This window comes from Gymnodraco acuticeps, unplaced genomic scaffold, assembly GCF_902827175.1.
Source record: "Gymnodraco acuticeps unplaced genomic scaffold, fGymAcu1.1, whole genome shotgun sequence".
In the NCBI taxonomy this organism is placed as follows: domain Eukaryota; kingdom Metazoa; phylum Chordata; class Actinopteri; order Perciformes; family Bathydraconidae; genus Gymnodraco; species Gymnodraco acuticeps.
Genome location: NW_022989762.1, coordinates 484976 through 557064, shown reverse-complemented (window position 1 = coordinate 557064; position 72089 = coordinate 484976). Strand labels below are relative to the sequence as shown.

The window sequence follows — 72089 nt, the reverse complement described above, 5'->3', positions numbered from 1 at the left end:
TAGGGTTTTATATTGTTGCATCAATTAACTTAGTCTTGTGTCTTATTATGTATTTGTATTATCATACCTTTTACCTCGCCGTGTCTCTTAACCTTTTAAAATGTTATATGTATATATATATGTTGTTGCTATGTAGCTGTAAAGGTCTTAACATCTGATCTGAGGGGAATTTCTCGTGGTTTATTTTTAACTTGTAATTGTAAAGCACTTTGAGCTACACGTGCTTTATGAAAAGGGCTTTATAAATAAAGCTTTATTATATATTGCAATATATTTAAATTCCAAAAGTTGTGAACCTATTCTTGGTTGTCAGCTTCTGTTATGTGCTACCTAGCATATGACAAGGTGGTTCTAAATAGTCAACAATCCAATAATATTTTTGTATTTTATTTTTCAGGTATTGCATTCTCAGAGTATTGGGCTGCCACCAACATGTCCGTGGGTACTGATGAAGAAGGATGGTGCAGTCATCACAGCTAACTGCAACTGCAAGGCTGGTTTGGGATCAACATGTACCCATGTTGCATCTCTCCTTTTCTACATAGAAACATCTATACGGATACGTGATGCCAAGACAGTTACCCAGGAAAAGGCGTCCCCTCTCAAAAGAAACAGAAGTACTAATCAATCTGAATGACAGTGTATATATTTATTTGATTGAACTTGTTTCTTTTACATCAAATCTATATAAAGAACATGTAAGTACACGGCACCTCTGTTGTTTCCCCGACTCAGACTGCAAGGAATCTGGGTGTGACCCTAGATAACAACCTGTCCTTCACTGCAAACATCGCTGCTACAACCCGCTGCTGCAGATACACGCTTTACAACATCAGGAGGATGCGTCCCCAGCTGACCCAGAAAGCCACGCAGGTTCCGGCCCAGGCTCTCGTCATCTCCCTCCTGGCTGGTCTACCTGCATGTGCCATCCGACCTCTGCAGCTCATCCAGAATGCAGCGGCTCGCCTGGTCTTCAACCTTCCTAAATTCTCCCACACCACGCCGCTCCTCCGCTCCCTTCACTGGCTTCCGGTAACTGCTAGAATCCACTTCAAGACACTGGTACTTGCGTACCATGCTGCGAATGGATCTGGCCCTTCCTACATCCAGGACATGGTTAAACCGTACACCCCAGCACGTGCACTCCGCTCTGCATCAGCCAAACAGCTCGCTGCACCCTCGCTGCGAGGGGGACCCAAGTTCCCATCAGCAAAAACACGTGGGTTTGCTATCCTGGCTCCTAAATGGTGGAATGAGCTCCCCATTGACATCAGGACAGCAGATAGCTTGCACATCTTCCAGACTGAAAACTCATCTCTTTCGACTCCACTTCGAGCGATAGAATTACTAACAAAGCACTTATATACTAATAAAGGACTGGCTTATCTAAAGCCAGTTGAGTAGCACTTGAAATGTTTTGGCTCTATGAAACCTGATGTACTTATATGATTCTGTTTTCTTCAAGGTTGTATTTTGTTGGTCGAACGCACTTATTGTAAGTCGCTTTGGATAAAAGCGTCAGCTAAATGCAATGTAATGTAATGTAAGTGTAGCAATCAAAACAAGTTGTGCACACTAAAATGACACAAAAAGCATCATTATTTAAACCGACACTCAAAGAGCAAAACCTCAGCTCAAATATCCAAAACTCTAAACACATGTTCAGCTCTGCACCCAATTTGCAATTCAACTTTCCACTTTTTGAAAAGTAAAAGTATAACAACAGTATATTTGTGTTTCTGCACATATTTTGGAGACTTGAACAATCTTTATTTGCAGAATTCTCTATATCAAACGCCATGAAACAGTGTGCTTGAGCACGATGGTGTGTAGTTGGTTTTACAAAATGTCTTGTACTATGAATAAAGTGTGTGCCATTTGTTGCAAAAGTTTGGTAAGTGTTTCTGTAGTTCCGGGTGCAGTGCTTAAGTCTGCAGTATATATGAGGTGTTTTGCACTTTGTGTGTATGGTTTTGTGAATGTGTTTAGTGTTTTGAGAAAATAAGCCCTGCTTTCAAAAAACGTGTATCAGCATTGAAAAAAACTGTAATATGAACACAATGTTAATCTATCTCTGTTATGTGAGGTGATCTCTGCAGCTTACAGTTAAAGAAGCATGTACTTGTTTTTCACTGGGTAAATTGGAAACCTGTAATAAATATAATACTTTGCCCTTTCAATTGTTTTTTTCAAAATGTATTTACCCAAGCTTAATCAGTCTGAGTTGCAGTGCCAGTCTCTGGTTCAATCAGTCCTTCTTCTTCCCCAGTGGCTCCCAGGACTGGTGTGGGCTCTTCTAAAGATGGTATATCAGATACCATGCTGTAGAGATCAAGTAGTGCGATGGATGACCTTTTTCTGGCGCGTTTATAACTGGCATGTGTAGCAGGGGAAGGTGCTGTAATTTTCTCGTGGCCCAATTCGACAGACGGTGCCCAGTCAGGATGATTTTTGTCAAAAAGTGCCACTTGTAGGTCAGTTATATCCTGGGTGAACTGTTAATTAATACAAATGTGACCTCTTTTGACAGGACAAGTCAGACTTTAGATATATTTAAAATGCTGGTGTCAAGACATTGGAACATGACAAATAATTGAGGAAACCAAAAGCCTCTGAAAAGATACCAGGGACTGTACAGCTTTTACTGTTTACATATAATCAAATGGCCATTAGGGGGAGGAATTACTTTAAATTACAGTTAAACGAAGCACTGCAGGGGATTGACAGACTGGTGTGAAGATGACCAAGGGATGACTTTACTTTGTAGATACTCCACAATCTGATATGTCGATCGATGACAGACTCCAGGATTCCTATTTCCTTGTTAAGATCCATGTCTTAGTACGTTGGTTATATGTTCATTTTGAATGTTTGTATGTAAAACCCGACACTTACCTGATGTGAAATGATCCCCACAAATGCGAGTAGTTGTGGTTGGATAGTTTGAGATCCTCCCGTCCGATCCTATTGAGCAATTTTTCCTGGCGACGCTTTGAAAGTTCATGTGTTGCTTCACCCTGGTGTGTTATAATAACCGCCGGCAGCCTGTAAAATGACTTCGGCCCCCTGTTTCGATCACCTCTGTTGCCGCAGCCAACAATGGCACAGAAGTTAACCATTGTATGTCCGGTAAAAAACAAACATTGAACAGGTATGGCGTATTACGGTGTCTGTTTTGGTACTCCAGTATGGCCGTTGCGCTGACGTCACGGGTAACGTGACGTCATATGCAAAGCCTCTATTGTTTATGATAGTTATTTTTAAAATAAATTATTAAAATATGCATGGACAACATTTACAATATGTATTTGTGTACTTTGTGTTTTTTGAAAATGTATATATTTTTGCAGTTCATCATACTATTATAAGTATTATATATACTATATTGTCACGACTAGGCAAACAAGTATGAACCCAAAAGCACGACTCGACAAACAAAGTACAAAAGGCAGTCTTTACTGAAAAAATTGCACTATGTGCACAACAGAAAATCACTCCATGTAAGGTTTCAGCGTTAGAGTCTGTGAGCTCATTGTTTTGTGTTTATTCTGGTGGCCTTGCAGTTTATGTTAATGTTGGCTCTGTCCTCTCATTTCAGGTGTCATCACTTCCTGTCGTTGTGTGTCACTTGCCAGCTTGATTGTGATCTCATGTTCTGGATTGTTTGCACCTGTGCCTCATTAACTGTTGTGTATATGTAGCCCTGTTCTACTGTTGTCTTTTGTCGGTTCGTCCATGTCTGTACTCTCTCATGCACACTTTGAGCTAGTCGAACCTAGTGAACTATTTAGTAGTCCTAGTAGATCCTAGAAACCCTTTTTGGATAATAAAAGGTATTTTTGAAATCAAGGAAGAATCGTGCATTTGAGTCTTTTTGAGTCCTTCGTGTCACTCCATAGAGGTAACAGGTAGATAACAAAAAACACTCTTACGAGGAAAAGGTAGCAAATACCATACCCTGAGGAAAAGACATGGACTTGACGCTGGCTGGCTGTCTGGCACATGGGACGAAACGAACTGGCAACAAGACAAAGGGAGACTGGATCTATATATAGGCAGGCTAAGGGGGCACAGGTGCAGACAATTAGGGTGGAGTCGACAATCACAGTGGAGGGAAAACACACAAAGGGAGGAAGTGAGGTGATCTGCAACAAGAAGGAAAGGTTACTAGAAAAAAAAGGAAGATCCTTCGTCGAGAGCCAGACCTTCTGACCAGGCTCGTACACGGGAGCTGGTCGGCGCCTCTGATCTGCTGCTTTTTTCATTCGCTCAGAGTTTCTCATAAGTACTTTACGAGCGGCACTCCAGATGTGATGGCAGCGCCTCACCAGGGCGTGGGCAGAGGGAACCGTGACCTCCTTCTCAGTCTCCGGGAACACAGGTGGCTCGTAGCCATAGGCACATTGGAAAGGGGTTAACCCGGTAGCAGCGGTGGGAAGCGAGTTGCGGGCATATTCAACCCAGGTAAGGTGTCTGCTCCAGGAAGAAGGGTTCTGAGCGACCAAAGGCACGTCTCCAACTCCTGTTGGAGGTGTTCTGTTTGGCCATTGGACTCTGGATGGTATCCGGACGAGAGGCTGACTGTGGCTCGGATCAGGTTACAGAACTCCTTCCAGAACCGCAATATGAACTGTGGTCTTCTGCGAGAGGACAGCACCTACTCCTAAATTGGAAGCATCCACCTCCACCACAAACTGATGACTTGAGTCAGGGACAGTTAGAATGGGGGAAGAGTTGAAAATACCTTTGAGCCGAGTGAAAGCCTCCTCGGCCTGAGTAAACCACACAAACGGCACCTGAGGGGATGTAAGAGCATGAAGTAGTGCCGCAATAGCGCTGAAGTTTCTGATAAATCTTCGATAGAAGTTAACAAAACCCATAAACTGCTGGACCTTCTTTCGGCTGTCAGGAGTCTTCCACATGGCTACCGCACTAACCTTAGCAGGGTCTATTTAAATAAGACCGGGGGATATGATGAAACCAAGGAATGAAACAGTAGTGGCATGGAAATCACATTTCTCAGCCTTGACAAATAACTGCTTCCTGAGTAGTCGCTGGAGAACCTGGCGTACATGATGGATGTGGGAGTCTGTGTCGGGTGATTATATCAGAATGTTGTCGAGGTAGACAAAAACAAACCGATTCAAGCAGTCTCTTAAAACGTCATTGACAAGGGCTTGAAAGACTGCAGGGGCATTGGTGAGACCAAAAGGCATAACTAAATACTCATAATGATCTGTGGGGGTGTTGAAACCAGTCTTCCATTCATCCCCTTCACAAATTCTGACCAGATGATAAGCATTCCTAAGATCTAATTTGGTGAAGATCTTGGCATCTTGAAGCTGCTCGAAAGCAGACGCAATGAGTGGAAGAGGGTATGTATTCTTGACTGTGATGTTGTATAACGGGGCATAGTCAATACAGGGCCTAAGAGAATCGTCCTTTTTCCCCACAAAGAAAAACCCCGCTCCAGCAGGGGAGGATGAGGGGCGAATAAGCCCTGACTTTAGCGAATTTCTTTCAGGACCAGAGATTGAGTAAAGTCTCCCTTTAGGTATAGGCGCCCCTGGGATCAAATCAATGGCACAATCATAAGGTCTATGAGGAGGAAGAGTCATGGCTTTAGCCTTGCTAAACACTTCCCCAAGGTCATGATAGCAGGTAGGTACCGATCTCAAGTCTGGAGGTTCAGGTTTCTGGTCAATGTCTGGCGACGCAGTCCTGACACAATTCCAAGAAGCCCCTCCAACAGCTATCTTTTCCCCCTGTCTGAGACAATCAGTAGTGCATTCCTCCCCCCAAACTTTAATCTTCCCAGAACGCCAGTCAATGTTTGGATTGTGTTTCCTCAACCAGGGAAAACCCAATATGACGGGGTGTTGAGCTGAGTTAAACAGGTGAAAGGATATGAGTTCCCTATTGTAAGGGAAACTTCTGTGTAGCAATGCAGTGGGAGTCACCGACTCAGGAAAGAGACACGGGAAGAGCAGGAGCTTTTATGTCAAACACTGATGGTTTATTTGGAGCTTCAGCCGGAGAATTCACATCACAAGTCACAGCAGCCACGATCTGACTGCACGGTAGAGTTGCCACGTCAATTCTGAAGAACTCTACCCCAGACCCATGTATTTAGCTAGTTCCGAGAGCATCATCAACATGCTGCATAACAAGATAAAATCATAACACCTCTATCAGCTGACGTCAACAGGTAGGAACATAGAATCATAACACCTCTATCAGCTAACGTCAACAGGCAGGAACAGGGAGACAGAACACTGAGAGCACAGCAGCCAAGGTTACGAGGTGCGTGTGCTCTGAACTGACAAACTGGGTCAAAGTTATGGGCCTTGGAAAATATTCCCCAACACCTATGATTATCAATGACAATTTCTAAGGGTTCAGTCTTATGAGTTATCTTGAAAAGCAATCTGCCATCCAAGGCGCTGGCCTGTAGTGGCTGGTTCAACAGTTCGGTCTTGACTTTTAACTCATTAGCTAACCCCCAGTCCATCAGACTCTCATCTGCCTCTGAATCAATTAATACCCCTTGAGTTATTGTTATAGTAGCAAAATGTACTGGGGCGCTGGTCAGGACACGAGGAGGGAAACCAGAGGCAGAGAGTCGGCTCACCAGTGCCCTCCTCTTCCCTGGTGAGCCTCCTCTTTTAGTGGACAGGCTGTGAGCATGTGACCTTGTTGACCGCAGTAAAAACACCGCCCCTCTAAGACGGCAACGCCGCTCCTCAGCTGACAGATTGGCACGTCCCAGCTGCATGGGTTCCTCCGATAAGCTGGGGGATGCAGTCCTCTGTGATGACGGTGGGGCTTGACGAGGGAAGAATCTCTCAGATGAGGGAGGCGAGGTGGAGTACCCTCTTGCCCCTTTCACACCAACGCGGTTCCAGAGCCGGTTCAGAGCTAGAGCCTGATAAGCACCGTTTTTTCCAGTTCACACCGCAGCGGAGCCGGCTCTTTTCCCCTGAAAACCGGTTCTTACCAAGCTCCAAAAAATGGTCGGTCTAGAAGCAAGAACCGCACACGTCACACTTACGTCGGAGGCGGGGGGCGGGGGCGGGGATCAAACAGTTTATGGCGAGTACAGCAAATTAAAGTTGTAACAAGCAGTAGCGCTGAGCAAAGTGACCAGAACGCAACCATACACTTGTAAAAAAAACACACTAGGCCACTCTAACTAGGCTTAGTGTGATTTTGTTTATTTGTACCTTACTTTGACCATCCGTTCGCTGTCATTGATCATTGTGGAGAACAGGCAGACGTTTTGTTTTGTATTATAGCAGCTATCGGATGGAATCAATACATGGGCTGCACAGGTTGCCATGTCCGACTATCACAACTACAATCATAATGAAAAATATGCTGGTCAAATGTGCCTGTAGAAAACGGCTTATGCCACAATAGGATAGAGAGGCGAAGTCCCGCCCATCTACTTCCGACCCATGGAATTATGTATTGAAGTCAATGGGGAGAGAAAACGTATCTTTCGATCCCGTTTGAATTGTGTCATGAATTACACATATGATGTTTGTCAATCTTAAAAAAACATTTCCATGTCAAAAAAGTCAGTTTGTCGTAAAACTGTTGAAATATAAGACTATGAAAAGTACGCAACTAGAAAGACTACAAATCCCAGAGTCGCATAAGTGATGTCATAACTGATGTCATAATTGTTTTCCTTCACTAAATATAAGAGATAGCTAAAATAAGATAATTTTAACAAGATGCCTGTGTGCTAAGTACCAGGTTGTAATCATACCAGCAATGGGTCTTTCCGTTATTTCGCTTCCCATCTGATGAAAGGACCAGGAGTGGCTGGATCAAGTTAGCTACCTAGCTAGTAGCAAGCACGTTAGTTAGCATTACAGCCTTAGCCTTGTCATTTTTATTAGCCTTAACATGAAGTAACATTAAGTAACCCAAAATGTTAAACAGTAAGAGTAGTAGTCATATTTCGTGAACCCTTTGAAGAGTACTGTCACATCGGTGTGATCATTCTATAATACACCGTTTAAGCCCGGATGACCCCGGGGGAGAAATGCTAACGTTAACGCTTCATTAGCATCGGCGATCTTTTCTACTTCATGCTATAAGATAAGATAGAGCTTTATTGTCTCCCTTAGGAGAAATTTGTCTTGGGCATCGAGATAATACACATAAAACATTCAGGTCAATCAGTCATAGATACAGAACAGAGATTACATATCACATGGCAAAGAAACAAACAGGTACAGAACTTTTCCCCATTGCACATACATAATCAAATTGCACTTTCCCTATTGCATTCATACATAATCAAATTGCACTTTCCCTATTGCATTCATACATAATCAAATATTGCACTTTTCCCTATTGTATTTATACATAAATCAAATATTGCACTTTCCCTATTGTATTCATACACAAATCAATATTGCACTTTCCCTATTGCACCTATGCATAGTGTCCGTCAAATTGCACATATCCCTATTGTGTCCATACCTATTTACACATATTGCACTTTCCCTATTTAACCTTCTCGATTGCACAAACTACACTGTAAACATTGCACCTCCCAACAACTCCTAACACAGCGTAATCACAATTGTTTCTGACTGTTCAGCAGCTTGATTGACAGCGGAATAAAGGAAAACTTATACCTGTTCAATCTACAGTTTGGTAATCTATACCTTCTGCCTGCTCGGGCAGCAACTCAAACTCTCTATACAGGATGTGTTTGGGGTCGCATGTGATTTTACGGCCTTGCTTTCTCACCATCTCCTCAAATATCTCCTGAAGAGAGGATGGTGGAAGCATGCCAATTATTTTTCCAGCCCTTTTTATCAAGCTCTGGAGTTGTGATTTAGATTTAACTGACAAGTTACCAAACCATGTTGTGATGCCATAACGAATAATAGACTCAATTGCTGCCCTGTAGAACATTAACATGATACATTTATCCACTCCATGAACCCTGAGCCTACGCAGAAAATGCAGGCACTGGCTTATCTTTGAGCATACCTGATCCACCTGATGGGCCCAGCCTAACTGAGCATCAAAATATATCCCCAAATATTTAAAACGTGTAACCTGCTCAACTCCCTCCCTGTTGATAAGGACGGGGCTGTGATCACCTACTGACTTGGGGTCAAAGATAATTTCCTTTGTTTTTTTAACATTTAACACCAGGTTGTGCGCCTCACACCACTTCACGACCTCTTCAATCTCAAGTTTATAAATAGAAATGTCCGAGTCTCTAGTCAGTAGACTAAGTATGGCTGTCATCAGAAAACTTTATGATGTGGTTGTGTGTATGCTGACGCCTACACTCATTTGTGTAGAGTGTGAAGAGAAGAGGAGAGCTAACGCAGCCTTGTGGTGCCCCTGTGCTTATGACCTGTGTGTCAGAGAGGGTCGAGTTTACTTTCACCTGCTGCTGTCTTTCAGTTAGGAAGGAGTGATACCATCTGATTAAGTAAGGGTTCACATCCATCTGTTTGAGCTTTTTTAACATCATTTGGGGAAGAATAGTATTAAAAGCTGAGCTAAAGTCCATGAACATTAATCTAGCATAAGCTAAAGGATTTTCCAGGTGTTTTAGAATAAAGTGAGTTGTAGAGGTCAGAGCATCATCTGTACCTCTACCATCGCTGTACGCAAACTGGTAGGGGTCCAAGAGGTGTTGCACCTCAGTTCGCAAGTTCCCTACAATAATCCGTTCTAGTGACATAACTATTGAGGTCAAAGCCACTGGTCTGAAGTCGTTGTTGTCATGTGGGCATGGTTTTTTTGTAACTGGTATGATGACAGCTTTCTTCCATATTTGAGGGATGCTTCCCGAGTCAGCAGAGAGCTGGAATAATGGACTCCAGGCAGGGGTGAGCTCGTCTGCACACGTTTTCAGCAGGAGTGCCGAAATACCGTCTGGCCCCCTGGCCTTCTTAGTATGCAGTTGTTTGAAAACCCTGGCCACAGCACTATCATCAATTATTATTCTTCTATTGTGTATTGGGTCACAGGTTAAAGAGGTTAACAAGTTATTACATGCATCAATGTTAGAAGCAGAATTAATATCAAAAACATTTGTAGAAGTTGTTAAGTTCATTTGCTTTGTTAAGCTCATCCAGAACATGCATCTCCCTCTTGCCGGAGTTCAGATTTGTAATTTCTTTAACAGAGTCCCACAGTTCTTTCAAGTTCTTGGTTGAGAAAGCCTCTCGGACACTCAGACTATGTTGCTCTCGGGCTTCTTTAAGTTTCCCCTTTAGTTCTCTTTGAGCTCATCTCAGTTGTATTGCGTCGTTCTTTTGAAAAGCGATATTTCTTCGTCGGATACACTGTTTAATATCCGATGAGATGTAGTCTTTATTGTTTGGATAGATCCTAATGGTCTTTTTTGGCACAACAGTATCGACACAAAAACGAATGTAGTCTGTGATGGTCTCAGCGATGGTATCGGTGTCATTGTCCTGGTAGAATACTTCCCAATCTGTGGCCAGGAAGCAGCCACTTAGCTTTTCTTTATGCTCATCCTGCCATAGACTGACAGTTTTAGAGACAGGTTTACTTCTCTTGATGGCAGCCTTAAAGGTGGGGATTAGCTGGACGGTGTTATGGTCCGAATTTGAAAGGGGGGGTCTAATCCGAGCAGCATACGCATCTTTGATGTTGCCATAACATTTTGTCCAGTATGTTATGTTTCCGGGTGCCATTTTTTACGTATTGCTAGAATCCCGGAAGTGCTGGTTCTAGATTACAGTGATTAAAATCTCCAATGTGCATTAGGTTTGTTCTTTAACTACTCGTGCACGTAGTCTCGCTACACGTGAGGCAGCCTATGATGCGTTCCCATTGGGTGGGATGTAAACAGCACAGATAAAAAATGTTCCCATAGTCTCTAGGTAGGTAAAATGGTCTCAGATTTAGGCATAAGAGTTCGATATCGGGAGTGCACACAGTGTCTTTTGTTGTGTAATTGCTGCACCAAGAGTCCTTTATATAAGCGCAAATGCCTCCCCCCCTCACTTTCCCCGAGTTACTATTCCTATCCATACGAACATTTGAAAAGCCTTGTACCTGAACCAATGAATCTGGGAAGTCTTCCTGAAGCCAGGTCTCAGTGAAAATCATCATGCATGACTCACGGTATTCGTTTAAGATCCTAGTGTTGAGGCGTAGCTCCTCCACCTTATTTCTAAACGGACGTTGCTGAAGAGTATTGATGGTAACGGCGTCTCCAGCGGAGTCGATGTTTAATGCCGCCTCTCCTCCCTCATTTCCGCGGCCGTTTTAGCAGCTCCTCCGGGACATAGTCCAGCAGGCCCGGTTCCGGGGCGGCTCTTCTCCGTAAGGACAGCAGACATTCCCTGTCATAGGGCCGCAGCACCTGCTCGCTTCCCACGGCTATCCCGGCGTTGGCTTCGCTTTGTAAACAGCGAATGCTAGATGTTATTAGCATTAGCAAAAACAGCACAGCAGTCCTCTTCCCCATCGTCATCTTGCCTTATTGTTCACTTATGTGAGCTTGCCAGGCTCCATAAAAAACAAACAAAACAGCACACTTGACGAAAAGAAAAACTTGACAAAACAAACGTGTAATGAATGAATGACTTAGAAAACAAACAAACATTCTCTCCCGATCCCGAGTCGCGTGCAGTGCTATCTGCACAAATGGTTAACATTGAACATTAAAAAGATCAGGCCGTTCAGGGAGAATCGAAGGAAGGAAGGAAGGAAGGAAGGAAGGAAGGAAGGCTGGCAGGCAGCTTTGCATGACATTCTTCTGGACGTGTTTCATTGTGGTGATAGTGAGGGTAGTCCATCCCTTTTTTGGCAAAACAGTAGTGACGGCCATCTTGGTGACGTGTGTTGTTGTGCGAGACCAGAGAGGTAGTTCATTGAGTGGTTTCACACAAAAAAAGTGTTACTTCACAGTTTTATGGAAAAACATTTTTTATTTTTTTTGCAAAATGATCTTTTAAATTGACAAACATCATATGTGTAATTCGTGGCACAATTCAAACGGGATCGAAAGATAACTTTTCTCTCTCCATTGACTTAAATACATAATTGAAATAAGGTCCCATGGAGGTCCCCCGGAAAGGGAGGGACTTCGCCTCTCTATAGCAACAAGTAGTCAAGATAGTCAGTTTAGCTTTGGTTGCTATGCTAACATCACCCATTTTATACCAAATAAACTTTCATAACAGCGCTGTGATGCCAAACAGCGGGCAGCACTGCAGCGGTCGGTAAATGCCGCTGAAACACATTAATAAACAATTAACCACGGCACTCTGGAGAAAAGTACAAGGGTTGAGAAGTAGTTATTTAATGTAATCTTGCTTCGTATGATTAAAAGCAACACAATCATCGACCCGACGCAGTCCCCCATTGTTGTTGTTGCCGTAGGGGAGAAAATCAGCGATGTAAACGGTGACGTCATGATCGCAGCCGCGGCAGCACCAGTCGGGCTCTGGACGGTGTGAACAAAACGGCGGCTGAAAAGAAAAACCGGTTCCGAACCAGAAGAGCGCAAGCACGGAACTAGAACGGGAACCACGTTGGTGTGAAAGGGGCATATGTGGTAGACGTTGGTGGAAGCAGCTCTGACTTTCTCCCTTCTTATCTCAGTAAGGCGATTATCAATCCTGATAGCCATGGCAATTACCGAGTCTAGATCAGGAGACAGGTCTAGTGGAGCCAACTGATCCTTAACAGTCCAATGGAGAGTCCATTGAGGAAGGCATAAAAAAATAGCTAATGAGTTCCAGCTGCTATCTGCGGCTATGGTGCGGAATTCAATGGCATAGTCTGAAACAGTGTGATTACCTTGTTTAAGCTTGGAAAGAACTCGGGCTGCCTCTCTGCCAGGAGAAGTGTGGTAAAAAAAAAAACTCTTAAAGAGTCAGTGAACATTCGAAGAGAACTGCAGATATGAGAGTCCCTTGACCACTCGGCCGTTGCCCATGCTGCCGCCCGCCCGGTAAAGTGGGAGACCAGGAAAGCAACCTTAAACTGCTCCGTTGGGAACACCGCAGGCTGGTGTTGAAAGTGAAGGTCTCATTGTGCCAGGAAGGGACGACAGCCATCAGATTCCCCAGAAAACTTCTCTGGAGGAGCCAGACGGATTGAAGAGGCAAATGGGACTGCAGGAAGAGCTGGGGACACTCCAGAGGCCACTGGAGGCTGAGGTGAGGGTGCTGTCTCGAGGTGAGTGAGCATACGCTGGATCTGCTCTGCCAGATGATTGACTTGTGTAGTAACGGAGGACTCAAAACCCTTTTGGTTACCAACAAGATCATTAACTCCCTGCTGAATGGCAGACATCTGCTACTCCTGTTGGCTCAAACGTTTCCCCAGAGTCGGCTGGGTTCATTTGAAAGGCCAGTTCGTACTGTCACGACTAGGCAAACAAGTATGAACCCAAAAGCACAACTCGACAAACAAAGTACAAAAGAAAGTCTTTACTGAACAAATTGCACTATATGCACAACAGGAAATCACTCCTTAGAGGTAACAGGTATACAAAAACACACTCTTAAGAGGAAAAGGTAACCAAGGTAGTTTCAATAAATGCAAAGGATAAAAAAAAGGATAAAGCAAATTCCAAAACTCGGCTCTTAGCTCTTAGCAAAATACGATACCCTGAGGAAAAGACATGGACTTGACGCTGGCTGTCTGGCACATGGGACGAAACGAACTGGCAACAAGACAAGGGAGACAGGATCTATATATAGGCAGGCTAAGGGGGCACAGGTGCAGACAATTAGGGTGGAGTCGACAATCACAGTCGAGGGAAAACACACAAAGGGAGGAAGTGAGGTGATCTGCAACAAGAAAGAAAGGTTACTACAAAATAAAACAGGATACAAGGCTGAACTAAATACATTATAATACTACACCACTCATCTTGCCTCCTTGGTAAAAAAACATGTTGAGGATACAAAAGCGTAAAAGCGCTCTAATAAAAAATGTAATGCATTATTATTATTATTATTATTATTACATCATTATCTGCACCAGCAACATCGTTGAATAACAAGCACTTCGGCCATGGTCGGCATATTATCTACAGTTCATTCATCTGGCACTCTTGGCAGACTCTCTGTTAGCAGATAATAGACTTATACCTTTTGTCTCCTGCAGCAGAAAGGTGAATAATCTCAGCAGTTCAAGTTTAGCCATTCATCACGGCGTTATTTATTATAGGCACACATCTCAAGAGACTTGAGGACAGAGAGAGAAGGGGCGTGACTTCTAACGGTCTTATACCCCAGGTAGTGACATCATCAATCATGTGGTACAGCGCTAACCAATGAACACAGTAGTAGTCGCAGCTACTTACATAGACAATATGGTACACAGTAATAAATGGAGTCATACACTATACATGTCTCTGTATGTTATATCTCAACACTCCCACTTATAAATTATGTGCTTACTGTTTACCTGTTCATATCTAATTAACAAAACAAAAACATGGTACAAATGATTTAAATGTGGGCTTCTTCAACACATTTTACATATTCAAATGTGGACTTTTTCTACACATCAAACATGATCCCTTCAACTTTCGTCAGTTTCAGTTTGGATACAGGCTTGGTCATCACATCTGTAACCATTTCATCCGTAGTCTAACTTTTGGCCACAAGGTGTCTCTCTTACCCTACACTCCTGCATGTCAAAACGTTCCAGTATCTTTTCCACATATCTCTTTATTTTAAATTTTGTGGAAAGCATGTTCTTCACTTTCTCTAAAATCTTGGTGTTGCTGGCTGCGATGATAAGATCATTGACCCAGATAGCAATTATTACTTTCCCCCCTTTAGACTCCTTGGAGTACACGCAGTGGTCTGCCGGGTTCTGAGTGAAATTGTCATCTGTTAAGCATTCATGCAACATTGTATTCCAATTTCGCCCTGACTGCTTCAGGCCGTAGATTGACTTATCTAGCTTACACACTAGCTTTCCTCTCTCCTTTACATAACGCTCAGGTTGTTCCATGTAAATGTCGTGATCTATGGGTGCATGCAAGTAGGCTGTACATCCATCTGGTGTAAAATCAAATCCTCTTGGGCTGCATTAATACACGTACACTTGTCAGGTTGGCTGTAGGTGAGAACGTCTCCTCGTAATCTATCGCCGCCCTCTGACTGTATCCTTATGCTACGAACCTAGCTTTGTACTTGTCGTGTCCGTCAACGTCTCCCTTAACTGAATAGACCCATTTACCTCCCACTGTTTTCCTGCCCTCTGGCAATTTTGTCAGGGTAAAAGTCTGATTGTCTTCTAGAGACTTAATTTCCTCATCCATCGCTTTTCCCCAGTTTTCTGACTCGGTCGATGTCATGGCCTCTTTAAAGGTCAGAGGTACACCGCAAACTGCTCTGTAACAATAACCTATACTAGTGAGTGTTTTATCATCTTCATCACTATCTTCCTGAGTATAATCTCTCAAGTACGCTCCCTACTGGGATATCTCCCACTGTCTTAGGCATGTGATGCCACCCTAGGGTGCTGTTCGCCATCATCCTCTGGTGCTGACTGTGGAGCGTTAGTTTGTACATATTTGCTCAGTACACTAGGCTGTGGGGCCTTTACTCCCTCTTCACAGTCCGAATCCTGTTCTAACCACTGTGTCTGAGTCTCGCTATCACAAGTTGTGCTGGTGATAAACTTTACTAGTCTGTGCTTCTGCACCTTCTCTTTGTCGGGGTAGTAAACTAGATAGGCAGGGCTTCCCTTGTCATGCCCTACAAAACTTCCTTTCTCACACCTAATGTCTAATTTTCCCCTCTCCTGCTGGTACGCATAGCACACTGCTCCAAACGTATGCATCCTAGCTAAGTTACACTTCTTCCCTGTCAGTGCTGAATATGGCGTAGTGCCCGTGTGCTTATTAAAACACCGGTTTCTGGTATGAGCTGCTTCCTGAATGGCATAGTGCCAAAGGCTTTTAGGCAGATCACTGTCAATAAGCATACACCTGGCCATTTCAAAAAGAGTGCGCCCTTCTCTTTCAGCTGTCCCGTTCTGATGTGGGGAATAAGGACAAGACGTCTCATGTCTGATCTTGTTCTTTCTCAATAGTGTCTGAAACTCCTTACTGGTGAACTCAGTCCCATTATCTGATCTAATGCATTTCACCGTCCCATAGGGAGCTACATCTGCCAGATACTTCTCAGTGGCTTTAACTGCATCACTCTTCGCTTTCAGGAAATAAACAAACATTGTCCCTGTACACACATCTGTAAATGAGTGCATATACTTGAAGCCATTTATGGACTCGTTATTAACTGGACCAGCTAGATCAGTGTTCACCAACTCAAGTGGTGCGTTTGCTTTATCGGTCGGATCTCTGTTTCTCGTTTGGGTGAACTTTCCCTCTATGCATACTGTACAATCTTTATCAGGCTTACGCTTTGTACCCTTAATATGCATACCTACAGTTACATCATGCAGCTTTAACACATCCTCATAATTACAGTGACCCATAATCTCATGCCACGTTTGGATATCATGGCTGACATGACACTTATCTTGAACATCACACTCTGTTTGTACATTTTCTTACATACGTAAATGTCAAACCTGGTACCATCCGGTAACATCAGAGCATCTTTACCTTCGTTGAAGAACACCTTGGCTCCGTTAGCTGTAGCAGACTTCACGGAAAAGAGTTCTTGGGGGTACGATGGGATGTATAGTGCGTTCTTCAGAGTCACTTTACACCGTCGTTCCTCGCTATCTATCAGACACATCTCTGCTTCTCCTCTGCCGTGCGCCACCCCGAAGGTGCGCCTCCCGTCTGCCAATTCCATGCTGTGTCTCTCCGGCTTGAAGGTGCTGTCAAAAATCTTGAATTTCTTCTTATCGTTGATGATGTGGGACGACACTCCCGTGTCCACGACAATCCTTTTCTGTGGGTCTGTTGTCTCTGTAGGCTGGTCCCTTCAGCTTACACTTTGAGGGTGTAGTCATCTCCTCCCGCAGCTTATCCGGTACCACCTGGCATGCTCGCGCACCGAGCGGCATCACTGCTGTCCTTCTCTGTGCACGCTTTGTCTGTGTGCCCTTTGCTTTTACAAAAGCTACACCAGACTTTCTTTCTGCAGTCATCTTTTCGATGGCCTTTCTCTCCGCATCGCCAACATGCGCTGACGCGTTCACCGTCGCCATCGGGGATGAATCGTTTGGCAGGCTTTCTCTTTGTTGCTGCTTGGACCCTCAAAACCCTCTCGCTCGTCTCGGCTGGGGCTGAATCTTCTGAGGCCTCGAAGTTCCTCAACTTCGCCTTGAACTCTCCCAACGTTACTTCACTGTCACCGTGTGTCACCATTAGTGTGAACGGCTTGTATTATTCGGGTAATCCCCGCATAACCATCGCCACCATTAGTCCCTCACTCGGTGCTTCTCCAGCGCTCCTGAGTGCCGTAATGATCTGCTCAGCTCGGATAATGTACTCTGTCACCGTCTCATTATCAGCTTTCTTCAGCGCAGTCATGGTTATATACAAGGTGACGATCCTGGGCCTGCCTTTTCCAATATAGTGCTCCCGTAATACTCTGAGACTTTCTCGGCCCTTGTCCTTCGTGTCTCTGTATATCAGGCCTAAACTGGTATTGTCGAGTAGCGACGCTAACTCACAATAGGCGTCAGCATTGTGCTTGTCGTCTTGAGCCCTCAGTGCCGCGGTTTGATTGATTGATTGATTGAAAAGTTTATTAACAGCTTGTATATTGGGTACAGTACAGTACAGCTCAAAACATACAATTGTTAAGGGGATGCAGACCAGAGAAAGACTTTCGTCTTGTTTACATCAGGGTCCCCCATTTCCAATTCATCATGTCATTTAAGACATATAAGACATATTTGACATACAGATGGCTTATTTACAATTTACATACAGGTGGTTTTTTACATACAGATTGCTTATTTACAATTTTCATTTTAGATTTTGTTCTAATACATCCTAACCGGACATTTAAGACATACCAAGTCTACAGATATACAGTTAGTAACAGAGTCTAAAATGCGAGTATATACATAGATGGGGGGGGGAAGCTGTCCATTGTACGACAGGTTGAGATTTGTACCATTACCGGGGCCAGTTTTGCAATGCTCTCCCCCGAAGGTGCTCTTTAAGAGAGGTTTTGAAGGTAAGTATAGTTTTACTTTCCTTTACAGTTGTGGGAAGAGCGTTCCACCTTGATGTGGGATAATTGCGAAACGTGTATTCCCCCTTTTTTGTGCCAAATCTGGGTTTCACATGATTTGTGGAGCTCCCTCTGGTGTTATGATCATGGTATTCCTTGACCTTTGGGAAGAATTTTGACATGTACTTGGGTACCATAGAGGTGTAGTGGGTCTTGTAGACCAGGCCCATTGCAAGTAGCTGTACTCTGTCGTCTACTCTAAGCCATCCTAGGTTGTCAAAGTGGGCAGAGGTGAGGTGGGTTCTAGATGAAAGGTCAAGCAGTAGTCTGACCAGTTATTTTGCGATGTTTGAAGTTTTATTTTTAGCGCCTTGGAGGTGCTATGGTACCATGACGTGCAAGCATAGTCATAGTACCCTTGAATGAGTGCTCCTGCCAGAGTTTTCAGGGTGTTTTTGTTTACCAGAGAGGAGATCCGGTATAGGAATCTAGTTCTTTGATTGACTTTTTTTATTACATTGGATGCCATTTTGTCACAGGAGAGGTTTGCCTCAAGAATAGATCCTAGGTATGTAATTTCCTTCTTACTTGTGACAATAATGTCGTCCACTGCAACTGAGAAGTCGTCGGATTTGCTGAGATTATGTTTCGAACCGAAGAGAATGGACTCTGTTTTACCCAGGTGTAATGATAATTTATTATCGGCGAGCCAGGTGCAGATTCTGCCGAGCTCGGAGCTGAGGGTTTTTTCAACCTGCAACCTGTTCCTGCCAGAGACCAGCAGGGCTGAGTCGTCCGCGAACAGGAACAAGTTGCAGTCACATGCTGATGACATGTCATTTACATAAATTAGGAACAGTAACGGACCTAATATGCTTCCTTGTGGAACACCACAGCTCACTGGGAGGGGGGGGGACAGAGTACCGTTTACCTCCACCATCTGTTCTCTCCCCTCTAGGTAGGATTGCATCCAGCTCACCGATAGTTTATCAAAACCAATTGCTTTTAGCTTGTCAATCAGAATGGGGTGATTGACAGTGTCGAAAGCCTTTTGTAGGTCCAGCATCACAATGCCGCAGTACTTGCCCTCGTCCACCTCTTGTTTGATGTGGTCGCTCAAATAAAGAAGGCGTGGAGTCAGCAGAGTGGAGTGGGATGTTCTAAAGCCAGATTGAAATTCATAGATTAGTTTCTTTTCCGCGAGGTACTTTTCGACCTGTTCATATACTATTTTTTCCATGACTTTCGAGATGGAGGTAAGTATAGAGACAGGGCGGTAGTTGCCTGGATCCAATTTGCTGCCCTTTTTGTGCAGGGGGGTTACTCTTGCAATTTTGAAGTCTTTGGGTACTTTTCCCTGTTTTATGGAGAGGTTAATTATGTGAGCTATGACTGGTGAGATGGCGGTTGCTGTGTCTCTGAGGAATTTGGAGGGGATATTGTCGTGGCCAGTGGCCTTGTTAGGTTGGAGGGCGGTCAGCTCTCCAGCGGGTGCTCGAAGGATGGTCTCCTTCAATCCCACTCCGTGCATGTAACACAGCATCCTCTCTTCCCAGACCTCATACTCTTCTGCTTTCCCGTCGAACGTGGGCCACTTGCTCTTCCTCGTGATTCTATTCGCCATGGCTTTTGCGTTTGTAGCTTCAGTAGCTTAGCTTAGGTCCTTGTTAGCTTAGCTTTAGCTTCCCTCGGTTCTGCCGATGCTAAACTAGCTTAACACGTGGCTAACTAGCTACTCCTATGCTAACCGTGCTAACAGGCAATCTTCTCGCCTTGTTATCGCACGTGCGCTTCGAACTGTAGAATAATTAATCTTATCTGGGCCCATAACCTGTTAGCAGATTTAGACTTATACCTTTTGTCTCCTGCAGCAGAAAGGTGAATAATTTCAGCAGTTCAAGTTTAGCCATTCATCACGGTGTTATTTATTATAGGCACACATCTCAAGAGACTTGAGGACAGAGAGAGAAGGGGCGTGACTTCCAACAGTCTTATACCCCAGGTAGTGACATCATCAATCATGTGGTACAGCGCTAACCAATGAACACAGTAGTAGTCGCAGCTACTTACATAGACAATATGGTACACAGTAATACATGGAGTCATACACTATACAGAGAATATTGGGCTATTGGCTCTGCTGTGTCTCTTGCTCTCGGGAGATATCCACCCGGGTCCCGGCGTCGTTTCCATCGACCTGACGGCTGGCGGCCCAGCCGCTAAGCTCCACACGCCATCAGTCGGCTTCCGAAGAGGCTGGCTAGCTGAACAGCTAGCACCACCAGCGGGTCTCTGCGGTCTCGCTCTGACGGCTGCCGACCTAGCAGCAGGACCTCTACCCACACCGTCGGAGGACTATGGGTCCACGCCGAGGGCTGGTGGCAGAGCAGCGGAGATCCGCAGGTCCACGCCGAGGGCTAACGGCCTAGCAGCGGAGATTCTCGCACCACCGGACTGGCTTCAGAGGAGGCCGGCTAGCTGAGCTCTGCCGGCGGGTCTCTGTGGTCTCCCGCTGACGGCTGCTGGCCAAGCATCTGGACCAACATCCACACCAACGGAGGACTACAGGACTGCGCCGATGGCTAGCAGCCTAGCGGCAGGGATCCATAAAACACCAGCTAGCTTTGACTGCTCCACTGTCAACAACGGTGTTACCGAATAAGATGTGGCCCAAACAACTGGTGATATTCTATAACGGTATAGGCAGATTCATCAGGGGCGTGGCCTTTGTCGAATAACCAGGAAATACATATTTCGATCGCTTCTTCTGTCGTTTACATAAATCTTTTGGTATATTTGGCTCCATATGAACACTTTGATGCACATTCAGTACCAGTGTGTGAGGTTGTGGTTGCGATACCGATATGCGGACGCGTACAGCGAGGACTACAAAAAGACACATGAGGTGACTGGGGATGTGTGTTCAAAACATTGCAAGCTTGAATAAATCATTTTAAACCATTTATTTTTTCCAGACTTATTACTGAATATCATTCTTCATGTGATACCAAGTCCATCTGAGACCTGTGTATACCTCCAGACAGCCTCAAAGTGAAGCACACGTTGTTTACTCACAGTTTGAAAGCAGCGTGGAGAAGTCTTCAGCTGTGGAGCTGTGATCCGCCCAGGATAAACTGTGATACGACTTCTGTGGCTTGTTCTTGTTGTCAGTCTTATATTTGTATCATGTATCGTTATTAATATGATGTCGAGTTGATTTGAGACCCGTTTATACTTTCATACCGTCTGTTGTTTACATCCATCTCCAACGCAGCGTGGAGAGCTGTGGTAAACTGTGATCCGCTCAGATTAAACTGTGATACGAGTTCTGTGGCTATCAACCAGCGAACATGTTTAATATTAAAGACTACACACATGTATCCCTTATCAAAACGGTATTCTGCACTTTGCCGCACTTATCCAGATCAAATTTGACAGTTTACTTGGTTAAATTTCGATACAGCGACACCGAATGACGAGGGTACTCACATAGGTGTGTGGAGCACTTTCAGTCAAAATGTTCTATCAATTAAAGCAGGGTTGAGGAACCTTTTTCCTCTCAAGGGCCATTTCAATTTTTTAAACATCCTCCGAGGGCCGTACAAATGATTGACCTCTGCTTAAAAAAACTAAAATCACAGCCCATTCATTTCGCCTTTCTTTCATGCTGTGCAAAGAAAAAGCAACCTCTTAATCCAGATATCTTACCATGACTCGCGCATGCATGCACGTGCACGGTTGTGGCATGACCACCAAAACAGAAAGATATGGACACAAGATGTGTGCAAATGTATTTAGTTTCCTATGTGGACATGATTTTAGTGGGGGGGGACCTCACCTTCTCTAGGGGGGTCCGGGGGCATGATCCCCCGGAAAGATTTTTTTTTAAATGTTGAAGTTAAAAGCATCAATCTGGTGCACTTTGAGAGCAACATTAGGAGCTCTATGGATACATCTCTCAACACCCATATGAAACAGACCTGTAAGCAGATTTCTTTTTCTTTATGGATATTTTACAAATCACTTTCATGAAGGATGGGTCATGACAGAAAGAACGAGATCGCGGATACAAGCGGCCGAGATGGGTTTTCTCCGCAGGGTGGCTGGTGTCTCCCTTAGGGATAAGGTGAGAAGTTCGGTCATCCGGGAGGGACTCGGAGTTGAGCCGCTCCTCCTTTGCGTCAAAAGGAGCCAGTTGAGGTGGTTCGGGCACCTAGTTAGGATGCCACCTGGGCGCCTCCCTAGGGAGGTGTTCCAGGCACGTCCAGCTGGGAAGAGACCAAGGGGTAGACCTAGGACCAGGTGGAGGGATTATATCTCTTCGCTGGCCTGGGAGCGCCTTGGGATCCCCCAGTCAGAGCTGGTTGATGTCGCCAGGGAAAAGGAAGTTTGGGGCTCTCTGCTGGAACTGCTACCCCCGCGACCCGACCACGGATAAGCGGAAGAAGATGGATGGATGGATGGACTTTCCTTTCAAACTGTATTCTTGTTTATTAATAACAACTTTTTTTTACTGTCATATAGTATTTTATACCTGTTTACTTTATTCTCTTGTTTTTTTATAACTATAATGATCATATAAAGATGTGCCTTTACCTCACTGGTTGTAGAAAAAAGCTTCTTATATTCGTTAGCATAGCTAGCTAACCAGATGCTAATAACAACAAAGTTATTGACTGTATGATCAGTATGACAGATGAGCAGATCGCCACTGGGCTTTCAACTAAAGACACAGCCACGCAAAAACTGCGGCATGTGTACGGCTCCTTATGGGTAGGCCCTACTGCAATTGTTGGCCGGAGCGACGTTCTGGTGCTCTCCTTCAGAACTGCACAAGTCTATGGAACGCCCTTTGTGCCACAATTCGCGCGTTTATTCGCGCGGATTAACGGGGAGGTCCGTTTATTCGCGCGAAACTACGCGGGACTATGTATTAATTTGGCTTTCAATATAATAAATATATCAATCAATATAACCTGCCTTCATTGTCTTTTAAAATAAAATCGCCTTACCTTATCTTACTAAAGGGTATTTATGTCTCGTTAAATCACCTTTTAAATGTACTTCTTATAACATGGCATGGTGTAACATATCAAAATGTTCAGTCTCTGGTGTTGCTAGAAATGCAATGTCACTCACCTTAGAGCACTGTTTTATGAGATACTTAGCTTAGAAATCAGATTTTTGGAATAAAATCGCCTTACCTTATCTTACTGAAGTGAAGGGTATTTATGTCTCCTTAATTCACCTTTTAAATGTACTTCTTATAACATGGCATGGTGTAACATATCAAAATGTTCAGTCTCTGGTCTTGCTAGAAATACAATGTCACTCACCTTAGAGCACTGTCTTATGAGATACTTAGCTTAGAAATCAGATTTTTGGAAAACTTAAAAACTCTTGTGAAAACACAGATGTACTCATGTCATCCATTTTTTTTGGTGTTTCAGATTTGGTTTACCAACGTTTTTGGTTCACAAAAGTAGTGAAATATATGAATTACACTATAGGCCTATATAAATGTGTTGTTCATGTCTAAAATGAAATGTGTAAATTAGAATTTGGAGTAAAATAGTTCTATCACTCTACTTTCACCAAAGAAAAGTTACATCAGGACTGATTCATGACTTCATAGTCCATACTGAGGTTCATGTGATGTGTACAAATACAAATAGAGCATTACAACTTTTTTTTTCAACCAACTATTTATGTTAACATAAGAAACTGTAAAATCTCAATATTTACAATACAGGGTTCATACACTTTTTCACCAATGATTTTAAATGACTTTTCCATGACCAAAGAAATGACTTTCATATTCAAAATATTGAATATGTTACAACACAGTTTGCATTTAGCACGTCTTGGGTCAATGTCTTTTGATAACCACAATTACTTATTCTTTAGAAGCCATACATTGTTGAAACTGCACTTCCCTGGCATCTTTATATCAAATAGTAGCTCCTGTAGACTAGAGTGCATGATTGTAAACATCTCTCACCAGCAAAATACTGCCACAGTTGCCATTTTACGTTTCATTATACGATACAGTATTTATTATCATTATAGTATTACTATTTCGGCGATTAGATAACATATAAATTATATTTGATGCAACTTTAGTTATATTTCCATGACTTTTCCTAAACTTTGGGAAAAATATTGCATTCCATGACTTTTTCAGGTTTTTAATGACTGTACGAACCCTGACAATATCAGAACTTTCTCAACCAACTATTCATTATAAATGTAAAGACAGGGGGAGCAGTGCCATGGTCTTTGTCTGTCTTCCAAGACAGTAGGTCTGGCTGCTGTGTAGGTGGGGGTGATGGTGCATGGGCTGCTGGTGGCTGTGTCGGAGGGAGGGAGGTGTGCTAGGCGAGACTTCTTTGCTGGCTGGGTTGATCGTGATGGCTGTGGTGGAGGCCCTTGTACCGAGGTGTATCTTAATCTTGTGGCAGGCACAGATGGAGGCTGCTGTAGTGATGCTGGTCCTCTGGTCCTTGGTGGTGATGGCTCTGGTGAAGGCCCTTGAGCCACGGTAGATCTTGACCTGGGTGCAGGCACAGATGGAGGTTCTTGCTACTAGGCCCAGGCAGCTGTGAAATCGGAAAGAAATATAGGACAATAATTACTACTAAGTTCATTAAAATATAAAGTTCAAGTGGAATGTTTCTCCCCTCTCTCTCCCTCTCTATTTAACTATGTTACACCCACACAATGAAAGTACACTATTACTGTAATATTTACATTTACCCATCTTCAAATGGATCCTTGTTGTTGTTGCTGTATTCTCCAGGTCCTGATGCTCCATCTCCACTGCTGCTAGTGTTACAAGTCCGCTGTGCAGAGCTGCATATTGCATTCCATGACTTTTCCAGGTTTTAAATGACCGTATGAACCCTGACAATATCAGAACTTTCTCAACCAACTATTCATTATAAATGTAAAGACAGGGGGAGCAGTGCCATGGTCTTTGTCTGTCTTCCAAGACAGTGGGTCTGGCTGCTGTGTAGGTGGGGGTGATGGTGCATGGCAGGGCTCGAGCTTAAGGACGTCCCGTCGTCGAGGATAACAAATAATTTTGGGACGAAAGTTAAAATAAAAATACCCTGCTACAAACGGAGATGAAAATGAAACCGACTGCACGTTTTGTGTAGCACACAGTTATTAAACCTCCTTGTCAACATAAACACCATGATAAACACACACGCACAAAACATTTAGAAACCCGCGAAATACACACATGTAGCCAGGGGCGGACTGGCCATCTGTAGAATCTGGAAAACCACAGAACGGCCGGTGGACAAGGGCCGTTGACGGCCGGCCCTTTAATTTTTTTTGTTTAACGTCATAATTTAAGTTGCGCTTCCGGCCGACAGAGGGCGACAGCGGCCGCTAATGCAGTTGTGTGTTTCTTATCTGTCAAAAAATCACACACGAAGAAGAAAAAAGACCGGCCACACAGACGCCGCGGCAGACAGGGAGAATGACAAAAAATGGATACAAATAAAAGAAAAAGAAAAGAAAAAGGTGGGGCCGAGAAGGCAAGAGAAAAAAAGGTGAAGTCACTCGCAGGTAATGCTAATAAATGTCGCAAATTGACAGACCTTTTTGGCAGCAGCGCCGCTGCTACAACTACAAGCACTATCATCACCAGCAGCAGCTTAGAACAAGTGCATGATGAAGAGAATGATGAGGGCGCGATTTCATATATACAGCCAGCCTCCTGCGTTCATGAGGGACAGAGAGACGAAATTGGACGTTTTAAAAATCGCTGAATATCCATTACTGCTAATTCTTGTAATACAATAGCTGAATCACATACAAAAAAAAGCGAGGGAACTTGTGTCCTTAACCTCACACGTCACACACACACACACAAACGTCACAACATGCGACTGCTCAAAAATGAAATTATTTCAAACAAAACATGATATTATTCAGATTTGTTTTGTAACAATCATTTTATTACATCTATTAAAATATTGATATACGAAATATTTGTATTGGAACAGTTTTAGACTTAGTAATGCAGTAACATATTTCAGCCACCAGGGGAGGGCAATGCCCCCCCTGCCCCCCCCGCAAAATCCGCCTATGGTGCACGGGACTCATTACACATAGTAACATAGTAGAGGGCTACATTATTCAGGGAGCAACAGCCTGTGTTAAAGAAGCTAGCGGACGCCATTAGCCACACGCTAGTGGCGTAGCTCACAGAATGACATTAAAGTTAACTACACATAAAACAGTTTCAAACACACTTCTTAGATCGAAATATGACATAATCTGTGTACACACTACTAACCTGTTGAACAGGAGAAATGAATGAAGCAGAGGGAAAGTTGCTGCCATGCGTCTGTAGTCTTCTTCTTCTTCTCTCAGACCATGCGGTTTCTCTAACGCTAAACCGGAAGTGAGGCTAAGAACGGCGAACTTAAAGATAACAATACCATTAGCACTCCTAGTGGTGACTTTTTGAACTGCAAACAAATTATAACAAAATGCCTTTAAGGCAGCACACTGTTTGAAGCGCTGCACATTATATAAACTAATGTTACACACGGCAACGACATTAACTGCAAACAGTCGTGACTTGTGTGAAGTGTAACATTAAACAATATATTAACATATTAAATATAACATTTATGACACCACTCGTTCCACTCAGTAACCCTCTTTGTTCTAAGACATGTGATAGTCTATACACTATCATCTTCTCCATCCATTTACACGTGTGATGTTAATGCTATGGGTCTGTAGTTACTGCCCATGATTAAGTACGTAAAATATGCGCACTTCGACCATGCACTGCGTGGGTGTAAAATTACTACAATCTGCTTGTAGAGTAATGTTCTAAGTGTGGGTCAGACATTCGAGATGGCCGGGTTCGAGTCTCGGAGTTTAATTTTTTTCTCTCCAGCTTTTTTTATTATCTGTTTTGAATGACTTATAATCTTTGTATTTAATGGGGGGCTGTGGCTCAGTGGTTAGTGTACTGGACTTCGAATCAGGTGATAGCAAGTTTGAATCCCACTGCAGTCAATAGTTGTGTCCCTGGGCAAGACACTTCACTCTCAAATTAAGGTGGTAGCCTGTCTTCTGCGTTTCACAGCAAAGAAATGGGAGGGTATCAGCCTCAGTATTAGTGTTGCTCCAGCTGAAAACTATATCCAACCATATCAAATTAATTGTACCACAAAATGGTTCTGAGACTTATTCAGAAATGTATACAAAGGTTCATCACAAACACTGCAGCATTTTCTGCTTCTATTTCATTGCATGCTTCAGAATAGTATTATATATTGATATTGCTTGTGAAGGAAGAGGGACATAATATCACAAAACAGTTAATGATGATGATTATTTCAGCCATATGTATAATAGTGTTAATATCTATGAGATTTAAAGTAATAATAATAATAATTCCCTGCAAAAGCACTAATAACAATACAATAATGGCAAAAATAGCAATTCGATATATAGTACAAATCAATCAGTCATGTGAAGCAAGGAGTGGTTGGACCCAAATGCAGAGACTGGAGACAGCAGAAAACTTAACAAAAATGTATATTTAACAGGCAGAACAGGAACTCAAGTAACAACAATCAACACGGAAAAAACAGAACTTCATGACATAGACAAGCAAGGAACTGACAAGAACAGGACATAAAACCATGACTTATATACAAACAGGGTGACGAGGGGATGAAGTGCAAGGACCCTGACCTTGGCCAGGAAAAACAGGCACTCGCTTGTTTAATTTTTTTGCGGTGTAGATTTCTTTAATTTTTTTCTTTTTTGCGTGTTTATAAATTACCTCGAGGGCCGTACCAAATGGTCTCGCGGGCCGTATACGCCCCGTGGGCCGGAGGTTCCCCACCCTTGAATTAAAGGCAGCTCATTGTGGAATAGCCTCCCAACTGAGATACGGGATTGTCCCACTTTCAATAGTTTTAAAGGTCAACTCAAAGAATGGTTGAGCAACAAACAGACGTGCAATCAGCGCTAATGCACTTTAACACAGGGGTATCTCCTCTTGCACTTGATGTAGCACTTTTATCTTATCTTGCACTTTATATACCGTAGCTGCTACATTGTACTGCCATGTGGTAAATGCGTGTATGCTGCATGTCATGTATTTATTTTTGCTATGTATATAAATGTCATGTTCTTGTATGTGAGGGGACTACGGATGGAAATTAGCTTAAAGCTCAAATCCAGCTCATTTACGCTTGTAAGCATTGTTTTGTTTTAGTGTTCATCGATGTGCACTGTCCCGGTTCAAATAAACGATTAAATGAAAATGAAAATATTATATAGATGTAGCATTTACTCCCACATGATTTATACCTACTTTGAGAAACTCTGTTTGCTATCTCTGCATTGGGATTTGTTATTAATGTTATGCAGTATGGTCACACACCATTATAAAATGACAAACATACAAATAATTGATCATTTGATCCCCTACCATCAACTTTATTTATACCAAAAAGAAACACAACCACTCAGATGCGAAGAGTGAATTGAAAACCATTTCCATGTTTAATTAATGTAATGTAACACAAATAAAGCCAAACAAAAACATTAACAATCTCCAGGGAAGCACGAAGATCAACTCTATAGAGGCATCCAGACATGTTTCATTTGAGGACAGAAGCAATGCAGGAATTAAAATATGGAATAATGGCTTCTTCTTCTTCTTCTTCTTCTTCTTCTTCTTCTTCTTCTTCTTCTTCTTCTTCTTCTTCTTCTTCTTCTTCTTCTTCTTCTTCTTCTTCTTCTTCTTCTGCTTCTTCTTCTTCTTCTTCTTCTTCTTCTTCTTCTTCTTCTTCTTCTTCTTCTTCTTCTTCTTCTTCTTCTTCTTCTTCTTCTTCTTCTTCTTCTTCTTCTTCTTCTTCTTCTTCTCATGCTCTCTTGTATTTCACAGCGAGGCAGGCCAAACTGAAGAGGAGGAGGGCAGCTTTCCCCAGCAGGATCCAGTACCACAGCTGACCCTGCAGAGCTGCATGGACAGAGGATGCATATTTTAATTCCATAAAATCTCCCAGAGGCAAAACTGCAACATACACAGAGATGAAGAGAGGCAGGGTTTGAGGAAGGAGTAAAATAGGACAAAAGACATAAACAAGTGAAATTAGAAGAGACATGAGATGGGAATAATTAACCCAGTCTAGTCTCATCAGCTCCCATAACATATGGGCCATTTGTATCTGTTTATAGTCCTCATATGTTCACATTTATATATAATTACAATATAGTGAATGTATTGTACTCCACAATATTGATTTCTAATGAGGTGTTATGTAAATCATATTTGTCCTGTTCCTGCAGCTTACTTGAACCATATTGTCTATTGTGCTATCTTGTATTTTATTTTATTTTATTTTATTTTATGTTAAGTATATTGTATGTCACATTGTTGGAAGAACCTGAGACTCAAGATTTTAATAGCTAAAACTTCACTATAGCTGTGCATATGACAAATAAAGCCTTTGAATGCTTTTAATTCCTTCAATCGATTCACACTCTCAGCAGTGGATGGTGCCCCAAAGCAGTGCCATCAAAACCATTTAAAACTGGGCAAATAACTACTTCACATGTCCTGATTTACTCCTAAACTGCAATGACACTGTGAGGCTCATGCATTGGTGGTTTGACCACATTCTCAGACAACACAACAGGAAGGAACTTCAGTTTCTGTGATTTCCATCATTTTCTTGCAGACACTGTTGCCTTTCAAACTGCTTTGAACACAAATAAGTCCTCTCTGGAGGATCTCTCTGTTTTAAGTCACTTTAAAGTCACTTTAGGACCATCTATTACCCAACATTTTTACCCACGTTTTTTAGAAAGAAATGTGTCTTTTGGTGTTGCCTCTAGAATCTGCAAATTGACAGTCTGGTTTGGTTTTATACACAGCACTGACACTGCTGGGGGTCCCTCAGGGCTCTGTTCTTGGTCCCCTCCTCTTCTCCCTGTACACAAACTCGCTCGGATCAGTCATTAGCCCGCATGGTTTTTCTTACCACTGCTACGCTGACGACACCCAATTAATTCTGTCCTTTCCCCGCTCAGAGACCCAGGTCGTTGCACGCATCTCTGCTTGTCTAGCTGACATCTCTCAGTGGATGTCTGCTCACCACCTCAAGCTCAACCTTGACAAGACTGAGCTGCTCTTCCTCCCGGGAAAAGATTGTCCCACTCTTGACCTAACAATCAACATCGGCACCTCAGTTGTTTCCCCGACTCAGACTGCAAGGAATCTGGGTGTGACCCTAGATAACAACCTGTCCTTCACTGCAAACATCGCTGCTACAACCCGCTGCTGCAGATACACGCTTTACAACATCAGGAAGATACGTCCCCTGCTGACACAGAAAGCGACTCAGGTTCTGGTCCAGGCTCTCGTCATCTCACGCCTAGACTACTGCAACTCCCTCCTGGCTGGTCTACCTGCATGTGCCATCCGACCTCTGCAGCTCATCCAGAATGCAGCGGCTCGTCTGGTCTTCAACCTTCCTAAATTTTCCCACACCACTCCGCTCCTCCGCTCCCTTCACTGGCTTCCGGTAACTGCTAGAATCCACTTCAAGACACTGGTACTTGCTTACCATGCTGCGAATGGATCTGGCCCTTCCTACATCCAGGACATGGTTAAACCGTACACCCCAGCGCGTGCACTACGCTCTGCATCAGCCAAACGACTCGCTGCGCCCTCGCTGCGAGGGGGACCCAAGTTCCCATCGGCAAAAACACGTGGGTTTGCTTGTCCTGGCTCCAAGATGGTGGAATGAGCTCCCCATTGACATCAGGACGGCAGATAGCTTGCACATCTTCCGGCGCAAACTGAAAACTCATCTCTTTCGACTCCACTTCGAGCGTTAGAACTATTAACAAAGCACTTTTATACTAATAAAGGACTGGCTTACCTAAAGCCAGTTGAGTAGCACTTGAAATGTTTGGCTCTATGAAACCTGATGTACTTATATGATTCTGTTTTCTTCAAGGTTGTGTCTTCCTGGTCGAATGTACTTATTGTAAGTCGCTTTGGACAAAAGCGTCAGCTAAATGCAATGTAATGTAATAATGTAATGTAATGCTCTGGTCAAAGGTCAAAGTCAGCATTGGCTTACTGTTTGCTCAGAGAGCTGTAGAAATTAGTCCCAAAACACAGAAATTAGTTTGAATGTCCACTTCCGGTTCCCTCATTTCAAAGTTAATACAAGCATTGAAGTATATAAGTATTATAAACATGTGTTTGCCACAGATCTTATTTACTGCAATTTTCCAAAAAGCAATATAATATCCCACTTCCAGGTCGGCCTCCATAAATACGTCTTCACTGCACCACTCTGGAGAGGCCTGTATCCATTCTAATGTTCCTTGACTGCTAACCCCTTGACACAGTGCAGCATTCTGGATCTTTTTCTGGTCCAATGGGCCAGAGACGTCCAAAGCCTGCAACTTGTACAAAACACTGCCAGGTTTTCAACAGAAGTTACTACATCATATCAATCCTTGCTGCCCTTCACTTGTTACCTACATATGTTTAACATGTTCGTTTTTACTACTCTTTGTATGCAACGTAAAGACACGTCCATCTTCAAGTCCTTCAGTAGGATTTGTGATCTGCATGGCTTCAGCCAGCTAATCACCCAACCCACCCGGGTATGTGAAACAACACAAACTACCATTGATCTCATTCTGACCTCTGACAAGTCCAGGATCTCCAGTAAAGGGGTTATAGCATGCGGGTTAAGTGATCATTATATGATATTCTGTACCCGCAAAAAGCTAAAACAAAGGGCCGGCTGTCACAAAACAGTCATATCTAGAGACCTCAAAAACTACTCTAGCGAGGCCTTTAACCTAGAACTGGAGAGCCTGGACTGGTCAGATGAGCTCAGTGGTACACAAGTTGAAGAAACATGGCTTGGTTTCAAAAACAAATTCTCTGCAATACTCAATGATTTGGCCCCCCCTAAGAACAACCAGGGTAAAAAATCGCGCTGAGCCGTGGATGCACTCCGGCATACTGACCGCCATGAAAACCAGAGACAAAAAATGCTCTGAGTTTCATAAAAGTCAGTCAATGCTTTCCAAAAGCACGAGCAGTGAACTCCAGGCCCACGTGACTGAACTCAAAATTGAAAGAAACAGACTAAGAAATGACGTAAGCTCCATGATCAAAACTGCCAAAAAGAATTTCATCAATGTCAAAACTGAGGAAAACAAAAATAAACCCCGTGAACTTTGGAAATTACTCAATAACCAGCTTGGCTGCAGTAAAAAACTGAAAACATAGCCACAAACATAGCCACAACTCTTGTAAATAAATTACCCTCCCACTCAGGGCTTTTTGGAGTAGATCACATCATGACCTACTACAAAAACCTAGGGGTACGCAAAGATGATTTCAGTCTAGCAAGGGTAACAACAGCAGAGGTACTCATTAAACTGAGCGCCCTCCAACCTAACAAGGCCACTGGCCACGACAATATCCCCTCCAAATTCCTCAGAGACACAGCAACCGCCATCTCACCAGTCATAGCTCACATAATTAACCTCTCCATAAAACAGGGAAAAGTACCCAAAGACTTCAAAATTGCAAGAGTAACTCCCCTGCACAAAAAGGGCAGCAAATTGGACCCAGGCAACTACCGCCCTGTTTCTATACTTACCTCCATCTCGAAAGTCATGGAAAAAATAGTATATGAACAGGTCGAAAAGTACCTCGCGGAAAAGAAACTAATCTATGAATTTCAATCTGGCTTTAGAACATCCCACTCCACTGACACATGCCTTCTTTATTTGAGCGACCACATCAAACAAGAGGTGGACGAGGGCAAGTACTGCGGCATGGTGATGCTGGACCTACAAAAGGCTTTCGACACTGTCAATCACCCCATTCTGATTGACAAGCTAAAAGCAATTGGTTTTGATAAACTATCGGTGAGCTGGATGCAATCCTACCTAGAGGGGAGAGAACAGATGGTGGAGGTAAACGGTACTCTGTCCCCCCCCCCTCCCAGTGAGCTGTGGTGTTCCACAAGGAAGCATATTAGGTCCGTTACTGTTCCTAATTTATGTAAATGACATGTCATCAGCATGTGACTGCAACTTGTTCCTGTTCGTGGACGACTCAGCCCTGCTGGTCTCTGACAGGAACAGGTTGCAGGTTGAAAAAACCCTCAGCTCCGAGCTCGGCAGAATCTGCAACTGGCTCGCCGATAATAAATTATCATTACACCTGGGTAAAACAGAGTCCATTCTCTTCGGTTCGAAACATAATCTCAGCAAATCCGACGACTTCTCAGTTGCAGTGGGCGACATTATTGTCACAAGTAAGAAGGAAATTACATACCTAGGATCTATTCTTGAGGCAAACCTCTCCTGTGACAAAATGGCATCCAATGTAATAAAAAAAGTCAATCAAAGAACTGGTAAACAAAAACACCCTGAAAACTCTGGCAGGAGCACTCATTCAAGGGTACTATGACTATGCTTGCACGTCATGGTACCATAGCACCTCCAAGGCGCTAAAAATAAAACTTCAAACATCGCAAAATAAACTGGTCAGACTACTGCTTGACCTTTCATCTAGAACCCACCTCACCTCTGCCCACTTTGACAACCTAGGATGGCTTAGAGTAGACAACAGAGTACAGCTACTTGCAATGGGCCTGGTCTACAAGATCCACTACACCTCTATGGTACCCTTGTACATGTCAAAATTCTTCCCAAAGGTCAAGGAATACCATGATCATAACACCAGAGGGAGCTCCACAAATCATGTGAAACCCAGATTTGGCACAAAAAAGGGGGAATACACGTTTCGCAATTATCCGACATCAAGGTGGAACGCTCTTCCCACAACTGTAAAGGAAAGTAAAACTATACTTACCTTCAAAACCTCTCTTAAAGAGCACCTTCGGGGGAGAGCATTGCAAAACTGGCCCCGGTAATGGTACAAATCTCAACCTGTCGTTCAATGGACAGCTTCCCCCCCCATCTATGTATATACTCGCATTTTAGACTCTGTTACTAACTGTACATCTGTAGACTTGGTATGTCTTAAACGTCCGGTTAGGATGTATTAGAACGAAATCTAAAATGAAAATTGTAAATAAGCAATCTGTATGTAAAAGACCACCTGTATGTAAATTGTAAATAAGCCATCTGTATGTCAAATATGTCTTAAATGACATGATGAATTGGAAATGGGGGACCCTGATGTAAACAAGACGAAAGTCTTTCTCTGGTCTGCATCCCCTTAACAATTGTATGTTTTGAGCTGTACTGTACTGTACCCAATATACAAGCTGTTAATAAACTTTTCAATCAATCAATCAAAGCCTTGCATGCCTAAAATCTCTGTGAGCTGAACACTGCTGAGGTCCTCTGGCAGGGCCGTACTGATTGTTCCAAAATCTTAACTTTTATCGGGGGGGACAGCCTTTACCTTCCCGGCAGCTCAGGCAGGCTGACATTGTTTCCTCTTTTAAATCTCTAAAACTATTTTTATTTTATTACGTTTCTTACTCCAGGCACGGGATGAACTCCTAACAGGCATAGGAAATTGAAATATGGATGTATTTATTATTTGGCTGTGGTTGAGATATGGAATATGATATCAGATGGACATTAGATGTTATAAGTGTTGAGAGAATCCATAACTCTTAAACAGAGTCCCGACACACAGTGCGCTCTCACCTGTGGCCCTGCTGTGCTGCTGGCTGCTGTCACAGTGGGGGGGGGCTGGAGGGGGCCGGGCTGGATGTTGTCAGGTTATCTGGAGAGGGGGTGGTTCATCATTCAATAGGCTACTCAGCTACAAAGTGTTTAATATTATTAAATACATAAGTCATTTTAAAATGTTCATATGAATAGATTGTCCTAATATTTTAACAAAACAACAATGTTGCTATGTCAAACATCATTATTTCAGTTAATTATAAACGTATGATATATTCCTAACGATCACCTTTCAGTTGAAACGGTCATTTTAAAGCAAGTCACCTAACCTGCTATCTGGATGGAGACCTTGGGGCTGATGGTGTCCCGCGGCTGGGTCATGCAGAAGTAATCCCCGCTGTGGGCCGGGGTGGCAGAGCGGATCCTCAGAACCAGGATCACATCAGGGAGGGCAGAGCTCATGTTGACAAGAGACATTCTCTCCTATGAGACAAAACAGATGTTACTGTAGAGATGCACTTTAGCACCAGACCTGGATGTTTTTTTTAACATCAAGTAGTTTCAGGGTTCTGTCCTCTGTGGGGGAGGGGTCGTTGTGTTGGAGGGGTCTGATAACCACAGCTCACAAAGGCTAGTGTGTACTAACACAGTGTGTACTGTAGCAAGGTAAGAAACTAAACCACTTCAGACTGCATGAACCTTTCCTCTGATGCTATTTTAGATGGAGGTACACATTGTTAAAAGTGCTCATATTTTTGCTGACGTTTGTGTTGAAAAGCATGTGATTTCAGGTGTTCATGCCGTGTTGATCAGGGATCTGTCAAGGTCAAATACCATCATTCATGAACACCATGCACTTCATTGGATTAAGGAAGTAGGCTACTACATCGTATTTGATTAATTTGATGTGCTTGCATGATTTTCGCAATTTATCCACATCATTGACTGTAAAACTGTTCTCGACTAAATATTATAAGTCAGCTAAGACTTTCTTAAAAAAATTAAATAAGGTAATTCTTTCAACAGATCTGTAAAACAGAGGTTCTTCATAAAGAAGTGTGCAAAATCAACAGTTTCAATGTTTTATTTACTAGACCTGTGCATACGTTTCTTGTAAAAAAGTAATTTAGCATGAAATATGTTTTTACAATTCCATTAAAGAAATCTTTGACTAAAACCAAACCAACTCAATATTGGATTAAGACTAGTTGAATGCACATATTATAAGTTGCTTTGGACAAAATACAATAAAAATGTAACGATACCAAAACCATCAACATCGTCCTTTACACCAGGAGAGCTTATATTGTTGCAACATTTAAAAGTGTTGCATAATCAAAAGTACACTTAATTCACGCCATATTAAATGTCAAGGTCAGAAAACCTCTGCAGAGATGGTATGTCCCTCCTGGGGGGCGCTCCTCCACAGCTGGGCCACATGGTGGGCCCTCAGGGAGGAGAACTCACAGCTCAGGTTGAAGCCTTCTCCAGAGGACAGAAGCCGATCATCTCCGGAAATAATCACAATAGCTCTGCTGCAACCACCTAGAGGCGTGACAGCACTCAGACATGAGCACAACATATTCCTTTGTTCAAAATAGTGCACATAAAGACCAAATAAAAGAGTAGACTAAGATGATAAATAAAGAGGCAAGCACATGTTAATAAAATACAAATCTAATAAGTAGATATACAAGGTAGAAACGGTTACTACCAGCATTATAAAAGTGAGTGAACATTTAACATGAATGAAGTAGCAGATAAACAGTAAATAGTATTGCACAGCGTTATTTTACAACAATGATGTAACAAATGATTAAGTAGTCCAATATACAATTACATATCAATGGGAAGATTGAGAGAAAATATAATACGTTTGCATATATACGTAATGAAAGTCGTGTACACGAGGATTAAGAAAACATTCTGAAATATACTGCATGTGCAATGCATTTTGGGTCAGAGAGTTCTCCTGCACACGTAACCTTATCTTACTAGGCTTTTTACATAAATAGTGTATCATCGTTTTTTCACACATAGTGATCATTACTGTGGTTGTACAGCAAAAATCGATCGATGACTATGATCTTTACTAATATTCTAATTCTTACTAAATCTAATGCAGACAGATAGACTCACATTTTCTAGTTACACTACCACTGATAATAATATGAATAATCCCTGCTCCATTGTTTCTTTATTGAACCACTCTGTTTTCTCCCCTTCAGTAACCCTGAACAATTTGATTTGTACTCACAGTCATTGCATTTACATTTGAATGTATTCTTAAACCCTACAAATTGCACACATGAATTATATATGTATATGATTTTTTTTCTACTTTGGTTTAGTATCATTTTTATAAAATGTCCCAACTTGGGATCAATAAGGGACATCTGATCTTATCTTATAATGTGATTTGATTTACAAAGGCTTAACCTTACCTTCAGCAGTACTCAGGTACAGCAGACTCACCAGCAGAAGCAACATGTGTGATAGACTTCTCATCGTCTCTGTGATCTGTCACTGTGTGAGCACGGCTCTGGATTCACTGTCAGCTATATCTCACACTTACATGAACATACAGTAGAACACTGACAGAAGCTTCTGACAGTAGATCTCAGATAGGATGTGCAGCTGGTGAAGGCTGCCAGCACGACTAACGCTGACCATCACTATAAACCTCCATATGGGTCAATAACTGTTCAAAAATCCCCACATTATAAAAAACGTTATCGCTGATGTTACCACAATGACAGGAAGTCTATAACTGTTATCTATTCAATCAAAAAGACAAATGACACCTTGTAACCGCTTGTAACAGGGTAGGTGTAACAGTGTATTTATATGTAGTTCATATCGTTTATAGTAGTTTTATTGTACTTTTAATGTCCATGGTAAACCCAGCCAATAACATTAAAGTAGCATATTATGAGTTTAAAATAAGTCAAATAAGCTATATGACATGACCTTTTTTAACATATGTAATACAATGTTGCTCATTTGGCTTCTGACAGTGCAGTCCATAAACGGAGAAATATTTGACACATTTAAAATGAAAGATTTAACAAGAACGATAAAGCTTGAATAGTAGTTTAAACACTATTCACAATATTAACAATTAATTGGGGCTGCCAGACAATCCTCCTTTGCTCAGCTGACCGAACGTTTTTATATGATTTGTAAGAGCAATTTGATTGAACATGAGTTTATTAAGAGAATATGTAAGGTGATCACTAGATTTAGCATCCTTTATAAGATAGGATCACGCAGGACATGTTTAAGAGGGTATTTCAGTATTCAGTGGTGCAAATTCCTTCAAAAAGGTGCAGTTATTCAAAGTACAGACAACCAGGAAAACTGTTACATATGCGGGTAAATAAAATAAAATGCTGGTATACAAAGGTACATCATATGACTTTCTAGATTGGATACATATATTTAGAAACACCAGAAAAGAGTATGAAAAAAGTGCTGGTGAAAAGCAAAACATCTCTCTACAAATCAAAGTGTGCGTGACCCCCTCTCACATAGGCTACACTCACGCACACAGATTTTCTGTTTGTATTCTTCAAAGCAGTTTACGCTCGCCTCCTCCGTTTACTACCGCACTTATCCTCTTCTACGCAAATTGCGTTACGGTCACTAGCGAGGCTTTTCAGCTGGTTAGCCAAACATCCACAGAAAAAGAGATGAGCAGGAAAACGACACGAAGGAAATAAGAACATTTATCCCGAAGTAGACGAATAGCAACAGAAAGAACGTCGGTTTAGGTACGTTTTGTCGTTCTTTGAACTTTTTACATATTGGTTTGTTGAATTAGCTAGCTATGTTTATGAATGACTGTATGTATGGGCAGAAATTCAGCGTTAGCCAACACTGGCTAGTTAGCTAGCTGGCTAACATGTTAGCTTCTACCAGGCTACGTCTTGTTACGACCACAGAGGCTAGTAAAAGCTAACGTTAGCTGGGTAGAGAGCTGTTGATGTGGTCCGTTTTCACTGCTGCTCGTTACTATTGTCGTTGTTGTATTTTCTGACATGACTTCCCTCAATGTGCTACTGCATTCTCTCTACTTTGCTATTTCCAATTGGTTTCAATTAAGCTAACGTTGACAAGCTACACCAAGGCCAAACACTCACACACAAACTCCTGTGGCCTAAACCTAACTTCCTGCGTTGCCTGGGTCGGTGAATATGTTGACGTGCAATAACACTATAATATTATAAATTCCAAAATAATCTTCCAGTTTTCATCGGGTATCGAACCCCGGGGTATGGTTAGTATATTGAACAGTTACTGTTCCACATATGTTGGAATCTGCTGCAGTCGTTCCAGCTAACATTAGCTCCATTAGCAAACTCTGAAACAGCTCACCCCCCTAACAGCTTTCTGGGCTACATTCAGAAATAGTGGCAGATACCACGATTTTGAACAGAACTGTGTTCTATGGTATATCAGTTAGGCCTCATAATATTCACAGGTACCTAAATCCATTAATGGAGACCAGTAAGAGGGGGTGCAGCTAAGTTGATCGTTGGAGTGTGGGTGGTGAGACAAGGCCATGTTGGTACAGCTTGATATAAACCGTATTTCCCTTCAAAATGTAAGTCAGAACGTTGAAGTGGCTGCGGAGAAAAGCTTGCAATGAAGAGATTGACTAGCAGGATCAAGCCTGTCCGTCCATTGGGGCCACCAGTACCACATGCTCTCCTTATCTGGTCATACGGTTAGGTGTTTTTGATACGCAAATGCAAACCTTCTGTAGGAATATACATTTGAAATGTTGTTATACCAAACCTAACAACGATTATTGGAGGAGACTTGCAAAGTAGAGAGAGCAGTAAATAAAGTACATTTGTTACCTTTTTAGAGTAAAAGAAATAGAGTAACTTGTAATGTATTGGAAAGACACATACAGCTCCTTTATTGCACCTGGAATGTAGCATACATTAAGTGGAATCTTAAATACACTGCAGCTTCTGCGTGTATACATCCCCATGCTAATATATGTTCCCCTAATAAGCATGTATTGATATATTTGCATTGTCAGCAGATTGCCTTTGTAAATACAGCAAGTACATTGTGTATAACCTGGCTGATACAGAGGCTCTGGGCAGATGTTGTATTGAAAGTCAACAAATGCATATATAAGAAACAGTTAGTCTGCATCACATTTGTGTTCTTTTGGAAAAAGAGTTAAATCTGTTGTGTCTGTGATTGAGGTCAGGTTAGTAGCCTGTGGCTTGCTGTGTAGAGCATACTATTGGATGTGAGGATGAATGCAGGTGAGTGGCTTTACTTCATTATCACTACCAGTACCTATATTGCTTTTTATATTTTCAATATAAAATGAAGTTTATTTGCCACTAAGGGTTTCCGAGGATTCTTTGTAAGGCCTTTTTCCCCGTGCACCCTCAAATCATATTTGAACATATGATCCGTTGTTATGCAGGTATAAGTAGTACTGGGGTCAAAGAACATTTTAAATATGGTAAAGGTATTTCATTGATAGGTTGATACTAACCTATTTTGAAGATATTATCCAGTTAGGGGCATGATTTGATTTGAGTAGAGAATTGACTAAAGAAAGTGGAACTATTTGTCATCCTAGGATTTGTTAAAAGACATAAATAGCATACATAGGCAAAAGCAAAGGGACAAAAAGGAGCAGAGTTTTTACAGCAAGTTAATGTTTACCAAACATAACTAGCTCAAAGCAATGTTCAAGAAAAGGCCACTCTTCTAGATTCTGTTCATGCCAGAGCTGCCATCTGAGCTGAGCCAAAGACTGTGGGAGTGATGTTGCCTCTTGCTTTGCACAGGCCTAACCCTTCTCATATATGGCCTATACAGTGTCATTGATTTGTGCTGTCAGTAGCTCAGTCTGACAGTGGCCTCTGTGGGAGGTGTGTTTGATCTGCTCCAGCGGCTATCATTACAGGTTCTTACTACAGTCACTGCAGATACATCTGAATATGAATTGGGACAGATCTCACTAACTTGTTTGCTTAGTTTTGAGCAACCTCATTTCCTCAATGTGTAAACCTGGGCTGAGAATGTTCCCACTGAAACGTCTTATTCAAGTTCACAGGCAAAGAGTCGACGCAGGCAGCTGCTCTGTAGTTACAGTTGTTGTCACACATGAGAGATCCTTCTGAATCACAATGTTCACCAGAATCAAGTTTACTGCCAGGTACGTTTACACATGCAAGGAGTTTGCTCCAAAATATAACGAATATACAAATAAAAAAACCATTTGAAAAAAGAATAGAGAAAAATATTAACACCACATTTAAATATACTAAATAAAGAACAAACTTAACACAATGAATATATGACAAACTGCAGTGTGTTATATTTAGTTAATACAATGCTATTGGCATTTTTTAACATGCATTCAGCTGCTGTTATTGGCTACAATATCCTGTGGGAGTGGCCTGTAGTTAGAGGGGTTTGATGACATCAGAATGTCAATATCTGACTCGACTTATAGTTGTTTTCAATGTACCACAGTGATACATTATGACCGTTCTGTTTTACATAAAGAAGTTCTATTGATTGTTGTGAACATTTCTATATGTAGTCTTTGCAGAAATGTAGCAAACACAATAAAAACAACCCATATAAGAAGTGGGTCACTTTGCTGGTGTTTAGAGTTCACAGCGGATCAGCAGTCATGTTTTTCCTGATAATGACATCAGAGGAGATGCATCCACATACAATGCATTGTCCACTATCACAGACATTTCCTCCTCACTGCTTTTCTTCCCCTCCATGTTATTATCGTGACTAAAGAAATGGCCCTGATCTCCTTGGTAGTAACTGTTGTTCTGTTGTTGACAGAGTCCAATACAGAACAACCTAAACGTACATAGATCAGTGTGGCATGAAGGCTGTGACGTTTGTAGGAGCAGTACCTCCATAGAAAGAATAACACAAACCTCTTTTTATGGAGCGTTTTCTTGTGAGTAGAAGTGACTATATATCTGTGTATCTTCAATTAAGTGTTATTAAGCCAATGTTTGGTGGTATAAAACTAGAATAACAAAATATTTACAAATGTAATTTAGAACTGATAGTCTTTGCTATTCACTCAGTGCCAACAAATTGACTTGCAACAAAGAACATTGTATAGAACAATGATTATTTTCATCTTCTAACTGCATAGTTAGATCCTAATGAATACACGGAGAATGGAGAATTTGAGCCCATAGTACACACAAGGACATTCAGAATTTGCATTGAACCCATCCTACTATGAGGAGCAGTGAGTTATATTTTATTATTATATATCCAGGGAGCAGTGTGGGAGGTTGGTGTACTCAAGGGCCCCTCGGCAGCGCCAGGGAGGCCAACACTCCGTACTTAGTCTGTTGGACTGGACTCTAACCAAATTCATATACTACTAGCCCCTCATAAAAACATACATTGTTATTTACTGGCTTTACGTAGCATGGCATGAAAATGAAGTGCAGAGGGAAACTGAGAGGAGAGGAGGAAGGAACGGGAGAAGCCAGGTTGAGTGTTATTATTAGAAGAGGAAATCAGAAACACTAGAGAACATGTTCTGTCCTTCAGGAGGAAGATCTGGCCTGGTTTTCTGTTAGAGGACGCATGCTGTCACTTCTGCTATAAAGGTTTATTACATATAAGTCTAATCCTACCAATACCACTAAATAGATTTTTGTCTGGGTGTCTTTATGAGGTTTTTACATTTCAAATGGTTTTTAAATCGTTATTTTGTTCACCTCTTACAACCTATATTCTTATGTTGTTTTTGTTAGCACCTCCAAAGCAAATTCCGTGTATGTGTAAACGTACCTGGCAATACATTTGACTGTTTTTTTTTGTCTGTATCTCTTCCAGGTGGTGCTTTAAAACTTCTCATCACTCAGCGGTCCTCACACCTAGGGCCCAAAGCTTCAGCCGGTGTTCCATAGGACCAAGCGTTGTGACAGACTATCAGCCTCTGTGCGGCAGAAGACACGTACAGAGATCCAGCATTTACAGGAGCACAAGCTGAAGAGCAACTAACCAAGCCCTATGGCAATAAATCACATGCCTAAAGTATCTAGCGCTAACGGAAAATCCGATGTAAATAGTTTTTGATCAACGCAACACATTTCTGCTGTCAAAGTGTGCCCTGGGGCTGAGTGAGAGGCAGTTGTCATGGTGGACTGGTTTGTCTAAAGCCTCAAGCTAGCGGAGCTTCCAAGTTTCATATAGCATGTTAGCATATGGATAGCAACGTATGGTGACTGACCAGGCTATAACTCTTCCCCTCCATCACCATCTCTGGCCCCTGCAAGGGGGTTTAAAACTAGTTGCTAGTGGTACCCCCTTACCCCATCATCTTGTTCTCCTCTTTCATTAAGTCATCTAAACACCCCACCCAACAATCATCAGCTTTTGCTTTTTACACTTTCACCAGCCCATCTTTTTCATAGTACTAAGCACTCTTTTGCTCTGCTTAACTTCATACTTTACGAATTCATCTCACATCTATCCCAGTTCATCTTAAACATTTTTTCCCACGTTTTGTCCCAGTGTAGGAAATCCTAACATTTGACTGTCGAGCTGCTAGGCAGTCGTTTTAGTAGTTGTTGTGGTTGCATGGAATCGGCTTAACCGTGGAGAGGCCAGGCTACCACAAACTGATGGACTTTGACAAGCGAGGAGTGGGGGGAGGAGGAGGTGGTGGTGGAGGTGGTGGTGGAGGTGGAGGAGGTGGAGGAGGAGGAGGAGGTGGAGCGAAGGGGGAGGCAGAGGAGGGGAAGAGGATGCCCGGGAAGACAGGGAGTCGATCGGGGCACGGAAGCCGGGGCACCAGCTCCAACTCCGGGGTTCTGATGGTCGGACCAAATTTCCGGGTCGGGAAGAAGATCGGCTGTGGGAACTTTGGAGAGCTGCGACTTGGGAAGAACCTGTACACCAACGAATACGTGGCTATCAAACTGGTAAAAATAAGTTCTCCAAATACAGAGGTGGAAGAAGTACTCAGATCTTGCACTTGAGTAAAAATAGAAATACCATAGTGTAGTAAAACTCAGTTTTAAGTTCTGCATTCAAAATGTCACTCAAGTAAAAGTACAAAAGTATTGGCATCTAAATATACTTAATGTAACAAAAGTAAAAGTACTTATCATGCAGATCGGCCCATTTCAGAATAAGATAAGTCATTATTTATCCCGGAGGAAATTGTGGTGCCAGTGTTACGAAAATACAATGAACACAGCAGCATAATACTACATCACATCTTTGTTGTTTTCATTATAATCATGGATGTTTGAATGGGTTTACCAATTTAGTTCTTCTTTTTTTACTGCTGAGTGGCCTTTGACATTCGCTCCGGGTGCAACTAAAGCCTTATTTAAGTGTTGATTATATTTTGTATTATGTAGTGGAATAAAAGTACACAAATGACCTCTCAATTTTTTTAAGCATAAAATGGAAATACCCAAGTAAATAATAATAATAATAACTAAGTACAGTACTTGTGTAAATGTACTTAGTTACTTTGCACCACTGTCCTTATATAGCTTTGTAGGACAGCACACTTTATTAGTCTAAGTAAGAAGGAGCATTATTCTTCCATATTTCATATGAAGCTGTTTCACATTGTACTTAACCATCTTATACTTGCAACAATTGGGATCCTCAGTATGACAGCAGTGTCAGAAAAATGTATATTATGAGATGGGTTTTATTTGTTTACTACTACCTCTGTTGTGTGACTATTGTTATTGAGACATCATCCTCCTTTTGTAGGAGCCTATCAAGTCCCGGGCGCCACAGCTTCACCTAGAATATCGCTTCTACAAACAGCTGGGGAGTTCAGGTAAGGCTTTCACTAAGTCTTCACATTTCCATGTGACTAACATTCATAAGAATAAGGAGTTTTGTTCGTGTCATAAACACAAATATGAATTAGTAAATTAGCCTTTTCAAGTTCTCCTTTTTATCATGATTTCTGAAAGAGAAGTAAAAAGTCAAACAATTTTGCTGATTTGACCATATTTTTGGCCCATTTGGAATACCTGATTGATTTTGCATTGATCTTATATCTTGCTACACTTTTGACCTAGGAAGGGTGTAGGCTCGATGTTTTGGACATATCTTCACATGCTCTCCCTCTATTGTGCCGATGTCCAGAGGCCTGTACTACGAAGCCGGATATGTTTGAGTTAGCCGGTTGGACTAATCCAAAACATACGCGCTCTCGCTAAACGGTACTACGACGCGGGTTATCAAGTGGATCGCTCAAACCAGCCGTGTCCTATCTAGTTAGGTGCGCGTTCACATGAAAGGGGTGGTATCTGGAGCATTCGACCAATCACAAACATGGACAAGCGTACTGACAGCGCAGCGTCATACTTCCTGAATGAAAAGTCAACTTTAATATTAGACATGAAGAAGTTAAACTTTAAACATCCATGACTTAAACACTTTATTAGACCCTCCAGAAAAACGCGGGCTAAAATCCTTGATTATGCGATTAAACATGCGGGGTTTTTATGTGATTTTATGCGGTGAAATTGCGGGAAGTTGCGAAATATGCGTAAAGAATTTTTCTTTTTTAATATTGGGCTGTCTTATTTATTTATTCTCTCTCACACACAACCTGCCACTAACGTTAAACCCCTTTACTATTCAATTAAACACATTCAATGTTTATTTATTGTAAAAGCAATTTGGCTATTTTAATCACACACTCTCTCTCTCACACACACACACACACACACACACACACACACACACACACTTCTCCGCCTAATTCTGTTTTCATTTACTTGTTCGTTGTCTGACCAGCTTCAATCTTGTAGGCTTCTCACCTCGTTTCTTGTAGCCCTCGAAAGGGTTTTGGAGGTCGATGCCTCTGTGAACGTGAGTTGTTTGGCTTTCTTTTCCGCAGCAGCAGAAAGCATTTTAGAATGTTTGAATGAATCAAAGTGGGTCGTCACCGTTGATGTTCTCTTATGCTCCAACACACAGTTGCACGGGGTGCAGAATAGTTTCCCCCCACTTTCGTGCAAGACATCGGGGTACTGCTTTGCCCGGTCTTTAGCAGAAATGTTCGTCGGTAAATGAGATGGATTCGATTTTTTCCTCTTGGTGTTTTCTCTCTCGTGTGAGCTCCACACGTTCACTCTACGGTGTTGTTTACCTTCTGTGATGCGCGAGCTGATGACGTTGCGTCATCATCACTTCACGTCAAGACGAGTTAACTTTTTTTTTTCTCAACTTTGCGTGACAAAATGCGGGGATTATGCGGCCTTTTGATAAATATGTGCCCTTTTAAAAATCTGCGCCATTTTGCTGATTATGCGATCGCATAATCACGTTTTTCTGGAGGGTCTACTTGATCCAGGATAAAAGCCACAGAGCTGCACCTGCAAGGTGAATACAGCTGGTAACAGAACAAGTGTTTGAATGCGTACATTAACAGGTTTATGATATCACTGCCCCGTCTAAGACACGATCTGACTTTAATTACATTTGTCTCGAGTGTTTCGTCAACTTAATGTGTTGCTTAAAATAATACTTCTGCATACAGTATGTGACACTGAGTGTTGCACAGCCAGATACGGCTCAGCTGACTCAGATAAGGAAATATATGATACATTATAATGTGATATGATGTCAGGGGGTCCGCGGGGTCTTAAAAAGTATTAAAAGTTGATAAATCAATTTAGCGAAAATTAAGGCTATTAAAAAGTATTAAACGGCATTTTCCAAGGTATTACATTTTGTAGCTTGTTTTCAATAAGTATATAAATGGTCCAAAGAGGTTGTGTTCTACAGTCTGCCTGAATGTAATCATTGCGTAGGTGTGTAGTGTGATTCCGTGTAGTTTATTGATGGCATCACGTTGGATCTGACGTCATCTGAACAGGACATCGCACGCTCACGGCTTGATAGCTCGCGAAGGTCCGTTTACGCCGGTTGTTAAACAACATTGTTATGGGGAAATGCAAGTTTGCGTCCAAATGGTTGGAAGATAAGGAGGAAGGACAATCAATACTGTATATAGGAAATGTGAGGTGAAGTGTGTCGCCAATTTAACCGGTTAAAACTCTAAGTGGCGATGAGGTCTTAAAATGTATGGAAAGGGTCTTAAAAAAGCTCTTAAAAGGTATTCCATTTGACTTCAGGATTCCGGTGCTTTCACTGAGTTGATCTCTTAGCCTGCAACCTAACCTGCTCCGGACCTGGTTAGCCGCTCAGCATAAGGTACCATGGAGATCTAGCCCGCTAAAAAGAGAACCAGCGTCGTAGGACCGGAAACCCAGAGTTTTCCCTGAAGTTAGCCCGCTAAGCAAAAATCCTGCTTCGCAGTACAGGCCTCAGATCAACTAGTATGAGTTGTTAGTGAAGCAACAATCCACAACAACAACAACAGACAAGACCCCTTGATTAATTGGAACACGGGAACAGACCAGAAGGATTGCCACTGGATATTAAACCCACCGTCTCTGCAGTGCAAACTTAACCACTTGTGCGCTTCATAAAGAGTATACAGATTTCCATTTGTGTTTACCCAAAAATATTGTAATAACTAGATGGTATTAAAACAACTAAGGGGTGCAATAAGATCACAAGCACAAGATTCAATCTTGATGGTTTCTGCGACATCGGAAATCACTACTTTATTTTGTCCCACAGCGTTGGAGGTACAAAGGTACATTGCAGATAAAAGGCGAATGTAGAAAATGTAGACTGAGAGAGAATTACGATTTTAAATAAGTCATGTTTAAAAACAGAAACGGCCAAAACACACAGAATTAAGTTAAGACAACATACACAAGCCGAGCCTGCAACTTCGCTTTTATTCACAGTAGGTCACTGGATAACCACTTCTTCAATGTAGCCTAGGTCACATGCACACAGCTCAAATAATGAAGACATATCTCTGTTAAAAGATATTCATATCATTAACTTGCTGTTGAATGAAGTATTGTATTGTGAGCGGATTCAACTCACCCAGCCATGGTGGCTTTTAGGTGGATATTTCACGAGTTCATGATTTATTGTCATTCTAGAGACAGGGTTGCACAAGCTGTAGCCCCAGTTTCTACACAAGGAAAAGATAAACAATTGATGATGGTCTAGTGGAGTCCTACAGCCTGAGGAGAGAGGCTGCTCTGGGCGGGTCTGACAGCAGATGCTTCAGTATGGCCTGCCAGACGGAAGCTAACTCCACCGGGTTGATTTCTCAATGTGTCCAACTCCTGTTCTGACTGTCCTTTCTCTGTGTGTTCATCCAGAGGGTGTGCCCCAGGTATTTTACTTTGGACCGTGTGGTAAATACAACGCTATGGTTCTGGAGCTGCTAGGACCCAGCCTAGAAGATCTGTTTGACCTCTGTGACCGGACCTTCTCTCTGAAAACTGTCCTCATGATAGCTATACAGCTGGTAAAACTGATTTATTTTGATTTTGATCTCTAAACACAGAATCCCTTTATTCGTCCCAGAGGGGAAATGTACATTGTTGCAGCAAATGTATGGATAAAGATTTAAAAAACGCAATTAGATATAAGTCATGCTCGTGATGTTTTTAATAAAATGATTACAATTTACAGAAATATACATTCAGGTAGATAAGTAAGTAAAAGCAGTATATATAAAATAAATGTAACAATGTAGCATGAAGTGTGGTAGCAGGTCGATTACAGCAGTGAGATTCTCCAGTAATGGATGGACTAACTGCACAACAGTGGTGGCATAGTCATTGTTCTTTTAGTTTTATTCTTGGATTACTTATCTTAGCCTTTTGTGCTCTGTTCTTTTTCCTTTAGATCACCCGCATGGAGTTTGTCCACACCAGAAGCTTGATCTATCGGGACGTAAAGCCTGAGAACTTCCTGGTGGGCCGACCGGGCTCCAAACGGCAACACACCATCCACATCATAGACTTCGGCCTGGCCAAGGAATACATAGACCCAGAGACGAAGAAACACATCCCATACAGAGAGCACAAGAGTCTGACTGGAACGGCTAGATACATGAGCATCAATACACATCTGGGGAAAGGTAAGCATTACATTACATTGCATTTAGCTGACGCTTTTATCCAAAGCCACTTACAATAAGTGCATTCGACCAAGCATGCGATCATTAGCAGCACACTAATGATACCTATGTACCATATCAACCATAGATGTCTAGGCATGTGTATGTAAGCAAAATACGTTTCATTTGCGTTTCAATAATTATTAATAAATTCAATAATTAGGTGAGGATTCTGCAGAATTTTGTACAAATATTGTAGAAACATAACAAAATCACACAATTGTGATCTAATGACGCGTTTCCACTGCAGCGGGTAGCTCGCTTTAAGCGTGCCGAGCCGTGCGGGGCCCGTTTTTGGTTGCGCTTCCACTTGGCCTAGTTTTGGCCCGGGGCTACTTTTTCACCTTTTTTCTGGCCCGACTAAATCGTGGTTCTAGGGCCAGGAACAACCAGGCTGAGTCGGGCTGAGTATGCTAAACTAGAGAGAGAATCGCTGGCAAGGGGGCTACAACTACAACAAGATGAACATATTTGACCGTGATTTAATTGTAATACACGTTTCAAAATGATGCCGAAGTAACAACATACTGATACCGGTTAGTAAAAACCATGAATTAATGCTTTGACAAGTCTGCAGACAGACGGCAGACGAAAAAACTTTTAAAATGCGTGTTTTCTAAATGGAGCTTGGCTAAGCTAACGATATATATGCTCCGACCGTCCACACTCACAACAACGGCCTATACAGACATAAATAAACCAGCGACTGTATTCGCCATGACCAGTGTTGTGCTAGTTACTGAAAACCAGTAACTAGTTACCATTACTAGTTACTTCATTTCAAAAGTAACTCAGTTACTTTACTAGTTACTTACACCAAAAAGTAATGCGTTACTGTGAAAAGTAACGTTTTAGTTAGTTGGAAAAAGGGCTCCCATTAATGCCCTTATAGCCTTCATTTCAGTACTGTTATTGCATTGGAGAATAATACAATCTGTTGATCAACTTGACATGCATTATATGCAATCTGGATTGCATCGATATTAGCTGGCTTTCCATTTTTGTATATTCTTTCTCCAGGTAGTTGGAAAAAGTTTTCCGTCCCATATGCCGTGTGCCGCCCGGACATGCTATCATGCTAACTAGCTCCCTGAAAGCGGGTGACTCCACTGTAGCAATAGCCTGCATGTGTTCTACAACATACCGTGCAATGGCTTTATCGACTTTTCCCTGGCTAGCAGTCCCTTGGTTAAAATCCAGCCGCTGTTGCTTAGGTGGAGGTGGAGTGGCGTCGGCTGAGTCTCTGTGGTCTTAGCTACTAGCTTCGTCCCAGCATGTTGTTTTTGCAGATGTTTTAAGAGATTTGAATTACTGGTTTGGGCAGTAGATAGGATCTTTGACCCGCCAAGACACAACTTACATTTAACAGAAACTTTCTTTTCTTTGTGCTCGACAAAAGTGAAATAGTGAGAATATCTCCAGGTGGAGAAACTAAACTTGAGCTCCGCCGCCGCCATGATAGTCTTGTTAGTAAACAACACAAACACGCCCACAGCCCGTCTCCGCATGTGACACAGGAAGTATCTAAGTACATTTACTCAAGTACTGTACTTAAGTACAGTTCTCATCTCTGTTCGCCTGGCTGTTGACTATATAAAAAAACTAACGGAGTAACGCACCATGTAGTAACGGTAACTGAGTTACTGAATTAAAAAAGTAATGCGTTAGAGTACCAGTTACTGCCAAAAATAACAAAGTTACAGTAACGCGTTACTGTAACTTTGTAACGCGTTAGTCCCAACACTGGCCATGACACAGACAGTCTGTGGTTTGTACTTGTTTAACTTGTGTCTAGTTTCTGAACAGATATGAGGAGCTGTGCTAACAGCTAATGGCTGTGTTGTTTTTCTGGGGCTCTCATTGAAGATGACGTCACGGCTCCGCCTACACTGCGTTACTATAGTAACTACCCCAGTTCCTAAACTATAATGGAAGCGCAGCATTAAAGTGAGCCGGGCCTAATAAGGCCTAACCAAACCGAGCGAGGCCTGCAGTGGAAACGCGCCATAAGTGTCTTCTACCTGAGAACATCTGTGGAGCAATTTTCATATAAGGAGTATTAAGTGTACATAAGATTTGAAATTGTACTATTAATAAAAAATAAGATAATTAGCGTTTAAGAAATGCAAACAATGGAACGAATCAGCACTTTGTAGGCCTGTGACCACATAGCGCCTTGATCTGGCAGAAAGACACTGGCAGGGAGCTCGGGAGATCAACTCTGTTTGTGATGTGAACACCGGCCCTCATTCTCAAAGATTATCTTATACATATTGAATGCTCTCAAAAAGCAATTTTGTTTCATTTAAAATGCCAAATGGCACATTCTGCTTATTTTGCCTGTAGACCTCACTTTTATAATACCAAATAATTGTATTATTTTATACTTGCAAAGTTCTAGCTAATTGAGCAACAGGAGCGTTCGCTTGTCCATCAAGTGAACTTGTTTCATTGTTTGGCTCAGCTCAATGCAAGTAACTCTACAGAAAAGTGCCTTTTTTAGCACGTTCCCTCCCAGGAAAATGGCCTTTTCTCCGCGGCCAGTTGTCCCCAAGTTAAGGACACAAAGTGGTTGAAGATCAAAAAGTGTGCAAAAAAGGGGCAAATGGACACGGTTAAATGTGGTGAAACAATTGGGACTGAATTAATTATGTTGTTTTGTTGAGTGTAGAGAGTTCTGATATTTAGATTTTTATAATATCACATAGTCATGGAAACGTGCTCCCCAAGGTCACATATTTCAAATCGTTTTTGTCAGTCAGTCAATTGAAAAAGATATAGAAAATAAGTATATTTGCGTAATTGCTAAATAAATAGTGTGAAATATTAGTGGGTCATCACAATTGTAAGCTATTTATTCTTGTAATAATGATTTTGTCACTGTTTTCATTCTGATTGAGTTTGAAGGCGTACTCAATATGGGACAAACAACCCCATCTGTCGTGATCAAGAGTAATTAAAGCCTTTGGTTTTCCTGTGTTTCAGAGCAAAGCCGGCGGGATGATTTGGAAGCTCTAGGTCACATGTTCATGTACTTCCTGCGAGGCAGCCTACCCTGGCAGGGCCTCAAGGTGAGTGTTTATCAGTCCTGTCAGATTTGTTTTTCCCTCTGCATCACCTCTCCTAAGCTGCCTTCCATTACAAACAGTGAATACATTCCTTCATGTCTCCGTCTTCATAAGGCTGACACTCTGAAAGAACGTTATCAGAAGATAGGAGACACAAAGAGAGACACACCTATAGAGGTCCTCTGTGAAAACTTCCCAGGTGTGTATATACACAGCTCTACAAATTAAATACAAAATATCGTTTTGCAGCTGTTGCAAATATGGTCAAGTTAGCATATGGTGATCAAATCTTGTGTCTCTGTGTTTGAATGTGTGTGTGTGGGTTTGGTACCTGTGTGATTGTAACAGAAGAGATGGCCACCTACCTGCGGTACGTGCGTCGACTGGACTTCTTCGAGAAGCCAGATTACGACTACCTGAGGAAACTCTTCACAGACCTCTTCGACAGGAACGGATACATCTTTGACTACCAGTACGACTGGACTGGGAAGCCTCTGGTTAGTTTCTGCTCACTGTCAGCTGATACCCCATTGTATCATTATTCATTATACTAATTTAAGTGGCCAATATCATTAAGAAATCAAACTGAAAATCAACTCAAAAGTAAAACGGCCGCTGACGCACCAGATAGCGAAACTCAGGCAGGGAAAGATCCAAGTCCAGGCCAGAATTCTGTTTGTACATTTATTTCCATTAACCAATGCGAACAAAATACAATGAACAGGTTTCCAATGTATAATGCCCTGTGGCATGCTTTTTCATAAAATGACATCACCTGTTTCCAATATGTACATAATCACCAGGAGCCCAAAGCTGCCTTCAGAATAGAGCTTAAAACAACTACTTCAATTAACTTAAATTACACTAATATAAAATGGTACATTTACAATAAACAAAAATGACAATAAATGTTTAACTATTTTAATAGGGCTATATCCGAATATTTGTTCGTTGGAGTACTATTCGGGTTTCAATTTAGTTATTTGTTTTTTTTGGCAGCCGTGTTGCTCTGCAGTTGCCAAATTGAATTTATTGAAAACTCCAATATCAACGTAAGAGCTTGTGCCTCTTCGGGGGGTGCTAACACTTAACCATAAACGTTATTGTTTACTTTCTCCGTCTTTATAATGTAGATAGGCCTATTACTTTTTCTCCGTTAATCTCCGTCACGTTGTTTCCATAGCAACAACAACTTCCTGTCAACAGTGCTAACTCTCCTTCAAAATAAAAGCATGACCATACAAAATAGGAAGCCAAGCCAAATTACACTTAAAGGGGACCTATCATGCAAAATGCACTTGTGTACGTCTTTTATACATGAATATGTGTCCCCGGTGTTCCAGGGAACTCACCAAGTGTCAGAAAACACAACCCTCTCTATTTTCCTCCATACCCAAATCTCTAAAAAAGGGGCTGCAACGGATCTGATACAGACTGATACAGATTTGAACACTTTACTGACGTCAGTAAAGTGGCGCTACGGCTATTGGTCAATTCTCCACCTATCAGGGGAATGAGAGGTTGGGCCACGGCCGGCCATTGCTGCTCGAAAGCGCTGGAGACGCTGTAGTACATATGCCCGGCCTGTAAGTGGCGCTGTAGTCTGCCACAAAAGCAGCGAAGAAGACTTCCCTTGCATGGTTGCCATGGTTGCCCTTCTGTTTATTCTCCGCTGTGGCTCTTTTTCTCCCTCCCCGAGGCAAGCGTTTGCGCCTCCTGCTTTAAAACAAATGCATAATGACTCTATATAATCATATGTAAGGGATAATGTGCAGCGACTTGGTCATGATGGGGAAAAGAACACCGACAGCTGATCAGGAGCCCGACGCGAAGCGGAGGGATCTAGATCGGCATGAAGGCACATTATGCAATGTGCACATTATCCCGCTTATTACACATGGCCACATTCTCAACAAAGTAACGACATGACTCCCAATATTAATTGAAATGCTTTTATGGATTTAGAAAATGATTTTATTGATTTAAAAAATAGTTGTATGTATTGATTTAAATTGACATGCATCCGCTAAGAAAAGTAGTCCGTTGTTACTGTTTGAACTAACGTAGCAACGGCAGGAACTGCTTCGATAGCGTTTTTGAGGAGCTTTTTGATTACAGATTTAAAAACATCGTTGCTTGCTTTAAAAGTAGCACACTTCATGATGTCAAAGCTTGGAAAGTATCTAGATATCCCTGCCCTAATGCCAAAGGAACTGGCAACTCCCCTCTCCTGCAGGGGGGCGTGGTCAGCTGCAGCTCACAGAATCAGCCCCCTGCAAAAACAGGGCTGGAAAGAGCAAATAGAGCGAAATTAGGCATGGCTAAAATGCAGGATCTGTTTGGTATTTTGAAAAAATATATATATTTATATACTTTATATAGGTATGGCCCTACAATATATGTTTCAAATATAGCATGATAGGTCCACTTTAAGACACATACAACTGCAACGAAAGTAACACACACAATGCAATATCCTTTTCAATTTCAAAGAACACAAATTGGATTATATACATTAACACATAACTATAAAACAACAATACTGCAGAATAACTAAATGAATGCCGTGAATAAACCGAAATGCACGTGTTGAAGCGGTTCGCTGCTGATTACTACGTGCCCCCCCCCCCCCCCCAACATATAGCTTCAACACTGATCAACTACTGCATAAAGAAGAACTGAAAAAGTAGTCATGCTAGTAATGACATGACCTTACTTCCAGTCAAAGCAACTAAAAGCTCACTTGTATCTGCAGTCCCTGGGCAGGTACACGTATAACAATCAACAAACACTAAAAACGTAATGCCAATCACACTAACAATTCAAACGGGTCAAAGTACAGATGTATACAATATAAATACTAGTACATTTGTCAATATAACTATACATGTACTCTTCATTCAAATGTACATCTCAAGTTACTGTCAAATGTTTAATGGTTGGTTTTAAGATCAGCTGGAAGCATATGCAAATGTTCCATTGCATGTATACAATTATTTTTAATCTGAATAGATTGGGAGGTCAGCAGAAACAATGTTTACATTTTTGTATTTCAAATAATGTGAGTTTAGTGGTGATGTGTTAATTAGTTTTGAATGGCAAAATAGTTGATTTAACAGTATTATCCATTAGATCCAGGGTTCCCAACCTTAGTAAATCTCAGGGGTCAACAGACATGTTCACCTTTTTTTAGATATTCCTCAGATGTTCACAAAATGATTGTTTTTGAGGTTGTCTTTATCAATGAATTTGTCATGAATTACTGAGTAGGATGAAACAATGTAAAAAGCAAAAATCCCTCCTTGGTTGAAGTGGCCACCTCAGAGCAAAGAAGGTTGGAAATAACTGCACAAAATCAGTAATAGAATATAAAGTCCAGAAAATGAAATGTCATGTCACTGAATGTGTATTTTTTTACTTCGATCTGATGTTAACCCCCACCTCCTGTGTTTAGCCCACTCCTATTGGTCCAGTGGCCAGTGAGACTCCACTTCAAACGAGTAGCCGAGAGAAAGCACCGCAGACCAAAAACCAGGTACACACTCTGAACACACACGCAACTCAGTTAGGTTGCTAACTGAGTGACACAAAGGATCTGAGGGGCAGCCTAGTGCATGTTGCTGTTCTTTTAATTGGCACGCACTGAAAATAGCACGTGAGTACAGAAGTATGAAAATACTTCTCTTGATACATGGTGCAATGGAATCGAGATAATGCCACCCCACGACTCCTTTATAACGATAGCAGACACACATTAATAATGTCGCCTAAGTGTAGTGGGATCTCTTAGTCTTTTCCTGAGTTCTTCTTTGACTTTTCAGCCGCAGATAGCAAGAGCAAATCCATGAGTTTGTCTCTAGACTGGCTTCCCATCTCTGAACCAGCCACACTCTGCTGGCCGCATTCTGCCGTCCTGCCTAAAAATGAGTAAAGCTAAATTGCCATTATTAAACATTGGTTGGACATTCTTCTTGTTTGGTCCAATCAAAAGTGGACAGTAGATGTGTGTGGACAGTGTTTAACAGAAGGGCTTGAACACACTGAGGTCAAGTGGTGGTAAAGATTCTTGTTTTCTTCGTCAGCCACCATCACAGCTGTAGTCAGACTGGATCAGCAGCACAGAACATATGTTGTGCCTGATGTTAGGTTCAGGATAGCTTCTTATTGCTTTGGTGATTCAGTGTTGTTTAGGGAGGTACATTCGTCTCAAATATTTTCTTGAGTTTCCAATTCTGTTTTTTGGCATTTGTGGAAGGTGTTTTACTTTTGAAGAATGCACACAGGTTGTTGCTCTGTTCCACTAAAGAGAACAACTTGTGGGACCCTTTTTGTGTTGAAAGAAATGCAGTTTCTGTATATGTTATGACAAACAGTATGAAATGTTAGTTTTTGTAGTATTTCATCAAAGAATAATGCAGAATCGCGACAAAACTAGTCCATATAAATATTCATACGTTTGACCCAAATCTAAAAAGAACATGTAGTGTATATTATATATGTCCGGCCCCTAAAACTACATTTACCTGATTTCAGTTAAATAACGGCAAGTTTTTTGCTTCCCTATTGTAACCTGAGGGATGCAGCAGCAGGGCAGGTTGGAACATAAACAGGTTCTTAAATGACTTCACCACAACACTGACTGCCATGGAAGTAGAGAGAGGGGAAATGGGGAGAAGCCCGACCCGTGTCAGTTGACTGAAACGACGCTCTCAGCTCGGGTGCAGAGTGTCAGTGAACTCTCCTAAAAGACTTCTGTATTCAGCTAACAGCAGCCCATCAGCAGAACAGAACTATATGAGTTCATACTCAAACTACAATCTGTTATGCTCTGAGAAGGTAGAAAGCTCAAATAATGAACAAATGCACTAAATGGTGGGTCTTATGGGTAAGAATGCAGGCAGATATAGGAGTTAATTGTGGTCTATCTGATGACGAGTGAATAATGTATTTCTCCTATCAGGTGAGGTGTATTGAAGAATGACATAAATTACAAATGTTTTATGTTTCTAAACATCTACAATGGATAAGAAAAAACAGGCAAATCCTGATTCAGCTATAATGCAACTCTTAGCATTCCAATGTGTCTGTTTTCAAATAACCTGTGTGGCTGACAATACCAATCCATTTGAAGCAGAACAAATGGTGTCTCCTTATCATTATCTTTGCATGCCTCCTTCTTTTGCATTCACACACACACAAATGCCCATCAGTCAACGTTTCAAAAGGCACCTGTAGTTACACTGCAGGCCTTTGGGGCAGGTGAGGTGAGGCAGCAAAGAAAATAGCCCTTCTGCGTGGGGATCTATAGTCTCCTGTGCACTCTCACTGTACTGCACACCCTCCACCAAATACTGACTCTGAACTCACTATTTCTTTTCTCTTTCCTCGTCCTTTTTTTTTTCCTCACACCGCCCACTCCTCTTTTCCGTCTGCTCGGCTTCCCACTTCTCCCTCGCCTTCCTTCTATCATGACTGTTCCTCTTTTCCACGGCGAGCCTCCTCTTCCATTTTATTTGTACTCTTCACCTTTTCCCTCCCTCTCCTGTGTGGTTTCTCCTGCGATTGGGCTTCCTGTCTCCTCTAGTCTCCAGAGGGGAAAGGCAGTGAGTCGCAGCCCACTCCAGTGACCAATCGAGAGCTGCTGGGCTCCCATCTCACTGCTGATAGGCTGGGCGGGTCCGTCCAGGTACTGAGAGGAAGGGTTAGCTCTGCTGGCTTCTTGTCTGTCTGCCTACCTGTATCTGTCCGCCTGCATGACCTTCTCCAAGACAGAGCAGGGCTCACCCCAACGCTGTTTCCTCACATGGGACTATTGTTGTAGAAATGAAAAACCCTTCATGTATCCATGTAAGGTTTGTAAATCATGGAATCATTAGGGCCACATGAGAACCTTTTTTTTGGGGACGTGACCAAAAGTAAAACAAAAAGTTGAGTTTTGATTTTGATCTCAGATTTATGAGAACAATTCTCAGAATCTGAGATTACAAAAGAAATGATAAATGTTCCTAATATTCTGACTTTGTTTTTCAGAAATCTTAGATTAAAGTCAACACTGAAATGATTGTTTTAACTTTTGGTCACGTCCCAAAAACTGTTTCTCACGTGTCCCTAATCCTCTCATAGCAAAGCATCAATTAGGGAATGTCACAATTATTTCCAAACTATCAGTCCTGCTTTCACATTAGAGACTTTCTGTAAGAGGACAGCAGGTCTGGCTTCTATGCTGACCGAGCAGAGTATTTCCAAATCTATCTCAATGCTTACTAACTTGATGTTTTGCTTGAATAGCGGCGGTGCAGTGAGGACGTTTTTATGTAGAAAAACCAAGACGTTAACATCCCTAGGGCTCCCTAAAAAAAAGTGATGGAATTGTAACATATGATCTTTGGCCAACACCTTTATGATACGTAGTCATGTTGTTCAGCAGGGTTGGTTCTTAAGCGTAAATATAATCACAGAATTTAAAAGCTAACAGTAGGCTCTGTACAAAGTACATCACCTTCACACTGCTGCCCTTCACCAGCGCTAAGCTAAAGGTGGCTAATGTTCTGCTGGTTGACGTTTAGTAGCCTCACTTTTTTAGGACACATTGAAGCTTCAGACATTCATCAGCGAGGCACTCCCTAATGTATTTTCCTGTCATCTTACTAAAAAGGTGCAGACAGGTGAACTGGAAGTGCTTACATGCTAACTCTCTTCTGGGTTTTAGGACTCATTGCTGCACCACTCAATGCACGGAGGCAATGGTAGTCTTCTTATGTTAGCTGAAATGATCAAGGTAGAAGCACACAGCTGTTGTCTTGTAGGAATGTGTACTTTCCAGAAGCAGCGTCAGGTTTGTAAACGAAGCCTTTGTTTGTGTTCAGCAGACTACAGTTAATAGACCGGCAGGAAAACGTGTATGTGTTGTTTGATTGATCAAGCAGGGTAGCTTAGGCCTGAGTACGGAGAGCAGCTGTAGCCACGTCAAATCTGACACCTTTTGCAACATTCCCACAAACAAAGCAATCTCATTTTGTGGCAGTGTGAAAACGTGTTTATGTTTCTAAAAGGTGTTATTTATCTTTAAGCAGGTAAAGACTCGTTGAGATTCCAATCTCTGGTCCCAGAGAGAGCTGGCCAAGAGGGGCAGCATGAACAAAGTTACAACGGATCAAACACAGACATGACAGGCAGACCAATACAGCTGTAAAACACAAATCAAATGGCACATTACCCAGTCAATATGCAAAATAAAAGAAACTATTACAAATCATTCAAAAGTGGCAACATTTCAAAATGTATTTCTACTGTACAGTGTTGTGTCAAATGAACGCAGCCCACGGGAACATGAAGAAGAAGAGTGGGGGGAGAATGTAATGAATCCAGTAGAAAGTGGTGTGGAACACATGCACACCCGGACATCTCTCACCAGGAAGACAGAACATGACATTGACTGCCTATAATAAGGCTCAGCATGTCAGAACTAGGGCTTGGCGATATTATGGATATTTGATTGGTTGTGATATGAGGCTACATATCGTCTTATATTTTTGATCATTCTTTTATCATCAACTTCACCTGGTTTTAAAGGCAAAGTTAAGTAAACATTGTTCTAAATCTGCTTTTATTTGCGTTTGCTTTTCTTTTTAGATGTGACGTTGAAACGCGCCCCAAAGTGCTGAAATGCTAACTCATTTCCAGGGTTAAGACTCATTCCTGCACTACTCTATTGCATTAAGTGGGCGGGCCTCACATTTTGTATTCAAGTTGACATTTCAGGTGCACTAAACGCATGGGAAATAACAACTAGAAATGGAGATGGGTGAAATGTTGAAATGAATAGTAACCCGCTGTATGAGCATGTATGTGATGTCAGAGCTGTTGGAACCAATCATGTCCAGTCCCAAGAGTAGTCATTGCTTTTTGTTATAAGGCATTAAGTGAACTTGCAGCTTTTTTGCATGGCAGCAATATCAATGTTTTGAATGCCTTCCTGGAGGTCACGGCCCTTATGGACTATTCAGACAACGTCACATTAGGCTGGCTACATCTGAAAACATTTCCCTTTGTGAGGATGGACAGCAGGACTCTGGTGGACTGAGAGGATCTGGGCTGGAATTTGTGCAAAGAAATAAGAAGATGGCTTTGAATTGCTAAACCAATGTTTTGTTTCGTCAGTGTACAGAGAAGTTGTTGTTGTTTTCACACACAAACGGCGTTTATTTGATCCCTCTGTTATGGGACTTTCGGCCACCTGTACTCATTACTCTCTTTTACTTCTCAACTCCAGGTGATGAGTTCAACCAATGGGGAGCTGAATACAGACGACCCCACTGCAGGACACTCCAACGCACCAATCACAGCCAACGCAGAGGTGGAAGTGGCTGATGATACCAAGTAAGGGCACAAACGTTGAAGCAGAATATGTGTAGAGGATTTCAACACCTTTGAACCACAACACCAGCAAACCAGATTACAAGCAAAAGACATGTGATTTGAAACAAACAGGTAATAACACAGATGTGCTCATGTGACTGTCACCTGGACTTCCTGTAGCTTAGTCAGCGTGTTTACTGCAGGAAGTGTTGACTTTGCTCTAACATAATGCTGATGGTGCAAAAAGTCTGCCTGTGCTCTTCTTTTTTCTGTCACTCATTATTTAGAGGAATTGCCTTAAGGTTTTTAAAGGGAATAAAATGACTTTTTCCAACTAAGCCACTTTAAATAGTACAACTAGGGTGTTACAGACTTATGTCATGATTTTCCTTTTCTACAAATCCTCTCCACCACACAGAGTTCCCGTTGCCGGTCAAAATGTCCGTTAAAGTTTCAATCTTCCGGACAAAATGAGAAAAGTGCCGGTCAAAGGTGTTCTTTGTTATTTATTGAGCTTTAAAACAAATTGATATGATTCGATATTAAACAAACTAATTATAGTAGATTAACTATTCAAGTGTACAGTAACTTATAATAACACGGGAATAATAAACAGAGCGCTCTCCCTCTCCTGACAGCCCGTCAGTATCATGCAGCTCGCGGATCAGTAATGAGTGACCCGACAGTAAAACTAAACATATCTATAACTAGTTTAGGTAGTTTGAGAGGTCATTAAAATAGCTACGTGTGATATTCTAACCTGAAGTGTGTGTTTTGTCCGCTCACCGCTGCAGGTGATCATGCAGAGCTGCGTGTCGACTCGTCAGCAGCAGCTGATCTCTCTCTCCCGTCAGATTAGACTTGATCGCGTTTATGTCCATATCGATCAGATCTAGCTAGTTCTAGCTAATGATATGACTACCTGCTTATCAAAAGACACCTACACAATAAGTGTTGCTATGCAACCGGGTGAGGCCACAAAGTATAGCGCAGCATTATGCATTTGTTTACATGCCCACCGGAACCCCGAGGCATTACCAACAGATCAACGCACAATCAACCCATACAGGACATCTCTTTCTCCACATTAAGTGTTAGACATTAGAATTGACTATTCTTGTCTGTCACACACTCTTCTGTCGCACACTCTTCTGTCACACACTCTTCTGTCTGTCACACACTCTTCTGTCACACACTCTTCTGTCTGTCACACACTCTTTTGTCACACACTCTTCTGTCTGTCACATAAGTGGCTTAACTGATGCGGTATTGCGCTAAGGGGAAATTATTTTGACCGGAGAGATTTAGATTGGCCGGTCTTCAGCATATTTGACCGGTCATAGTCCGGTAATTACCGGCTAACAGGAACTCTGCCACCACAACCTGATCATATTGTTGTTTTTCAATGAAAATGGTCATATTGATGCAAAAATGATAATTCTCTCCAATATCAGAAATCACATCAACATTGTATCATCTGTGAAAACGATCTCAACTAGATATTCTTTATGAAAACACCTATTTGAAGTACGCTGATGATGGTTTGTGTGTTTCAATATAGACTCCCAAAAGGAACGTTAGAATCATTAAAGCCCGTGAAAATGTGGATTCAGATTAGATTTTATAAAGGAAAATATTTGTGTTGACAAACAAGGATGCACTGATTTGTTCATCTCTCAGCCGATGTTACCTTTAGTCAGAAAAACAAATCTTTATTTGATATAAAATATAAAGTGCCTTTCAGCCCTTCATCAAACCAACTTTGCAATGCTCAATGAGAACATTTCAAACAACCCCTATTTGCTATTTAGTTTTGTTCTCACTTTCTATTTTCTTTGTATTTAAATGTTTCACTCATCGTTTGTTATTTAATGTGCTATTTTTGGGTGGCTTAATAATATGATCTGACTGTATTATCCTCATAACGGAAAACAAGAGAACATTATAAGTTCCAAAAGTCAGTGGTCACTTCTCGTTCTCCATCATAACCTATTCTATCTCCCCACTCTCTGATAATAGGACACATTTAACATCATCAAATTGTCAATGAATTAGTTGAACAATACATGTTTGTGTTGCAGGTGCTGCTGTTTCTTCAAGAGGAGGAAGAGGAAAGCTCTCCAGAGACACAAATGAAGACGAGAGAGAAGACCTGCTCTCTGTTCTCTCTTTCTCTCTCTCTCTCTTTCTCTAGCCCTCTTCATATAACCCCCCCCCTCTCTCTGCCCTTCCCCCTCAGCTGTGGGAGGTCCTGTAGTTTACTCTGGGTCGGCTGGACCACCGGCAGCAGATCCCGTCTGCTCGGCTCCTCTGGAGGCAGCAGACGGACAGAGTTTTCCTCGGAGCTTTAATCGTGGACCGGCTGGAGCCTTCATGTATTTATGGTCACAGACTGAACTGAAACTGGATCAACACACACACCACAGGAGTACAGGTGACCTCAGACAGTTGGTGGACTGCAAGAGGCGAGCTGATTGGCTGACAGGCTGGATCAGCGGGTGTACCGGCAGACTGGCTCTTCTTCTTCTTCTTTTTTTTTTTTTCTTTTCTTCCTTACTGACTGGTTCAGAGGAGAGAGAATGTATTTCTGAGGAGATACAGATGAGAGGACAATAAAAGGATGGGAAGCAATGAGACTGTCAGACCACACTAACACACACACACACACAAGCTGCACACTTTCTCGAGCTCATCATAAAGAGACTTCTTGGACAATACGATGTAGCTCTCGCACATAGTCTATAAAGTTTTTATTCTCTAGGGTCTAAGGAAGTAGAGTGGCTCGGTCTATATCCTGCAACGGACTGGGCTCGGTGTTCTTCTCGGACACGTACACCCTCAGAGGAAACCTCACAACCACCAGAAACAAAAGTTTAAAAAGATGTTTATGTGAAAACTATGCTTTTTGCTGTTTTAATTTGTAACTAAAAAGACTGTCTAAGATTTGAAACCTGTGTTCTTTTCTGTCTTTCTGAGTTCAACACGTTTATGTTTTGTAGCTTGGAGAGTGTTCCTCAAAATGTTTTTTTTTAATAACTTGTATTTTTAATTTTCTGTTTTTGTTTCCACTTTCTCTCTGGGTTGGAGGATGGAAAGTTGGATAACTCCATTAAAAACAACCAAAAAAATAAAAGCTGATCTTTATTTAAGGGAATCATGATCAATATACTTGTTTTAAGTTTGAGGGATATTTTTAGAGTGTATCATTTCACTAAACCATCACTGCAGACAGTCATATTCCACAGGTAGGTCAGGGCTTGAGTCTGGAGAATCTGGACTGCAGCGTCATTCTATAGCCACTGTAGAAAAGCCTCAAACGGCTATTCACATCATGAAAACTCAATTTATGAGACACTCAAAAATATCTAATAATTTCAGAAATAGACTAAGCAAACACAATTCAATGCTAAGCGCACAATTAGCTGTGATAGAGAAACTGTACAAAAATATAGGAACATCGAATGTGGTTTATTTACAACTTGCCAATCTAGACATAACTGGTACAGGGTCATATCAGATACACATCTCTCTGGAAGGTGTCAGCACCACGCTCAAAGTGTGCGAAGGCAGAAGCTTAGGTCATATTAAACAACTTCACTTTTGAAGGGGAGACAATGTGACTAAATATATTATTGACATGAGACTACCCCAGTTCATCAGTGAAATTACAACTTTAATGTTCACGTTCAAACAGTCAGTTGATTTTTGCCGGCCGTCTTTCCTGCAACGGCAGTTATTCTGTATTTCCTTTCTCCTGTAATGTGACTTGATAGCTTTAAACTCCGCACACTGAGCTCTGATTGGTCAGCAGGCGGCGGTGCTTTCACTGAGTTGATGTCTTATCCTGGAACTTAAGCTGCTCCGTAGCAGGTTAGCCGCTCAGCATAAGTTACCATGGAGATCTACCCCGGTAAGAAGAGAACCAGTGTCGTAGGACCGGAAACCAAGAGTTTTCCCTGAAGTTAGCTCGCTAAGCGAAGATCCGGCTTCGTAGTACAGGCCTCAGAACAAATCTCAAGCCAGGTTTAACATTTATTTGTTGACATATAAAGTCAATGGGTTTTACAGAGAGTATTGTGTTAATCTCTTTGTATCATTCCATAAATGAGAGCATAGCCTACTGTCCACAGCCATAACACATTTAGTATGCTATGTTTAAGTGGGGTTTTTCTTTCTTTCCAACAGAACAAAACAGCTTAGTCATGACAAGGTGAGTAGGTAAAACAGTGGACAACATAAGAATCCCCCCCACCCCTTTACCATTCCATACCCGAGGGAGAAAGACAATGACAAAAGGACAATTATATAATAATTCAAATTACATTTATGAATTAATAAACCGGTATTAAGTAAAAATAATATAAAAAGTACATACAGTAGAAGAGCTAGGCCGAAAGAGGGAACCTCGTGAAATGGAAACACTGAGTGAGTGTTTTAACCAAATACATAATTAAACATAAGCACCCATAGCTGTGATTGTGAAACTAACAGTCATTGTAAACAAAAGAAATAGGGTAAATTGAAAAGGGTAAATTTTCCTCTGCTAACATGCTCAGTAAAAAAGCCAATATTGTTTTTCTGTGGCTTAAAATGTAAACATGTACATCTAATTTGCACTATTTTGGTTCCATATTCCTTTACGAGATGTGATATGCTGGCCTCATGTCAACAGGCAGAGGTTTTACATTGTGTAAGGCTCACTCTGCTCTGGACCACTTCGAGATTAGAGTTGGTAATTCTTAGAAAAACATTTCAAAATGACTAGTTCATCATCCAAAAAGGGTAAAGACGAAGGGAAGTGTTTCTTTCTGTGAATTTCCTTTTCCTTTAAGCCAACTTGTGCAACAACCGGATGTTAAAGTGAACTATGTGTCATGGAAAAAAAATATCACAAACCAATTGAGAGAAATTATAAACAAGCATGATTATTAGTCAGTAGGAAATAGTAAACTAATTGTTATGCTTTCAAAGGTCTTCATTTGATGCCTCATTGACTTGGATATGCTGTGACTGAAACACTGGGATAAGAATGAAGAGAGGTTTGACAGCCGTTAGTGGCTGAGAGCTCATAGAAAACCAAGATATTGTCAAATGTGGCCCCCTCTCTCAAATATCTAAATCATTCAGTATTGTAAATCCAGACTCAACTTTACATGACTTAGATTTTATCATTGTACTTCTGAGTGTTTAAGCTTAAGTTATCCATATATTCCATTAAACCTTCTTATTGAAACAGGCTCAAAGGTGCATAAATGAACTCATGTTATATGTTATGAGGTACACTTTTATAATTTTCGAATCATATAAATTAACTTCAATAAATCTATCGATTAGATTTATGATTTGAAAATTATAAAAGTGGTGGAATGAGCTCCCCATTGACATCAGGACAGCAGAAAGCCTGCACATCTTCCGGCGCAGACTGAAAACTCCTCTCTTTCGACTCCACCTCGAGCGATAGAATTACTAACAAATAACTGCTAACAGAGCACTTTTATACTAATAAAGGACTGGCTTACCTAAAGCCAGTTGAGTAGCACTTGAAATGTTTGGCTCTATGAAACCTGATGTACTTATATGATTCTGTTTTCTTCAAGGTTGTGTCTTCCTGGTCGAATGCACTTATTGTAAGTCGCTTTGGATAAAAGCCTCAGATTGATTGATTGATTGATTGAAAAGTTTATTAACAGCTTGTATATTGGGTACAGTACAGTACAGCTCAAAACATACAATTGTTAAGGGGATGCAGACCAGAGAAAGACTTTCGTCTTGTTTACATCAGGGTCCCCCATTTCCAATTCATCATGTCATTTAAGACATATAAGACATACAGATGGCTTATTTACAATTTACATACAGGTGGTTTTTTACATACAGATTGCTTATTTACAATTTTCATTTTAGATTTCGTTCTAATACATCCTAACCGGACATTTAAGACATACCAAGTCTACAGATATACAGTTAGTAACAGAGTCTAAAATGCGAGTATATACATAGATGGGGGGGGGGGAAGCTGTCCATTGAACGACAGGTTGAGATTTGTACCATTACCGGGGCCAGTTTTGCAATGCTCTCCCCCGAAGGTGCTCTTTAAGAGAGGTTTTGAAGGTAAGTATAGTTTTACTTTCCTTTACAGTTGTGGGAAGAGCGTTCCACCTTGATGTGGCATAATTGCGAAACGTGTATTCCCCCTTTTTTGTGCCAAATCTGGGTTTCACATGATTTGTGGAGCTCCCTCTGGTGTTATGATCATGGTATTCCTTGACCTTTGGGAAGAATTTTGACATGTACATGGGTACCATAGAGGTGTAGTGGATCTTGTAGACCAGGCCCATTGCAAGTAGCTGTACTCTGTCGTCTACTCTAAGCCATCCTAGGTTGTCAAAGTGGGCAGAGGTGAGGTGGGTTCTAGATGAAAGGTCAAGCAGTAGTCTGACCAGTTTATTTTGCGATGTTTGAAGTTTTATTTTTAGCGCCTTGGAGGTGCTATGGTACCATGACGTGCAAGCATAGTCATAGTACCCTTGAATGAGTGCTCCTGCCAGAGTTTGCAGGGTGTTTTTGTTTACCAGAGAGGAGATCCGGTATAGGAATCTAGTTCTTTGATTGACTTTTTTTATTACATTGGATGCCATTTTGTCACAGGAGAGGTTTGCCTCAAGAATAGATCCTAGGTATGTAATTTCCTTCTTACTTGTGACAATAATGTCGCCCACTGCAACTGAGAAGTCGTCGGATTTGCTGAGATTATGTTTCGAACCGAAGAGAATGGACTCTGTTTTACCCAGGTGTAATGATAATTTATTATCGGCGAGCCAGGTGCAGATTCTGCCGAGCTCGGAGCTGAGGGTTTTTTCAACCTGCAACCTGTTCCTGTCAGAGACCAGCAGGGCTGAGTCGTCCGCGAACAGGAACAAGTTGCAGTCACATGCTGATGACATGTCATTTACATAAATTAGGAACAGTAACGGACCTAATATGCTTCCTTGTGGAACACCACAGCTCACTGGGAGGGGGGGGGACAGAGTACCGTTTACCTCCACCATCTGTTCTCTCCCCTCCAGGTAGGATTGCATCCAGCTCACCGATAGTTTATCAAAACCAATTGCTTTTAGCTTGTCAATCAGAATGGGGTGATTGACAGTGTCGAAAGCCTTTTGTAGGTCCAGCATCACCATGCCGCAGTACTTGCCCTCGTCCACCTCTTGTTTGATGTGGTCGCTCAAATAAAGAAGGCATGTGTCAGTGGAGTGGGATGTTCTAAAGCCAGATTGAAATTCATAGATTAGTTTCTTTTCCGCCAGGTACTTTTCGACCTGTTCATATACTATTTTTTCCATGACTTTCGAGATGGAGGTAAGTATAGAAACAGGGCGGTAGTTGAACTGGGTCCAATTTGCTGCCCTTTTTGTGCAGGGGGGTTACTCTTGCAATTTTGAAGTCTTTGGGTACTTTTCCCTGTTTTATGGAGAGGTGAATTATGTGAGCTATGACTGGTGAGATGGCGGTTGCTGTGTCTCTGAGGAATTTGGAGGGGATATTGTCGTGGCCAGTGGCCTTGTTAGGTTGGAGGGCGCTCAGTTTAATGAGTACCTCTGCTGTTGTTACCCTTGCTAGACTGAAATCATCTTTGCGTACCCCTAGGTTTTTGTAGTAGGTCATGATGTGATCTACTCCAAAAAGCCCTGAGTGGGAGGGTAATTTATTTACAAGAGTTGTGACTATGTTTGTGAAAAAAATGTTCAAGTACTTGGCCACATCCAGTTGTCTGTGATGAGCCTGTTATCTGTCTTTATGTTTAAGTTAGAAAATCTCGTTTTGAGTTTTTTACCGCAGCCAAGCTGGTTATTGAGTAATTTCCAAAGTTCACGGGGTTTATTTTTGTTTTCCTCAGTTTTGATATTGATGAAATTCTTTTTGGCAGTTTTGATCATGGAGCTTACGTCATTTCTTAGTCTGTTTCTTTCAATTTTGAGTTCAGTCACGTGGGCCTGGAGTTCACTGCTCGTGCTTTTGGAAAGCATTGACTGACTTTTATGAAACTCAGAGCATTTTTTGTCTCTGGTTTTCATGGCGGTCAGTATGCCGGAGTGCATCCACGGCTCAGCGCGATTTTTTACCCTGGTTGTTCTCAGCTAAATGCAATGTAATAATAATGTAATATAAAAAGTAGGGTTTTGTTTTGTTCAGCCGCATATTATCCGGCTGAACAAAACGTGATCCGTCTCTTCAATGTATGTCAACCACAGACCTTATTTCGATCTATTTCCCCAAATCCTATGGAGAAATTGCATTGGTTTTTGTCGAAGGAACCGGAAGGAGTTTACTTCCGGGTTTTAGGCATAGGTTTTCGGTCCATGGTTTTAGGACGCGTCAATGTGGCACTCTATACATGAGTGAAGCGGCTTATGTAACCTGCTCAGAGGGAACTGGAACTGTGGGTGTGCTTTGACATCTATATAAATAACCATACCTTTATGTGATTAAATATACTAAATTCTGCTCAGTTGTATTTAACATTTATAAACAGAACATGTTTCGGCAATGCAAACATTTTAGAACAATAACTCCAATGTGTCTAATAATTCCTTTTAGTTTCTAAATTGAGAGAATTGTAGATACACAACGTTTAATGTTTAACATGTTTAGTTTACCACGTAACGGCGAAAGTGAGTGATGGCTCCTACGCTTTGGTAAATATACGATCTTTGGCTCACGTGAGGAAGTGAGCCCGCGAGGCTTCCCCTATTGGCCAAGAGGAGAAGGAGAGTTACCTATTGGTCCATCCCTCCTTTTGTGCTTACATGATCATTACCGGTCAGCGTTGTTGTTTACATCTGTATTTGAATTGCTAAACGTGTGTAGCCGGTTAGCTACAGGTTACCGGTGCAACGGCTCGGTGTTCCCGTACCGAGCAGGAGTTAACGTTACCCGCCGCTGCTGCCGTTGTATGAAGAACAGTCACTGGAGTGGGCTGTGTCGAATTGTGGTTACCTTTAATGGGATAGCCCTGACAGAAGGCTGATACCTCTCGCATGAAGTCATGTTTAACTTTTGTATCTAGTTTGTTCGGTGTTGACATGTCAAAATACGGGTACGAATAAGGCGAAGGAAGCCCTTTTCCTCCCAGTAGCAGCTCTGTGCCGGTCTCTGAGGTGCTCCTTCTGGCTCAGCTCTCCAACATCACCTGATCACAAGGACATTGAAACCAAAGGAATGGAACGAAATATAATTGTGTCAGGGCAACATATGTCTTGCTGAACGGAAACCATAAATGATAAGTATATTTTTAGAACATTTACATGTGAAAAGGGGAACCGAAAATCCGTGTGACGTTATTCAGATGTGTTGAGGTCCGTTTTACCCGCCAGTGTGTCGGGCATATTCTGTCATCGCTGTAGCTGATGAAGGCGCGTGACTTCTGTTTTGAGTGTTTTATCTGGAGCCATAATGTCGGACGCTCAGAGGTCTCTGCCCCCCCTCCTGAAGCTCAGCTATGCGGTGGGACACGTTCTGAACGACCTCTGCGCCTCCATGTGGTTCACATACCTGCTGGTGTTCTACCACTTAGTGCTGGGCTTCCAGAACACATATGCAGGTAATGTGTGTGTGTGTGTGTGTGTGTGTGTGTGTGTGTGTGTGTGTGTGTACAAATCTGTCTTTCCGCTTAAAGAGGCCCTAGCATGCTCATCTTCAGGTTCATATTAGTATTTTGTGTCTCTACTGCAGTGGTTCTCAAACTTTTTCTGTCAGGCCCCCCCTTTGGAGAAAAAAAAAAGTCGGGCCCCCCCCAACACAAATAGTTACGTAATGGGCCAAGTTAACATTTATTAAAATACATCAATATGAACGTGAGCTTTCCTTTAAAAAAAATCACTTTGATAGAACAGTGCTAATAAAACAATGCTCCATAATTCTGTGTGGTCAACAACAACAAAATACATAATACAATTGTGCAATCCCTTTGCTAGAAAAATAAGTTATAATTAGGGCTGTCAAACGATTACAAATTGTAATCAGATTAATCACAGCTTAAAAATTAATTAATCACGATTAATCACCATTCGAACTATGTCCAAAATATGCTATTTATTTATGTATATTGTTGTGGGAATGGAAAGATAAATGAAAGAAGGCGGATATATCCATTTCACATACAGTAGCCTATGTATGTTTATTATAACATTTTCTGTGTGTCAAAATGAAAGAGAGCACCTATCAATCATCAAACCGTGGGGTCTTAATTCATTACGTGTTGATTTCTATCAACGGGGGAGTACTAAAGGAAAGTCGAAGGGGGGGGGGGGGGATCAGCTGTTTTAGCGCAGTTCTCCAGTGAAGGGGGGGAGTCTCCCTCCGCAGCCGGTTGGCGTAGTTTTGGCACAATTCCGTTGTACAGACCGACGTTAACAGCAGCCCTGTCTGTGCACACGGAGACCGACTCTGTCGTCCGGTGATCTAACCGCCTTCTGGAAAAGCTTCACAAGTACGTCGGTACGCAAATGCGCTTTGTGACACAAGTGACGGTACGCATTTCAGATTACGCACATAACCTGCGTACCAGTTATGTGCACCCCTGAACTACAGCAAAAGTATTATCCGTCGGGACTTCCTGCAACAACACCACGCCGTTATCTTGATTCTGATTGGCCAGAAGACATTATCAAGGATGTTCTATTAAGAAGACGATCACTACGTGACAAACGTTTTCAAAACCGTTTCTGGTCTTCGGTATTTCCAGACAAGTGGCTACTGAAATTAATCTTACTAACTGCTGTCTGTGCAATTTACTCCGCGAGTTGGCAGACTTTATTTTTGCTTACTTTAACATCATTTTTCATGGTGGGGCTAAGCCATTTCTTGGTATGGGTGTAGCCAGGGCCGTATCCAGGATTTCCGAAATACCGAGGTCCAAACATGTTAGGGGGGTTCGGGGGATACCCCCCGAGATTTTTGGGATTTTCATGATCTAGTTAGGTGCTTTTTAAGTCCTGTGGGGTGTCACAAACTGGATAATATATTGATTTCAAACCATGTCAGTGGGCTGACAATGTCAGCATAAATTATTTTTGAAAGTGTAATACATCATAAGAATCAGTTGATTGTTACTATTAATGATCTGGACATGCAGAAGAGGCTAAAATGATCACAAAACATTGTCAACATTCATTTTCCATGTCTCTCTCCTTTCCATAACCTGCCCCCTCTCTTCCATCTTCTTTAGTCTCTCTGTGTTCTTCCTGTTCATTACTCTCTCTGTCCTCTACTCTTTCTCTTTGTTCAACCTCTCCCTCGTTGTTCACTTTTTGCTCCTGAGGAGGAGCAAAAAGTGGCTGAATTGCTTTAAATTCACAGGCAGGAGCGACAAGTGAGGACTTGTCGCTCCTGCCTGTGAATTTAAAGCAATTCAGCCATTTAGTTCATTTCACTTGTTTGTTTGCAGTCAGTTTTGTTTGATTCTCAAAAGAGAACAAAGATGTAAGCAAATGATGATTTATACAATTGTATGTTATTATGACATCATAACTCCAATAGATATATGTTGTTTTAAAATTATGCCTATTGTAAATTAAGACTATTGTTATAGATATATAAATAGATGGCCTACATTCTCTCTCTCTCTCTCTCTCTCTCTCTCAAAAGAATATACATCTTCAATGTTTTACTCAAATTTAAATGAAAGAAAAGCATTACAACGTTTGTTAAAATGTAATCCTTCTGACATTGGATGAA

The 72089-nt window shown here is 41.8% G+C and overlaps 2 protein-coding genes across 5 annotated transcripts in view; both read left to right on the top strand.

The window, feature by feature from the left end:
* Positions 1–38387: 38387 nt before the first annotated feature.
* LOC117545721 (casein kinase I) lies at positions 38388–63497 on the top strand. 4 transcript variants are annotated; one of them, XM_034215661.1, is made up of 12 exons: positions 38388–38626; positions 42723–43813; positions 44625–44694; positions 48122–48270; positions 48654–48888; positions 51913–51998; positions 52110–52194; positions 52347–52492; positions 55450–55530; positions 57580–57681; positions 60268–60374; positions 62435–63497. In XM_034215661.1, the coding sequence occupies exons 2-12, from the start codon at positions 43514–43516 to the stop codon at positions 62487–62489; spliced, it is 1416 nt and encodes a 471-aa protein (XP_034071552.1). In that variant the 5' UTR covers positions 38388–38626; positions 42723–43513; the 3' UTR covers positions 62490–63497. The 4 variants fall into 4 exon arrangements, with proteins under 4 accessions (XP_034071552.1, XP_034071545.1, XP_034071565.1 ...); XM_034215654.1 differs by having other exon boundaries at positions 52344–52492; XM_034215674.1 differs by lacking the exon at positions 57580–57681.
* Positions 63498–69133: 5636 nt separating this feature from the next.
* LOC117545714 (major facilitator superfamily domain-containing protein 12-like) overlaps positions 69134–72089 on the top strand; it is a 29525-nt gene continuing 26569 nt past the window's right edge. The window contains 1 exon segment of the mRNA XM_034215641.1: positions 69134–69954. Within this exon segment, the coding sequence (XP_034071532.1) occupies positions 69807–69954 (148 nt within the window). The 5' untranslated portion in view covers positions 69134–69806.

Excerpts from the sequence above, each read along its gene's own strand:
- LOC117545721 (XM_034215654.1), top strand. The coding sequence starts at position 43,514 with ATGGACTTTGACAAGCGAGGAGTGGGGGGAGGAGGAGGTGGTGGTGGA. Across the intron at positions 51,999-52,109 it reads TACCCTGGCAGGGCCTCAAG|GCTGACACTCTGAAAGAACG; the intron begins GTGAGTGTTTAT and ends CGTCTTCATAAG. Across the intron at positions 60,375-62,434 it reads GAAGTGGCTGATGATACCAA|GTGCTGCTGTTTCTTCAAGA; the intron begins GTAAGGGCACAA and ends TTTGTGTTGCAG.